Here is a 72,089-nt window from a genome sequence, read left to right as displayed (position 1 = left end):
CGAGTTGGCAAAGCCGTAAGATTACAACAACCTGTCATAGAAACTAGCTGAGCTGAGAGGACCTTGAGTGACTTGCGAGGAAGAGGTTGCTAACCGTCCCTAGCAGTTTGCCACCAAAGGCGCCAACAGCGCGACCATTAGAACGACTCACTGAGTCGTTCATCTCAACTTCACTTGGATGAATTGTAACTCCCGCAAAGATCTCTCAACTAACACCTTTATGAGCCTAAAAATATGGAAACTTCTCCACAAAGAGCTCATGACTGTTACCCTAAGCCCCTTGAGTCCAGGGACCTATATAAAGCGTCCAAATCCACCCAGAAATGTACATACACTAATACTCACAAGCTCCCTCACAATCTCAAAGAATCTCCATTCACCTACTGACTTATGCATCAGAGTGCCCTCCCCAAGTAAAAGATACCTAGGCACTCTCACCTTCTTTCTATCGTCTACAACACGCTTCAACTCGAACACATCAGCATCAGCTCGACTTAGTGAACCTCCACATTAGAGTCTGAGTTGTCTGCCATGAGGGAGCATCCAGATTGGGCAACATCAATACCCATCACCCATCAATATTAAAATAATAAAAAAACTTATTGATGGATGCTCCTTGGATACCCATTATCCATCCCGCCCAACACATTAAAATTATTTTTGTTGGGTTGACGCATCCACTAAGGACCCGGGACTAAAAAGTAGGACCCAACCCACTAATAAATGGATGGGTTGGTTTGAAAAATACCACCACTAGGTATGGAGACCACTCTTGTGTAATGGAGATGGAGCTCACATCGTTTGCATCCAGGATGCAGAAAAAAACTTTACAACCACCAATAAAAATCCTCACATCATTTACAAACCAGGATGTAGAAAAAACTCTTCAACCACCAATAAAAATCCACCATGTCACTTAATGTAACTGAGCATTGGAAAGGTAATTATGAACAACCATTATAAACAACTTTGAGTGCTTATTATCTAAAATAGTGCTTATTAAATAAGCAGTAGTGATGTAGCGCGATTCGGTCACTCCTAGCTGGCACTCACGTGGCTCCTGGAAGATACCTAAGAAGAAGAAGAATCCCGGCGGGAATAGTCCGATGGTTAAGTTAGTACTCGATGGGAGAAACAAGGAGAAGATGAAGGCTAAGAGTGAAGATAGCGCGAGTATAGAAGATGAAGATGATAATAATCAAGATCATACCTATTCTCCTCGGTACTCAACTTCTTATAGCAAAAATCGGTTGCTTTTGGCCCCTGGCTTCTGATAGGGCAGGTATAACCGCCACTGCCAACCTGTTGCACCCGTTATTGGTAGAGCTGAGGTGGCACGCGCGGGGCCGCCACTGCTGGGTACATGTCTGTCAGGTGTACGACACCTTCTAAAGGTGACAGGCACGACGTTGCCTGGCGAGGGACATGGCTGATGTCCCCAGACGTGTCGGGTACGGCGGTCGGGCAAGAGATTTCCTGCGATATGCCGGACTACCCTTTCGCGAGTTACTCTGTGCTGGGCTATCTTGTAAGTGGCGAGTTGTCTGGCCTGAGGTGTTTTCACCTCGGGTGTTTATAGGCAAGTCGGCATGTTAACTGTCTGGGAGTGACCCAAGGTCCATCGGGAGGAGCTTGAGTAATAGGAAAGGTCGAGGGACCCTGAGCTCGGAGGCAGCTCGGGGTGCCTTAGCCCTGGGAAGGGGGTGTAGGCCAGGCGACTCATTCGTAAGCTAAAGTTGCCTCGGGGTATTCCTTCAAAGGGAGCTCGGGGAACCCGGAGCTCACGTCATGGCGAGCTTCCCCTGTTGTGGGCTACGATACAACAAGCTGCCTTATGGGCCCGTCACTAGGCTATGCTGCTAAGCTGTTGCTCACACTAAGTCAGTGTCCATGTGTCATCGTTTCATAGGTCAGGTCAAACCGTCCTCCATCAATTTCCCCCCACTCCTTGTGCTAAGAGCATTGCCTATGCGCAAGGAGTTCATGAAGCGTGATGGACTGATTTGACCGAAATTCAAACTTGATTGACAACTCGCGTTAAATGCGTCTGCGAGTACCGAGAGATTTTCTGACTTTTCGGATTCCCAAAATGTGCAGAAGTGGCTTTTAATTTCCAGCGTTGTGCAGCCGTCATTGCCTTAATCATGGAAGATGTGCCGCCAATCGCCTTTGGTTTTCAGAAGGCGTGCGGCCAGTGCACATGCGAGCTGCTGGATTTGCTCAGATCTGGGGCGTCGCTCTGGGGAACCGCCAATCACCTTTGGTTTTCATAAGGCATGCGGTCAGTGCGCCTGCGAGCCGCTGAATCTGCTTAGATCTGGGTCGTCGCTTCAGAGACACTGGGGCTATAAATAGGGGGGCCCTCTAGGCCTCGTTTCCCCCCACACCAGCTTGTTGTCTTTGGGTTCTGAGTTCGCACACCTGTTAGGCCTACCTGAGTTCCTAACTTATTTCATCCCAAACCGTATTCCGACACTTAGTAGGGGTAGCCTTGTGTACACCGAGGTGAGTGACATAGTAGGGTACATGCCCAACTTGTCTGCACTCGGGTCAAGTTGGCATCGGTTGTCCTTTACGGGTTCAACTTGTTGCAAGCCAGGGCAAGCTATCCGTCACAGGGTTCCTGGCCGAAATGCCTATGCCTTAGGCATTGCAAGCACTTAGCCTATGCTGATGAGGCAACTAGGTCTTGTATGCTGCCGATGTCTTTTCATTAGCTCGGCGTTCTAGCCCTTAGGCTGGAGGAGTGGCTCGTGGCCCACTCTCAGAGTTTTCCCATGCCGTAGAAGCGACCGGGTCCTGTTGTGCAGAGGTCATGTTAGCTCATATTCTGGCCCTTAGGCTTTGGGAGTGGCTCGTGGCCTACTCAGTTCTTACAGTTAGTATTATCTCAAGTTGACAATATTCCATACCCGAGGTACTTGTTTCCCTTCGAGGGTATCGAGTTTGTACGTTCCTTCCCCAAGCACTCGTTTCACTCAGTAAGGATCCCCATGTCTTGGCACCAATCTTGGAATTTGATGTCCTCGAACTGCTTGTCGTTGTCAGAAATCAATACCCGAGGTAATCTGAAATGACACACGATGTTCTTCCAAAATATGTTTTGGACATTTTGGGTTGTGATCGTTACAAGGGGTTCGGCTTCTACCCACTTGGTGAAGTAGTCCACTGCTACTACTAAGAACTTCCCCCCACCCGTTGCTGTAGAGAATGACTCGAGTAGATTGATGCCCCACTGTGCAAAGGGCCACGGACTGGTGAGATACTTGAGGTCGGTAGTGGGTTGGTGGTGAATATTGGCATGTCTCTAGCATTTGTCACATTTTCTAACAAGCTCAATAGCATCAGCCTTCATTGTTGGCCAATAATACCCCTGTCAAAGTACTTTCTAGGCGAGAGCCCTACCCCCCAAGTGCCTGCCGCACAACCTCTCATGAGTGTCGTGGAGTACGAGCTCGGCTTCGGTAGGTCGCAAGCAACGCAGGTAGGGGAGCGTGTAGGATCTCTGGTATAGCCGTTTGTCTATCATGACGTATTTGGCTGCCTGGCGCTGCACCCTTCTGGCCGCATTGTGGTCTGCAGGGAGGGTCCCGTGTAGCAGGAAGCTCGCGAGCAGGTCAATCCAGGTTGGCTCTACTTGAACGACGGGAGCGACCTCCCCTCCCCCCACAAGAATGTTAGGCCGAGGCAAGTCCTCTATGTACACGGTTCTCATGGTGATGTCGCTGGCGCTGGCTAATCTGGATAAGGTCGGCCTTGGCGTTCTCCGACCTTGGGATTTGCCTGATAAAGTGTGACTGGAATTTGAGCAGGGCCTCTCTGACTTTGGCTAAGTAGGTGATCATGGTTGGCTCGCGAGCTTCGTACTCGCTGGTGACCTGATTGACCACGAGCTGGGAGTCGCTACAGATAACGATGTGTTTGGCTTTCACTTCCCTGGCTAGAGCTAGTCCAGCTATCAATGCCTCGTACTCCGCTTCATTATTAGATGCCGCAAACTCAAAGCGTAGCGCATACTCCAGTTCTGTGCCACTTGGGTCGTGCAAAACTACTTCGGCTCCCCTGCCCTCTTGGTTTGAGGAGCCATCTACGTGAAGGATCCAAGGCTCTTCATCCGAGCTCGTGCTTGGCCAAAGTAGGAGAGATGCCACACTGTCTGCTACCTCACAGGGCTTGGACTCGACCGGCCTGGGAGCTTTGGGCTCACCCGAGCTGAGAGCCTGGTGCTCAACTGACCTGGGGACTTCGGAGCTGAATGTGCACTCGGCGATGAAATCTGCTAAGGCTTGGGTCTTAATGGTAGTTCGTGGCTTGTACTGAATGTTGTACTCACTGAGCTCAACAACCCACTTCATCAACCGAGTAGAGACCTCGGGCTTAAGTAAGACTCGCCTCAGAGGTTTTTCGGTGAGAACGATAACAATGTGAGCCTAGAAGTATGGGTGGAGCTTTCGATCTACAATTACCAGTGCGTATGCCAGCTTTTCTATCTCTGGGTATCTCGTCTCTGCTCCCTACAACACTTTACTAACATAATAGATGGGTCGTTGAACCTGACCTACTTCTTTTATTAGTACCGAACTGACTAGTTCATCGCTTGTCGAGAGGTACAGTTCTAAAATATCACCCTCCTCGGGTTGGGCTAAGATCGACACACTAGCGAGGAATTTCTTGAGCTCGTCAAACACAAGCTGATAGTCTTGGGTCCATTCGAACCCTTTGCTCTTGATTGCCTTAAAGAACGACAAACAACGGTCCGCCGATTTGGACATGAAGTTGCTCAGGGCGGCTATGCGGCCATTGAACCTCTAAACCTCCTTCAACTTTCGGGGTGGTCTCATATCTAAGATGGCCTTAATTTTGTCTGGATTGGCCTCAATGCCGCACTGGTTAATGATGTATCCTAGGAACTTGCCCAAGGTCACACCGAATACACACTTGTTTGGGTTCAGTCTCATATTAAACTTACGCAAAATTTCAAAAACAGAATGCAAGTCTTGTATGACTTCATGTGAAAATTAAGTTTTGACGACCATGTCGTCTACATAGCATTCTACTTTTCTGCCAATTAGTGGCGTAAATAACTTATTTACAAGTCTTTGAAAGGTTGCCCATGCATTTTTCAAACTGAAGGGCATAACCTTGTAACAGTATAGACCGAACTTCGTGATGAAGGCAATATTTTCTTTGTCTGTCGAGTCCATCTTGATTTGGTTATAGCCTGAATAGGCATCCAAGAAACTAAGCAACTCATGCCCTGAGGTCGCGACCAACAAGCGGTCAATTATGGGGAGCAGGAAGCAGTCTTTTGGGCAAGCCCAGTTTAGGTCGGTGTAGTCGACGCACATGCGCCACTTGTCGTTGGCCTTCTTTACCAGGACGGGGTTGGCTACCCAGCTAGGATAGTGGACTTCTCTTATGAAGTCAGCTGCGAGGAGCTTCTCTACCTCCTCGTCAACCGCTTTTCACCACTCCGGTGCTAGGTTGCGTTTCTTCTATCTAACGGGCCTAACTACAGGATCAATATTCAGCTTGTGAGTTATAAGGTCGGGGTCTATATCGGGCATCTCTGCCGCGGACCATGCAAAAATATCTAAATTTTTAAGTAAGAAGCTTACCAGTTCGGATCGTAGAGGTTCCTGGACGGAAGTACCGATTTGAAGTGTCCGAGTTGGGTCTGCTACTGATGTTGGGACTGTGACTGTTTCTTCCATGGGTGCGGCTCGTTCTTCGCCTTGCTCCATAGGGCACTCCAGTTTGAGGTCGTCAGCCACCTTGGTCTTTCCCTTCAGGGCGGCGACATAGCACTTGCGGGACTCGAGCTGGTCGCCCTGTGCTACCCCCACACCAAAGTTTGTTGGGAACTTCATATCCAAATGATAGGTGGAGACCACCGCTCGTAAGACATGGATGATCGGTGGCCTATTATGGCATTGTATGGGGAGGGGGTCATGACCACCAGGAAGTCGTGGTTGAATCTGACTACGCAAGGCCATGTGCCAACTTCCACAGGTACTGTTATTTTCCCAAGGGGCCGGACTTCTTCTCTGCTGAAGCCCACCAAAGGAATGTCCGCAGGCTTCAAGTCGCTTCTCTGCAACTGAAGCTGGTCGAACGTAGCTTTGAAGAGGATGTTGGCTGAGCTGCCCGAGTCAACGAGTACGAGCCTAACCTCGAATTCGTTGATTCTTAGCTTTATCATGAGTGCGTCATTGTGGGGGTAGTGGGCCCCTCGCGCATCATCTTCTATGAAGAAAATTGGCTCTTTTGTCCTCGGCCGCTTTGGAGGATTCTGTTCTTCCCGGGCGACTTCACAAACTGACGTCCAAGCTACTGCTGACATACAACCCGCGACGATCGAACTTTCCACTATCACGTGGATGGTGCTCCGAACCGGCCTCTCTTCCAGAGGTTGCCTTTGTGACTGTTCGGCCGGCCTGCTGCTGGACTCGGGAGCCTTCTTACCATGCTCCCCTTGCCGACCTGTTTTATTACTATCATTATTATTATTTTGTACAAAGTTCCTTAAATATCTGCGACGGATGAGCTCCTCAATCTCGTCGTGGAGGTTTTTACAATTTTTAGTGCTATGACTGTGATCTCTGTAAAAACTACTGTACAAATTCTTATTTCTCTTATTGGGATTTTCCCTCAAACGGGGTGGCCACTTCACATACAGGGCGTCCTTGATCGCCATCAGGATTTCGACCTGCTTCGCATTCAGTGGGGTGTAATCAGTTTGGTCCGCTACAAGAGCTTAGAACGACTGGCCCAGCTTTGCCCCCCGAGCTGCATCCTTTTTCTTTCGGCTGTCCCCTTGACTAGAAGGCTCCGAATGGATTCTCCCTCTCTCTGCATTATGTTGATGAGTCTTTTTTCGGTTCGCAGACCCCGCTTGCTGGTAACGAAGTGGGACGTGAAAGCTTGCACAAATTGCCCCAACTTCTTATTGATCCGGGCGCCAGGTTTCGGTACCATGTGCAAGCTGCTCCCCTGAAAGTGGTGGAGAAGGCCACACACATGCACAACTCACTGGCTCTTGCCAGGTGCATTTGTGACTGGAAGACATCTACGTGATCATTTGGGTCGAACGACCCGTTGTACTTGTCAAGAGGAGGGAGCTTGAAGTCTTTAGGCATTGGGACTGCCAGGAGCTCGGGAGATAGGGTGTTGAACTAAAAGGATGAGAGCCTTGACTTTGACCGAGCTTACATCTTCTTTGCCTCCGAGCTCGGGCAGGTCGTGGGTGGCAGACCGGCGAGCTCGGCGGTGGCATCTCTGCTTCTTGGTGGGCTTGGCGTTTGTACTGCTCACTTCTGTGTTGTCCGGGATGGTATGCGCAAGAAATAGCTCAGGCCGCTGGTGATGGTTGCGGACAGAGGGATCTTGTTTGGAGCCTACGGCCAGAATCTCGAACCGGTTCTCTAAGAATGGGGTATCGGGCTTGGAGGGCTGAGGCAACGTGGATCTGGCGAGCTGAGGTCCTCCCGACCTGACTGCCCGTGGTGAGACCGGAGTGGCCGGTCTTTCTTGTCTGCCGCGGGAGGAGGCCTGGCTCCTAGGAGGGTTCTAGGGGGCTCTCCTTGGCAAGAAAGGTGCTCCTCCTGACGGCGAAACCTAGCCGCTGTGAGGTTGGGTGTTGCGGAGGGAGTTGCGGCTGTTGAAGCTGAGGTTGAGGCAGCTGAGGGAATTGCTGCTGATACTGGTACTAGGAGACCTGGTGTAGTACCTGTTGCTGATAGAGTTGAAACTGTTAGAATTGTTGCATTTGAGCCTGCATGGCCCGCATGCACTGCATCAAGTCTTCTAGTTGGTTCGGGATGGCTGCTGGGGGCACAACCGAGGGCTCGGTGAAGGTTGCTTTGACTGTAGTAGGGAGTGGAGCAACGATGGGTGCCCCTGTAAGAGGCACGTTCAGGCTAAGGATCCCATCCGCCGAGAGGGGGATGGTGAACTGTCTGATGCAGATAGTTGGAAGCTGGGGCTGTTCCTTGGAATAATCCATCTCCGTGCTTTATCCAATGTTGCTTGAGGAAGCCATGGGTGTCAAGTTTTCAAAGAAGAAAGAGCTGTGAAGGTTTAGAGAAAGGCTTTTCGAAGCGATTCCCATGGCGCCAAATGATGTAGCACGATCTGGTCACTCCTAGCTGGCACTCACTTGACTCCTGGAAGATACCTAAGAAGAAGAAGAATCCTGGGGAGGTACCCGGCGGGAACACTCCGATGATTAAGCTAGTACTCGATGGGAGAAGTAAGGAGAAGATGAATGCTAAGAGTGAAGATAGCGCGAGTATAGAAGATGAAGATGATAATAATCAAGACCATACCTGTTCTCCTCGGTACTCAACTCCTTATAGAAAAAATCGGTTGCTTCTAGCCCCTGGCTTTTGACAGGGCAAGTATAACTGCCACCGCCAACTTGCTGCAGCCGTTATTGACAGGGCTGAGGTGGCACGCGCAGGGCCGTCACTGCTGGGTATGTGCCTGTTAGGTGTACGACACCTTCTAAAGGTGACAGGCACGACACTGCCTGGCGAGGGACATGGCTGCTGTCCCCAGACTTGTCGGGTATGGCGGTCGGGCAGGAGATCTTCCTGCGATATGTCGGACTACCCTTTCGTGAGTTACTCTGTGCTGGGCTATCTCGTAAGCAGTGAACTGCCTGCGGCAAGCTAAGCCTAGCTGTCTTGCATGAGGTGTTTTCACCTCAGGTGTTTATAGGCAGATCGGTGTGTTCTTGTCTAGGAGTGACCTGAGGTCCATCGGGAGGAGCTTGGGTATTAGGGAAGGTCAGGGGACCCCGAGCTCGGAGGCAACTCAGGGTGCCTTAGCCCTGGGAAGGGGGTATTGGCCAGGTGACTCATTCGCGAGCTAAAGTTGCCTCAGGGTATTCCTTCAAAGGGAGATCGGGGAACCCGAAGCTCGCGTCGTGGCGAGCTTCCCCTGTTGTGGGCTACAATACATCGAGTTGCCTTATGGGCCCGTCACTAGGCTATAATGCTGAGTTGTTGCTCGCGCTAAGTCAGTGTCCACGTGTCATCGTTTCATAGGTCGGGTCGAACCGTCCTCCATCAAGTAGTTTATGAGTTTTTGGTGAAAATGTACTCCTTTCAATGAGGTAGTATAAATTTTGATTATTGAGTTAGCGGGCCAAGATGGACCAAAAACATAATAAACCAGTGTTTTTAGCCAATGTTTAAAATTTCGTCACATATCGGCCAATATGTATTGGTTTTTTGACTTACCGGCATGAGAGATGGTCCTAAATCGAATGTACCATCTCTTTTCATCGTGTCGAAACAGTATCAACTTCGTATCGGGCTGGTATCAGCCCGTTTCAGTATATTTCGGCTGAGTATCAGCCGATACGCGACCACTTCACTGTTACAAATAGAATAGCCTTCGAAAGAGGGCTTTTAAACCCATTTCAGAATCCCTCTTTCTTCCCTAAACCCTTCGGAAACTTTCTTTACATTCCTATAGACTCAAATTTAGAAAAAAAAACCCATCAAAACACCTACAAAATTAAAATACTCAACAAGTTTTTCAAGGTTGTTTAAAAAGTAGCGAAAATATGAATTTTATGTCTACATTATCCAACACCCAATAGGCCAAGATGATGCCATGTCATTGCACCACTGGTGGCAATGGGTTGTTTTATGAGAAAACATTGAATTTGGTGTTTTTTCATTCCAAACTTTTATGATTTTCAAGGTGTGGTCTAGAGCAATAATCTTTTTTCTAGAAAAACGGTACCAAATAAAGTGCCGCTTTCTAAAGCACCACTTTTTCTGATGCGATGCCTATGTGGCACTATTTTCTAAAAAAATGACATCGATGCTAAACACCGCCTAGAGATATCATGCTTTTCCAATATCATAACCAAACCCATATAAATCCAACATAATGCTTTCTCCAATTCGATCATGCTTTTCCAATATCATAATCGAACCCATATAAATCCAACATAATGCTTTCTCCTATTCGATTGCAATCCAAATTCGATTCCAATCGATATAAAACTAGGTGAGCAAATGGATTGGATCATGATCTGATCTGATCTGAGATCCAATCCTATTTGGTTGAATTCAGATCACTCTTGGTCGGATATTCAGATCACCCTTATCCAATTCGAGAAGATCCAATCCGATGTATTATATATTTATATATTTATAAATATATATAATACATATATATATATGTTATTTATTTATTTATTTTTATAAAAAATGTATATATATGATGAAAATAATTAAAAAATTACTTGTATTTTTGTTTTTTTCTTTATTTAAATTGATATATTTATTTTTTTCTTTTAATAATTGATTAATTTTTAAAGAAAACAAGTTGTGTCAAATAAGATCAGATAAGATTGAAGAGTTCAGATCGACTCCTACTAGGGATTTGACATGAATAGTGCCTAATCAGATTCGAATATGCTCTGATTCGAATCCGATCTGATCCATTTGCATCCCTATCGGGCATATCATATCGTATCTTTTGAAAACGATACGGTCCGAAATGCCTGCTTCCAGGTGTTTTAGACCCCCAATTTTTCAATAATAAAAAGCATGCTAAAAGCTTTCCAAAAAACCCAAATTTGAAAAAAAAAAAAAAAAAAGAGTTTCGGCCGTTTCTAAGTGCCGATACGATACGGTTATCGATAACGCCCGAATGTAAACAAATCAAATTCGGATTGCATATATGGATTTTCCCCTTTTGCAGCACTGACCCGATAACGCCCGATACGATGTCATACGGTCATATACCCAAATCAAGGTTTCGATATCCAAAGTAACCATGTGCAACCCGGGTTCTCACTTCTCAGCACTTCCGTTCCGTAGGAGTTACCTGCTTGCTTAATCACCATCGTCATCGTCGGCTGTCCACGGTGGGCGGTTGATGAGCCGGATTGCCATTGGCGACTCGCGTTGGAGAACTGCCATTTTCTTAATCTTAGTGAAACGATTAACGAAGTAGCGAACCCTCATCTAAACGAACTCTACTCTTCTCAGCAGATAAACCAGAAATGGCGAATCAATCCATGAAGCGTTTCTTCCATCATCTAGGTAAGCTATATATAGAGCTATTGTTCTATTAGAATTTGTATGAACAAGTTCTTCTAGGGTTTTATGAGACTGTAGGTTCGGCTCACATTTCAAATCCTCTTTTCCAGATTAGTCTATTGCTGGTACTTTGTTTTTGTGTCATTTATCTAGTTTAAAAATTGTAGGGCTAGAGTGCTTGTGTTTACCTAAACTGATGGCTGGCTGCTTGTATTTTTATTTTTGGGATCAATTTTCTTTTCTTTATTGCACAGGTTTTAGTATAAATATGCTAAAAAAGCAGGAGTCGTATAAGCGTTTTGCATACAAGGTTCTTGTTCGGTGTCAATCACAATCGTCAGAAACGGATAAAGCGGAAACTGACGGTTCGAGAGAGGGGAAGGATGTATCGCGAGTTCCGGTAATGCCTAATCTGAATAAGCAGATAAGTTATGATTCGAGAATCAGCAAGTACAGTTCTGATGAAGAGAATTTGAATGATAACAAGCGGAAGTTAGAAGTTGATTGGATCATGAAAGCTCTTGAACCAGCTGTGCAGTTGTACAGGTGGGCTCTGCCAACAGGTCTGTCACTTTCTAGTCATGTATCTTTCCATATTATATTGCTTATGATTGATATGCTTCAAGTATTTAGAGGATGACTACAAATATTTTGGCATAACGGCTAGAAATTGCAGGGTAGTTTTCGTGTTGAGGAGAAATCACATTAAAACATGAGAGTAAGCAACCATTCGTGCCTGATGCAATTAATCCATGCACCTGCTAAAAATCAAGACATTTAAGCCATCCTTTTATGTTATTTTGTTTAGTTTAAATGAAACTTCCATTAATTAATACATACTTATTGGATTTTTTGGTTTCATGAGATGGGTCAGATTGTCCTTGAGCAAGAGTACCTACTTGGTTGTGGTTGTGTGCATGAGTTGCACATGAAGGAGATTCAAGCTCAATTCCTATGAACTTGTATTCTTTCACGGTTTGGTAGAGGTTGGACAATTCACTAAGATAAAAAGATTGTTTATGTGTGACACCTCTATAAGATAGGGTAAAAGTCTCAATCACTTGAGTGAAGACCCAGGGTCTACACATAGGTGTAGCATTAAACAAATCCACTAATAATTATATATAATGTGATATATTCTAGAGAAAATCTTTTCTCACCTATATCCCTGGACCTAAGAGGGCTATGTCAATCTGGAGGTTATGTTGTCAACCTTGAGTTGCTTAACCAATGAGATCAATCTTGACGAATATCTGAGTGAATTGTTTCTCTATCCTAGAAAAAATATTTTCTCACCTATATCCCTGGACCTAAGAGGGCTATGTCAATATGGGTGCTATGTTGTCAACCTTGAGTTGCTTACCCAATGAGATCAATCTTTGACCAATACCTGAGTAGTTTGGTTTGATGGTGTAGTGCCCTAGAGTGAATTATTTCTCAACAAGGAATTCATTATTTGGTTTCCAGGGAATATCCATCTGAACCCGTGAGGTTTAAATAATATTTGGAAAAACGTATCTGGATCCAGTGGTTTGCAAAGAGTTTGTGAAATGATTTTTCTAAATTATAACTATAAAAGTATATATTAGATACTATATTTCAAAGTTGGATTGCACTCAGAAAAGGTTTTCTTTGACCAAATATAATACCCAAGGACTGATTTGTAAATAACTGGGATTGGAAAGCTTAGTAGTATCTAATTGGGATATTGAAGAATGAAGTGATATTACAGCTAAAAGAATTTAGTAGGAAAGGATTAAATTTCAAAAATTCGGGAGTTCAATTTATAATTCCGATAATGGATCCAATTGCAATTAAAAAAAGTTGTTTGATTTCCCAGTTAGAGGCAATTTCTAATTAATGCATGCAAGGAACAGAAAAATTAGAAGTTTGATTGCCTAAGCTTCTATAGAGATCAGAATCTTCTTCTTTTAGCTTGGTAGGTTGGAATCCTGGATGCTTCTCTAAGGCTCACTGTGTAGATGGTGTGTATAGAATCAGAAAAATTATAGGTAATTGCCATACACTTTCTTCTAACAGAACTAAAATTCATATGATCACTTCTTGCCAACAAAAGTACAACAATGGTTGCTGTTATTTTTCATGAGAAAATTGATTTTAAAAACTTTGTTTTTGTTCTTCCCAACTTTCACATTACTCATCACAAAAGAAAAAGAGGCTTGCACTTTGGCACACATGGGTTCCTCAGATCTCTTTTTCTCTCCACAAGACCAATTTAGTATTCACATTTTGCAGGGAATAATGATGGGCAAAACTCCCCTTCTAGTAGTCGCTCTTTTACAGAGATTGTTGCACACATTCAGCGGAGTAAGGTTGGGATTCAGGACTGGAGCCTGAGTGATCTTACAGTAGGTCTCTTTCTTGTCTATCTTCGTCAAGCAGCTGCTGGCCTGGTGGAAGATGTGAAGGGTGTTCAGATCTCATCTGAATCTATAGTAATTACTTGAATCTGTACCATTTGTACAATAGTTATACTTACTCATGATGAACAAAATATCTCATAGTGCTAACTTAAGCTGATATGGGAACATTTATTACTCTAGAAATTTCAATCACTATTCTTCATCTGAAATATTTAATGCTCAGAGATTTATGTAACTTGTAGTTTTGTAATATTATTAGGTTCAGGAGCTCATCTATCACATTGAACTGGCAAAAGGGGCGTATAAGGAAAATGCTGCAAGTCTTGCACGGCACAGCATGCTTCGAGAAAAGAACATTTTGAAGTTTGTTAAAAATTCCAATGTGATGCGGCCTGGATATTATATAGGCATTGACACCCGCTACAAGCTTGTAGTTCTTGGAATACGTGGAACTCATACTGTGTATGACCTGATAACTGATATTGTTTCTTCAAGTGAGAAAGAAATGACATTTGAAGGCTACTCAACCCACTTTGGTACAACTGAAGCTGCTCGCTGGTTTCTTCATCATGAGGTTGGAACATTAAGAAAATGCTTGGAGAAACATGAGGTGGGTAGAGATGTGACCTTATCTTCTGGACAATCTGGTTTTATGATGTATCTGGTAGACCTGTATTTATTAGGACATATGTTTTCATTGTTTCGGTGAGCCTAATATATCTACAGGGATTTAGGTTGAGGCTGGTTGGGCATTCTCTTGGTGGTGCTACAGCTTCATTACTTGCAATAATGCTACGTAAAAAGTCACAGGAGGAGTTGGGTTTTAGTCCTGATATTGTCTCTGCCATTGGGATTGCAACACCACCTTGTGTCTCTAAAGAACTTGCAGAAAGTTGCTCCAGTTATGTTTCAACTATTGTCTTGCAGGTATATGGATTCATTCAAAGACTTGTATAAGACAAGTTAATTTGTTTGTTATGTCTAGTTGCTCAAACTGGTTTTCATTTTTCTGTTCCATTTGCAGGATGATATAATTCCTAGGTTAAGCGTAGCTTCCTTGACAAGGTTGAGGAATGAAATTTTTCAAACCAATTGGTAAGAAGTACAGCATTAGAATATGGTGTTGACTACGTAAAAGCATGTTATTAAAATATATGCATCAGAATGATTCAACACTCATGTACACCAAAGCATTGTACAATGGGAATGTACAAAAAGTAACAATATAAAGAAAATGATTGTTCACAAATAAACTTTCCAAGTCAGGAAAGAATTACAAGGAGCTCCTTGAAAAAGACTTGTGCATCGTCTGTGAGGGGCATTAAATGCTATTGACCTTCCTTACTACTATTTCATCAGTATTGATTCTATTTTCAAGGATGTGTAATTCCTTTCACCCCAGATATCATAAAATTGCAAGAGGCATCATGTCTCAAAATATTTTTCCTCTTCTACTCAAATCCTTCAGATATCAGCAATGGGAGAAAAAGCTTCAACAGAAGCTGGGAAGTACCCTTTCATGCCAAAGATTCCTAAGAACTTGGCCTACATCTAGCTGATGATTTGACAGTGAAGGAAAAGATGATTAGCAGATTGTGGACATGTTGCACATAGCACACAATCACTGTTGGCAAATTCCAATACCATACCCCTCCTTATGTGGTCTTCCAAATTAATTTCTTTATCCCAAACACAAGGAGGTGCAAGCCTCCTTAAGAGGAGGGGGGTTAGGAGGAGGATGAAGAGGAAGGAGGATTTCATTTTTTCTTTATTTTTAATAAAAATATTTTATATTAAAAAGAATAAATATGCATACCACTTTCTTTCCCCTTATCTTTTCTTCCCTTCCCTTCCCTTCCCTTTTCTTTTCTTTCATTTTCTCTTTTTTTCTTCTCATTCTTTTTCTTTCATTTCCTTTCCTTTTTTATTTTTTTCTTTTTATTTTTTGTCTTTTTATATAAGATGTGCATGAGGCGCATGAGGTGTACGCCTCATGAAAAAAGTTCATGAGGCGTACGCCTCAAAGGTGTCAGTGCCTCTGGCATACGCCTCAGGGCATTTTGGGAGTGCCTTCAGGCGTATGTCTCCCATGCCTTTTAAAACACTGATCCATACATCATAACTAAAGCTAATTGTGCTAAAGGAGAGAGAAAAACTAAAGTAATCTAATGTATAAATTAAATGAAACTGAAATAAGAGTGATAAAAATTGAAATAAGAAAAGTGGCCTGTAGTAAAATCTTTAAGTTGTATTAGTTTACAACCATGCATTAAGCATAGTTTTCAAGGCGCCAAGGTGAGGCTAGCTGACAGGGGGGGCACCTAGGTGATGCCTATTTTTTTATGCAAAAATCATGTATCCTAGGGTAGTTGCGCCAAGGTGAGGCTAGGCGACAGGGGGGCGCCTTGTCGCCTAGGTGACGCCTATTTTTTTATGCAAAAATCATGTATCCTAGGGTAGTTCCTTTTGCTCCATCACCAACTTTCTTTAATAACCATCCATAATTTTCGTAAGAAAATTATAAACTTCATGTTTAAGTCTAGAAAATCAACATATTTAGGAGAAGAAAAAGAAGAAAAGAAAGAAAATTCAAAAAATATAGGGGCTGAACCCCTATTTTTGTTATAGGAAAAGAAGAAAAGAAAAAGTGGAAGAAATGTGTTGATTAGATATTTCAAAAAAAAAAAGTGTTGATTAGACAAAATTTTAAGTTCTTCTCTTAATTATTGGTTCAGATTTTGAAGTCATTGAGGGTTCAATACAGCAGTTAGCAATGCTTGTGTTGATTAAGCCCTAATAAATAAGAAAATAATAAAAAGAAGTTAGTTTATAAACACAAAAAAAATATTATTCTTTAATAATGTCTATTTTATAATTACAATCTCAAAAAATAACAATATAAAAGTATTTTATTACACAGTATACAAAACTGCTTGGCAACTGGGCAAGGCAAGCCTCCAAGGGTGCCTTGTCACCTAGGTGTCGCCTTGACAATTATGGCGTTAAGGCATTGTTTCATGAAAGAAATAAACTGATCACGTTGGTGGACTGAAGGCATTATTTTCAATGAAACAAGTTTTGATTGTTGTAGCCTTGGCAAACCTAGAAATGCAGGAAGGAGGAAATGCTCAAGACTGACTGAAGGTCTGATTTTGGAAATTTATTCTGGTTCAATTGTGGGAAGGAGTTAGTGGCAGTTTTCATGGATTGAAATTGAGTAAAATTGTTTACAGGAATGTAGTGATAGAAGGTGACTTTGGCTTGTGGTGGGATTTTTTAAAAACAATAGCATGGGCTCTTGGTGATATAGGCATTTAATAAGAGAGCCATGACATTTGGCTGGGAAGATGCTGAGATGAGAGCCACACTCACTTGGATCAACAAGTTAACCAATACCTTGGCTGATTCATTGGCAAGTGTGAGTCACAAGAATGAGTTATTTTTGGGAGTAACCTCATAGGATGTAATCTGTTTTCTTATGAAAGATAAATGGGTTAGGTGGCTAGGCTAGCTTTAGTTGTAAGGGGTGGTTTGTCACATTCCAGTTTGTTCTCCTTTCTTTTTCTATTATTAATTAAATGCTTATAAGTTACTGATCATAAAAACATCAAAGGAATCTCCAATCCTTTTGACACTTTTTTTTCGTAGTTTTTGGGAGATTTGTTGAACAAATGAGAGTTGACTTGGCTAAACTGGGTTCTGCCTCGATGCTTCGTGGTTAGGAATTACACTTATGTTAATGTTACTTGATGATGTTGACACATTAACAAATGGCATGCAAACCTTTGTAAATTGCAGAAATAGGATCTTAAGTCTGCTTCTTGGTTTACTCTTGTGAGCTTGCTTTGTCACATGTTAGGTTAATACCTCAGCATTGATGACAAATATAGTTGGTGTCCTTGTTGGATTGGGTTAAATGATTCACTCGGCCCTCCATTTAAGAGAGCTAGTTGAAACTATTTGAAATATTAACGTGATGCTTGCCTTTCTAGTTACAGGAAGTATGAAGTGTTGAAAATGTCAGCCCTGTACATTGAGAAATATCAACAAAAAAATGTAGAGGCATTATTCATTAGGTGGATAGCTGCTGGCATCCATTTATTATTCAATTATCATCATCTTAATAATCTATTTTCCAAAATAACCATGACCTTAGTAGTCAGAATGTAGTACCTGAATGTCTATCTTTTGCTAGGTCAAGTGTATTGGAGAAGGAAGAGTGGAAGATAATCATTGACTTGGTTGCAAATGCAAAGCAGGTTGTCTCTTCAGTACAAGATGTGGCTCGGAAACTTGCTGATTATGCCAATTTTAGAAGCAAGACCAATGATTCTGGTAAGTAGAAAGGCCTGCATTATCACATTTGCCATGGGAAAATAAGTTAACCTTGTGTAAGCTTTTTAGCAATGTTATTTTACACTGTTAATGATTTATATGGTGCTTTAACATTCTTACTATGCTGTCATTCTAACATGGGAATGGGACAGTATGCAATCCAATGATATCTACATTAGGATCTAGGCATTCAAATGGATATATTCTAAAATAAATATGCAAATTGATAGTTGACTGTTGAATATGCAAGGTAGGACTCATGGAATTGATAGTGCCAGCCCTTTGAGATGTAAGCCAATTTCTGCTTGTAACAAGGACCTATTTAATCATCTAGATATAAATCCATACAGTGAAATAGTAAAATGCGAAATCCATATAAGCATATCCAAATCTCAAGATGAACATATTGTTCTATTACCCATATCTGTGCTTGATACCCTAGTCAAGCAGTTTATTTCGGCCCTTTTTTTTATTTGGGAGAAATGAGCCTGAGGACTTGGTGTGTTATACCTCTATTTATATTGTCATTTCTGATTCTCTCTCTTTCTCTCTATGTTGATAGGTGGAGTTTGTGTGTTGGTTCCATCTTGTTTTTGTCTCCCCTCATGCAAGTCTCTGTTGGATTTAGAGCCCGTTTGTTTTTGGATTTTATGAGGGGGGAAAGTTGGCCAATGGGATTTTGGTTCCCATTGACCAATGTATCCATCTCCCAGGTGGGCAAATAATTTTCCCACCTGGGGGGAAAGTTGCCAACACTTGGATGGGCTAAAATTGCCCCTTTTAATAATGGTTTTTTTATGGCTAAAACGATCATTATCTTATTTACCTGGGAAATAAAAGAACATAGGTGAATGTACTTACCCAGGCAAGTATTTTTTTGAAGATAAATAAAAAATAAACTTTATAAAGTGAGTGGGGCCTTAAGGGTATCTGTATCTCCCTTTTATATTCGTCTTTATGAATAAACTGCTTTTGATGGTGTGGCATCAATTAGAAGGGGAAAAAAAAAAGAATAGATGGCTGATTCTTCTCACATGTCCTTTGATTCCATTGCAAAATTTTCTGTTTGTTGTCAGATGTTTCCATCAGGAAAATATCATCTACTGTTGCCCAAGTCCCTTCAACCCCGAAGCCTGCAACAAGCAGTAATTCAATTGTTAAACAGGATAAAACCACAGCACCTGAAGAGTTGTTTGTACCTGGGACGATGTATTATCTTAAGAGGAAAGTAGATAAAGGTAGTGGAAGCAGCAGCAGTAAAAGCAATGAATCCTACTCTCTCTGGAAGAGGCATGCAGGTGAACATTTTCAGAGGATCATCCTATCCAGCAACTTGATTTCAGATCATAAGTGTGATAGCCACTACTATGCTCTCAGGGACGTGCTCAAGGGCTTGCCAGCTCACAATCATGAAAGCATCTATTGAAAGATCAAAGACGGTTGTACATATGTTCTCTTAATTTTTTGTAAGCAATGAGTACTTTTAAATTTGGGTCTCCATAATTAACACCAAAGTTTGTTTGTATATTATTGATGGACTTTGGGCATTGTTTGGTGATCGATGCCACAATTCGTTCAAATAATGTAAAAGGGGATTGGTAGCATCTATTCTATGTTCTAAAACCACATGTTCTTCCAAAAGAAAAAATGATGATCGTTGGGCATTGATTGAGCATCAAAGCCCAGTAAACTTTAATCAAAATTATTTATAATCAACAATTCCAGGAGTCTAGAACATTAGACATCACATAATAACTTTACTGGTAAAACATTCAACAAGTTTGAGCTTTCAGTCAACTAAAAATTTATTACAAGACACATTATATTGTTGTGAGACCAATGAGTTTAATAGATCATTGATAGGTCCATCTTATGGTTTTTTCCTACTATAAAAGTCATTATATATATATATATATATATATAATAAATTATTTTTAAAATTTTTGAAATTTTTCTAAAAAATTAAGAAAAAATATTGATTTTAACATAAGTAGCTGTTAGATCAATGAATTTAATAGATCAATAATAGATCCATCTTATAGTTATTTCCTTCTATAGGAATATCATTTGAACATTTAAACTTATTCTTTTTATAATTTTGGATATTGTCCAACTTTTGGGGAAAAATCCATACATCTAACGGTACAAGCTTAAAACATGCATAACATATACAATAAACTAACAAATTTGTGTATTTCAAACTTCAAAACATGTAGATTTACTAAATATTGGAGGATTAAATGAGAAGAAAAGGAGATGTACTCTTTTTTTTTATTTGAGTTGATTTTCTTTAATGGTAAAATGGCGAAGATCTACCACATGCCATTCATCTGTGATACCAATATGACATGTCATGTATTGGTCATATCTCATGAACACTTGAACCTGGGTGAAGTCCATGTAATGATCAGTTTGGGTCAAGGGAGGATTGGCTAGTAGGGCTATGAATAGAGTTCAAAAGTTTAAAGCCTAATATTGATAGATTCGAATTTTGAAAATTCCATCATCTTCCTATCTATATCAAAAAAAGCACTTAAATAATCAGATATTTCGATAGATAAAATAAAAATAGAACTATGAAGGAAACTGATCATACAAGAGTCCTAAAAAAAAAAAATAAATAAATAAATAAAGAGGAGACCCTAACCAACACTTTAATCCTCTTCAAAAGATTTAGCTTGTTTTTCCATCTCATGAGCTAAGCTATTCCTAGACCTTGAAATGTGTTTAAACACAACCTTGGTAAAATATTTACACGAGAACTTAATAAGTTCATATTATCCACAAAACGAGAGCAAGTCCAAGAAACAACATTTGCATCTCCCTCCAAAATAGAAAAAGTTAAAAGAGAATCGGAGAGAACAGTAAAATTTCTAAAATCCTGACTCTTTAGTAAACAAAATAGCCTCCACGGTAGCCTTCAGCTCCATCTCTAAAACGGCCCTTCATGTATATTTTCTTTAATAGCCACAAAACACCCCAAATTAGATGACAGACAAAACCATAAAATCCCATCTCCCCATCAATACGAATTCATATCAGAATTCCTCCCTCCACAAAATAAACATTACTGAAAAGATTATTTAACTTTTCTAAATAGCAATATCCAAATTGCACTTAACACCCCCTTAGGCTGTGTTTGGAAACGATGCAAATAGAGTGTAAATCCCGGTTCAGGGTAAATTTGCACTCCAGTTCACTTTTGCCTGTGTTTGGCAACATTAAATTTATGCATAGACAAATGACAAATCAACGCATATTTACATTGATAATAAGATGTAAAAGTATATCAATAAAAAAGAAGTAAATTTACATTCAAGTAGGCTTTTGATAAAAAAAAAGCATATATTTTATTGGAATTCATGTTTGCATCCATTACAGCTAAAAATCTGTTTGGTAAGAAGATAAATTTGTCATTGCAAAACTAACCCAATTTTGCAATTATATGAACCATTTTACATTCTACATATTTGCAAAAAACACCTGAGAATGTTGAAAAGAAAAACGTCAACATAATTTTATCTTAAACCATCAAATCTAACATCCATAGAAGTTCCACCAAATATCCCTAACAAAATTACAAGTAAAAGAATAAGTGAAACATCCTTATTACTATTATTACAAAAAGCACACTTCGAATCAATTAGAACCACGAAAAACAAACAAAATTCCTAACAACGCTCTAAAGAAACAATTTATATCTAGGTCTAATAGAAAGCATCTAGATTTTTCTAATTAGGCTCAAAGTTTAGAGATCTGCTTTGGTCAGTGTAACATCCATTTGAACAGCCTTTACAACCTTGCATTGGGAATATCTCCATATTTATATGCTTTATTTCATGGGGAGACATTTCCCAATGCAAAGTTGCAAGAGGATGTTCAAACAGTTTGAGCACGGACTTGCATTGATCGAAGCTGAACTTTAAGGTTGAAGGGGGAAATTGATTTGCTCTCTTAGACCATAAAAAAATAAATAAATAAACAACCACTTTCAAAGAGAGCTTCTCATTCCTAGGAGCCCCAAAAAATAAATTCCCACTCTCCAACTAAAACTAACCCCAAAATAGGGATGTTCATAGTTTGATTAACCGAACCATGGGCATATTTTGCAAATTAAACCGGTGGTACCGATTTTTCCATTTCTCCAAACTGAAACCGAACCGGTACCACCGGTTAACTGGTCCGTCGGTTTCGGTTTTTGACCGATTTGGTTATTCGATTTTTTTGTTTTTTATATTTATAATATATATTATATAAATATATGTATAATATTATATTATAAATAATAAATGATATATAATTTATTTATAAATAGATTATTATAAATATAAATATAAGTATATATTTATATACATAATAAATATATATTTATATATAATATATAGAAAATATGTGACGTATATTAAAAATATATATAAAATATATATAACGGTCAGTTCGATTAACTGCCGGTTTTTTGTAGATTAACCAAAAACTGAACTGATCCTTTGGTTTTTCAAAAATTCCAAACCGATCAGTTCAATTCGATTTTTCATAGACACCCCTACCCCAAAACACTATCATAAAAAAGATTTCTCAAACAACTCTCATCCCAAGAACCATTGTCGCGGCCTCACCAAATTACAAATTTTCAGATTTCTATCTCATGAATACTCGGACCCATACGAGCAAAAAACTAATCGTGCATTCTTGCCCAAGGGACATTACAAACACTAAAACCAGAATTATTAAAGACCTTAGCTCCAACCTAGTGAAAGATCTTCATTAAGGTCCTACAAGGAGATTTTCAAAACATAGAAGAGTTCTTCAACATCCTAAAAGGGAATAACTCATTATTATTTAAATGGTTACATCTTAAGGCTCAATTTGTATTATTTGTATTATTTTTTATGTATTTGTATTGTACATATTTGTATTTCTACTCTTTTCAAACTAAGTCCAACAAACAAGCTTATAATGCATTTTGAGAATTCAAAACTTCCAAGCAATTTTCCACCGAAATGCTTTATTCACTTCTTAAGCTTTCTTAACACCAAGGCCATGATCACATTTTGGAGAACAAATATTTTCTCAATTACTCCAAATAAATGGATTTGATTCTTGTTAAATTTCCACCAAATTTTTATTAAAACCCTCTCTCATCATTAGCTTTATTAGGAAGTTGCTCCATTAACATTATATGATTAGGAACAGCTTGAATAATAGATTTCAAAAAAAAAAAATGCATATTCCCAACTGATAAATTAGAAAGTTTCCAATAATTCAATTTATTAGACATATTATCTAAAACAAAATTAATAGATGATAACTTATTCTTGGACCAAAAAATAGTATCTAGATATTTTGATGTACGATCCAAATTACCCATCTTTAAACATCTCCTAATCAACTTCTCACCTTAATGACTTACATTCTTATTGCAATCTATATATATTACTAAAATATAACATGCCATCTCTCGACCCCAATTTGATATAGTCTTTTTTGCTCTCTCATTAAGCCACCTCACCGGTCTCCTCTCCCTCTCTCATATTGACATGTCAGCATATACAGGTCCACTTCAGCAATTTCACTTCTCTTAAGTTGCTATCTCAGCATCTCTCTCTCCATCTCTAATCTCTCCCACCCCAAGTAAATAGGGTCATAATGTTTCATGATTCTAAGTCGTGGTATAACAGGAAACCACACAAAAAGTTCTGGCTTCAACTTCTTCCCGCTGCAACTATCACTTAGTTTTACAGAACAAAACAGGGGCGAAACATAGCAATTTTCTCTCAGTTGTATAGAAAAAATAGGGGCAGGGAACAGTCATCCTAGGTATGTGATGATGCGCAAACTGTCGGTCCTAGCTTCTGGTTACCTTGCCTTTGATGAAATTGGAAGTGCCTGAAACAAGGAAGAAAATGGAGATTTCCGGGGAGGAACCCGATTGGAACACTCCGAAGCTCAAGTTAGTGCTCTTGAGAAGGCAAGGGGAATGAGAGACTTCAAGACCAGAAAGCACAAGAATCACATACCTCCTTCTTTGGGGGGAGGGGGCCTTTTATAATCACCCTGGTACACTCAGTCCCATACCTCTGCCAAATTGGGCATCATCACCTCCGCTAGATCGGGTGTCATCATTTCTGCCAGACGCCAATTCGGGTGTCATAACCTCTGCCAGTTGCCAGTTCGGGTGTCATAACCGCCACTGTCCTTGTCAGGGCCATCTCTGCCATGTCTAAGATGGCGGTGGCAGGTGGCCATTGGAGGGCGGCTGTCATGTGTCAGACCCCTAATCAGTTTGGCGCGCTGCCTCTGTGTACGAGCTTCTTGGGCGTCAGGTACAGTTGTTCAATCATGCGACTTGGAGCCGAAGTGGTGTGCGAGGTGCAGTCTTGAGTTCGGATAGAAGTGTGGCCCAAACTGCCCCGGGTGGGTCAGCTCGGGTTTTTGTCCTTTGCGCTCCTTGTAAGGCTCAGGACCTCCAAAGGAAAGCTCGGGTTCTTCCTTGGGGAGCTCGGGTCGTGGATTCCTTTTTTGGGGGAGCTTGGGACTCCCTTTCTTGGAGTTCGGGTTGTGGGCCTGCTACCATGCCGAGCTGGCGCTTCTGCCAGGTCACTCTCGGTTGCTTCCACGTGTCGCATGGCCAAGGGGTCGAACCAAATCTTCCTCCATCAATTGCCCCCCACTCCCCGTGTTCGGGGTCCTGACCCGATGTGGGGAGTTCATGGGATGACGGGTGGATTTGCCTTGTGACGCTTTGGCCTTGGTTTGGAGCTTCTCCGGTCTGACCTGCTTGTGTTTTTGGCCCGATCAGGGTCGGCTTGGTTCGACCAAGGAACAATTCCGGGTTGCGTACAGCTTACGCGCAGGTGCCAAACGATTTTAAATTTTTGAATGTCAAAAATGCGCACTAAACTAACTTCTCCTCGGGGGGCGCACAACCGGTTTTGCGGGGAGCCGTTGGATGGTTTTGATCTTGGTCGTTGATGCGCGAGTACAGTGGCTATAAATAGTGGGGGCACCCTGGTCACTTTCCTTCGCCATTCTTTAGCATTTGTTCCTTGAGCTGGCATCCAAGGTTGTCAACTCGCGTCATTCTTCGTAGTCAGGTAGCTTTTTCCGGTGAGTCCTCATCCTTCTTTTTGATTCAATGTCTAGCTCGGGTAGTTTAGATAGTCTTCTGGGGGGGGTCAGATGCTGGTTCTACAAACCGAGCTATTGCCCCTGACAGCCTTAGTGAGTCCGAGGTGGGGCCTGAGGTAGAGCTCGAGGAAGAGCTCGAGTTTGAGCCCGTAGGTCGAGTCACCTCGGGTAGCTTGGCATCCACCTCTCGTCGAGGTCGGGTGCAAGATAAGTTCGGGCCTTCCACTATGACGCCCGAGAGACTTTGGTCCCTTATCACTTAGTATAACCTGCCTGGGGAGTATACTTATATTTTACCCTCGGGCGACTTTCCTTGGGAGCACAATCCGGACGAGATCGTGATATTCCGGGAACAGCTTGTTGCCAGGCTGCGCTTTCCTTTCCATCCCCTTATCGTCGAGGTCATGAATCATTTCGGCGTTACTGTCGGTCAACTCCACCCGAACTTCATTTGTAACCTTGTTGGGACCATCTCCCTTTGTTGCGAACACTGTCTTCCATTGGACCTGGAAATCTTTTCCGCCATTCTTATGCTCAAGAAGCAAGCGGGTCCCCTGCCTGGGCGTAGGCGGGCCTACTACTTGTCTCATCGTCCGAGGTTCAACTTTTGCACGATCTTCCGAATAATGTCCCGGCATGGAAGTGAGACTACTTCGTGGTTCGAAGTGCTACGAGGTGGCCATTTCCTACCGAGTGGGGATTGGCCATTCCTGATCCCTGTGCCACATTAGATGAAACGGTGAAGGGCCTCCAGGACTGGGCTCGGCTTGGACTCAAATGCGAAGTCTACCTGACGGAGGCCAAGCTTATCCAGGCCGGTCTGAGTTCGGGTAGGTTTCTTGCTCAGAGGCTTGCTTTTGCTTTGTTTTTTATTCTCGTCTTTTGACGCCAAGCTCTTTTTGCAGGTGTTATGGAGGCAGAGAAGACTCGAGGTGCGAACTTGTTTGAAGGTATGAGGAGAAGGAAGTGAGCTGCTAAGCAGGTCCGTGCCGATTCTTCCCAAGTTGCGGAGCCCGAGGCTCCGAGAATGGAGCCTCCTGGGGAGCTCGAGATGGCCTCTCCAGTTCAGGAAGCGGCAAGGGTCCCCTATGCCAATATTGCTTATACCTGGGTTGTGCCTTCAGTTTCGAGAAGTCATGATGGGGGTGGGAGCGTGCTGATGCTGAGCTACTCTCTCCAAAAAAGTAAGAAGGCTATTTGCCTTGAGGAGGTCGTGGCGTGGGCCGATCTTCCTCCGCAACACATAGGCGCGCATGCTACTACTCATGCCATGGTGGTAAGTCGAAGTAGATTTTTTTTTGTCGGGCTGATTTGTTTTCGTTTCGGCAGGTGAACTCCTCTATTCACGCTCTAACAATCTAGGCAGAGAGGGGCTTGAAGCGAGCGCAAGCTGCCGAAAAGGCTTTCCGCACTTCGCGAGTCGAGCTAACGAGGTCTCGGAGGGACAACGAGGCCTTAGGATTGGTGGTGAAACACATGGCAACCTGAAGCTGGACCTGGAGCATCAGGTCGGGTACCTTCAGGATGATATCAGGGAGAAGACTGAGATCTTCTCTCAGGCCATCGAGGAGGCGAAGGTGAAGGCCGTTAATGATTACATTGCTTCGCCGCACTTTGATGACATGATGGTGGGCTCGTACAGAAGGGGTTTCAAGTTGAGCCGATGGATGATAAGGAACACGTACCCCAAGCTCGATATTAGTGCCATAACCACCTTCGTGCATCACTCCGGAAATGGCTGATGCAGCTGACAATGACGTGGATTTTGAAGACGAAGCGGGACCTTCGGGTATTGTCGAAGTCCCTTCTAAAGGCGAGGAAGATGTACCTTCGGGCTTGTGAGCTTGTTGCCGTTGTTTTTTGTTTTTTGTTTTTTTTGGAGTGAAGTGTAAGCAAGATTATTTTACAATGAATAGTCCCCCCTTTTTTGGTTAAGTGTTTGGGTAGTCATTTTCTCTTTTCGCCGAGCTGATTATGTTGTCGAACTGCTAAACTTTGGCCCCAAGGCGAGTTAACATAGTAAGGCTATATGCCCAATCTGTTCTCCGCCCGGGTTAGTTAACATAGGCTTAGAATTGGGCCCTGGGCTATGCACCTCAGGATACATACTCATGCAGCTTGCTTCATTGATGAGGTGTCGAGGTCATCTTTAGCTCGGCATTCTGGTCCTTATGGTGTTGAGGTCCTTGTTAGTTCGGCATTCTGGCCCTTACGGTGTCGAGATCCTTGTTAGCTCGACATTCTGGCCTTAGGCTCTGGTAGTGGCTCATGGCCTGCTTAGTTTGATAATTTATAGGTAATATCGTCTTAAGTTGACAATGTTCCATTCCCAGGGTATCTGTTTACCCCCCAGGGTCTCGAGCTCGTATGCTCCCCCGAGTGCTCTCTTTACTCGGTAGGGTCCTTCCAAGTTCGGCCTGAGTTTGCCAACGCTGGGCTCGGGTACCATGACCTTGCGGAGAACCAGGTGGCCGACGCGGAAGTTTCGTCTCTTAACTCTAGCATTGTAATACCGAGCTACCCTTTGCTGGTACGCCGCGGTCCTGATGTATGTGAGGTCCCTTACCTCGTCAAGTAGGTCAAGGTTGGTACGTAGCTCGTCTTTATTAGTATTGTCACTATACGCTTCCAACCGAAGTGAAAGGATTTCAATTTCGGCTGGGATGACTGCCTCCGTGCCATAGGTGAGGTTGAAGGGAGTTTCTTCGGTGGCGGTCTTCTCTGTAGTTCGGTATGCCCATAGGACGTTGGGTAGCTCGTCTATCCATAACCCTTTAGCTTGGTCTAGCCTGGCTTTTAGTCCGTAGAGGATAGCTCTGTTCGTGACTTCTGCCTAACCGTTTGCTTATGAGTGCGCAACCGACGTGAAGTTTTGCTGGATCCCCATGTCTTGGTGCCACTCTTGGAATTTGATGTCCTCGAACTACTTGCCATTGTCGGAGATCAGCACCCGAGGTAGTCTGAAGCGGCACACTATGCTCTTTCAGAAGAAGTTCTAGACGTTTCGATCTGTGATGGTTACGAGAGTTTCAGCTTCAACCCACTTGGTGAAGTAGTCTACTGCCACTACTAGGAACTTTCTTCCTCCTATTGCTGGCGGGAATGACCCAAGTAGGTCGATACCCCATTGTGCGAAGGGCCATGGGCTGGTGAGGTACTTGAGGTCGGCGACGGGCTGGTGGTGAATATTGGCATGCTTTTGGCACTTCTCGCACTTCCTGACTAGCCCGACAACGTCTACTTTCATTGTTGGTCAATAGTACCCTGTTGTAGTGCTTTCTGAGCAACAGTCCTATCCCCCAGGTGTCCGCCACATAAGCCTTCATGGATGTCGTGGAGTACGAGCATGGCTACGAGAGGCTGCAAACAACGCAGGTAGGGGAGTGTGTAGGATCTTTGGTACAGTCGTCCATCTATCATGACGTACTTGGCTGCCTGGCGCTCTACCCTTCTGGCGGCATTGCGGTCTACAGGGAGGGTTTCGTGTAGTAGGAAGCTCGCAAGTGGATCAATCCAGCTCGGTTCTACTTGGGTGACAAGAGCGACCTCCTCTACCCCCCGGAGAATGCTTGGCCGAGGTAAGTCCTCTATGTACACAGTTCTCATGGTGTTGTCACTAGTGCTGGCTAGCCGAGATAGAGCGTCGGCCTCAGCGTTCTCTGACCTCAGGATTTGCTTGATGATGTGTGGCTGGAAGCTAAGCAGAGCCTCTTTTACCTTTGTTAAGTAAGCGATCATAGTTGGCTCGCGGGCTTCGTACTCGACGGTGACCTGGTTGACCACAAGTTGGGAGTCGCTGCAAATAACGATGTGTTTTGCCTTACCTCTTGTGCCAGGGCTAGCCCGGCTATCAATGCCTCGTATTCTGCCTCATTGTTGGATGCCGCAAACTCGAAGCGTAGCGCGTACTCCAATTTCGTGCCACTCGAACCGTGGAGAACTACACCGGCTCCGCTGCCCTGCTGATTTGAGGAGCCATCTACGTGAAGGATCCAGGGCTCTTCATCCCAATTCATGCTTGGCCTAACCAGGAGAGATACCGAACTAGGTGCAACCTCAAAGGGCTCAGACTCAACCAGCCTGGGAGCACCGAGCTCACCCAAACTGGGAGCCTCGTGCTCGACCAGGCTGAGGACCTCAGAGCTAAACGTGCATTCTGCAACAAAATCCACCAAGGCTTGACCTTTGATAGCGGTTCATGGCTTGTACTGGAGGTCGTACTCACTAAGTTCGATGGCCCACTTCGTCGATCGACCAGAGACCTCGGGCCTGAGTAATACTTGCCTCAAGGGTTTGTCGGTGAGGACGATGCTGGTATGGGCTTGGAAATACGGACGGAGTTTGCGGGCCACAATGACCAGTGCATAGGCTAGCTTTTCTATCTTCGGATATCTTGTTTCTGTTCCCTACAATATTTTACTAACATAGTAGATGGGTCGTTGGACCCGATCTACTTCCTTTACCAGTACCGAACTGACCACTTTGTCGCTTGCCGAGAGGTATAGTTCTAAAACTTCGCCCTCTTCGGGCCGGGTCAACACTGGGATACTGGCGAGGTATTTTTTGAGCCAGTCAAATGCGAGCTAGCATTTCGGGTTCCACTCAAACCCTTTGCCTTTTATTGCCTTGAAGAAGGGCAGGCAGCGGTCTACTGACTTAGACATGAAACAACTCAGAGCGACTATTTTGCCGTTAAGCCTCTGAATCTCTTTCACTTTTCGGGGTGGTCTCATATCTAGGATGGCTTTTATCTTGTCCGGGTTGGCCTTAATACCACGTCAGTTGACAATATACCCTAGGAACTTACCCGAGGTGACACCGAAGACACAATTATTTGGGTTTAGTTTCATGTTAAATTGACGCAGAATTTGAAAGACAGAATGCAGATCTTGTATCAATTGATGCGAAAACTGTGCCTTGACGACCATGTTGTCTACATAATATTATATCTTTGTGCCAATTAAGGGTTGAAATAGCTTATTCACAAGCCTTTGAAAGGTCGCCCCAACATTTTTCAGTCCAAAGGGCATAACCTTGTAGCAGTATAGGCCAAACTCAGTTACGAATGCGGTTTTTTCCTCATCGGCTAGGTCCATCCTAATTTGGTTGTAGCTTGAGTAGGCATCTAGGAAGCTTACCAACTCGTGTCCTGAGGTCGCATCCACTAGGCGGTCAATCCTGGGGAGGGGGAAGCAGTCTTTTGGGAAAGCTCGGTTCAGGTCGGTGTAGTCGACACACATGTGCCACTTGTCTTTTGCCTTTTTTACCAGAACGGGGTTGGCTACCCAGCTCAGGTAATGAACTTCCCTTATGAGGTCTGCTGCGAGGACCTTCTCGACCTCCTCATCGATCGTCCTCCAGCGTTCTAGGGCTAAGTTGCGTTTCTTCTGTCTAATGGGTCTAACTACATGGTCAGTATTGAGCTTGTGAGTTATGAGCTTAGGGTCTATGCTGGGAATTTCTGCCACGGACCAAGCGAAAACATCTAAGTTATTGAGTAAGAAACGTACCAGTTCGGATCGCAAGGGTTCTTCTAGGGATGCTCTGACCTGAAGTAATTTGGCGGGGTCTTCTGCCGAGACAGAGATGGGAACAGTTTCCTCGGTTGGTGCAACTCGCTCCTCGTTCTGTTCCACAGGTCGCTCCAGTTCGAGGTCGTCAGTTACCTTTGCTTTTCCCCTGAGGGCGGCGACGTAGCACTTACGGGACTTGAGCTGGTCGCCCTGTACTACCCCGATGCCGAAGTCAGTTGGGAACTTCATGGCCAAATAGCAAGTAGACACCACGGCCTTTAAAGCATGGGTGATTGGCCGACCTACTATGACGTTGTAGGGGGAGGGGGTCATGCCGACTTCCATGGGTACTGTGAGCTTTCCCAGGGGTCTGACCTCTTCTCCGCTGAAGCCGACTAGCGGGGTGTTCGTGGGTTACAAGTCATTCTCTCGGAACTGGAGTTTTTCGAAGGCTACTTTAAAAAGGATGTCTGCCAAACTGTCAAAGTCAACGAGTCCGCGCTGGACTTCAAAGTCGTTGATCTTTACCTTTATGGCAAGTGCATCGTCGTGGGGGTAGTGGACCCTGCGCACATCGTCTTTGGTGAAGAATATGGGGTCTTCCGTCCTAGGCCATTTTGGGGGATTTTGTTCTTCTCTGGCAGCCTCCCGAGTTGATGCCTGAGCTGCTTCCGAGGTGCATCCTGCTACGATTAGTCCTCCAACAATCATGTGGATTGTTCCCCGAATTGGTCTTTCTTCTAGGGGGCTGCTTCTGTGGTTCAGCTGGTCGTCTGCTAGACTCGGGAGCATCTCTGCTGTGCTCTCCCTGCCGACCTGTCTTATTACTATTATTATTATTATTATGCTGTACAAAATTTCTTAGGTACTCGCGACGGATAAGTTCTTCTATCTCGTCGCGGAGATTATTACAATGTTCGGTGCTATGACCGTGGTCTCTATGGAAACTACAGTACAAGTTTTTATTCCTTTCGTTCGGATTTTCCTTTAGACGAGGTGGCCACTTCACATACGAGGCGTCTTTGATCGTCATTAAGATCTCAGCCCGGTTCGCGTTTAAGGGCGTGTAGTTCGTCCGACCTGCTAAGGGAGCTCAGAACGGCTAGTTTGGCTTCATCCCCCAAGGTGGGTCTTTCTTTCTCCTGCCATCTGGGTTGGAGGGTTCACCTTCCCTCTTCCTTTTTCCGATCCCGTTTTCAGTCCTTTGATTGATCTCCTCCTCTGTTCTTATGAATTTGTTCGCGAGCTTGAGGAATTCAGCTACGGTCACAGGCTGGTTGACTACAAGTGCCACTTGAACTCCTTGTGTGTTACACCCCTCTGGGCTGCCGCGAGCTGTACCGCGGGGTCTAGGCGCGGTATCTGTAAGCACGCATCATTGAATCGTTTGACATAGCCATGGATGGACTCTCCTTCCCTTTGGACTGTTCTGAGGAGGCTCTCCTCGGTTTGGGGGCCCCGCTTGCTAGTAATGAAGTGCGCGGTGAAGACTTGCATGAACTGGGTCTAGCTTCTTATCGACCCGGGGGCCAGGTTCCTGTACTAGGTGCGGGCCACTCCCCTGAAAGTGGTAGTGAATGCCACATACATGCAGGATTCACTGGCCCTTGCTAGGTGCATTTGGGACTGGAAAGCATCAACATGGTCATTGGGGTCAAAAGACCCATCATACTTGTCTAGGGAAGGGAGTTTGAAATCTTTGGGCATGGAAACTGCAAGGAGTTCTGAGGACAGGGGGGAATGGACTGAAAGAATAGGGGGAACTTTCACCTCATCCGAGCTTGTTTCTTCTTTACCTCGGAGCTCGGGCAGGATGCGGGTGGTAGTTCAGCGACTTCACCGGCGTCTTCGCTGTTGCTTAGAAGGCCCGGTATTGGTGCTACTTGCCTCAGTGTTGCCAAGCTCGATCGGCTCAGACTGTTGGTAGTCCGCGGCCAGTACGCCGAATTGGTTCTCTACGAGTGGGAGCTCGAACTTAGAGTGTCGAGGTGCTGACTTCGGCAAGGAGGTTCCTAATCCACCGGCGAGCTGCGAGGCGGGGGTAATTAGTCTTTCCCTCTTGCCCAGGGATGAGGCCTGGCTCCTGGAGGGGTTCTGAAGTTGGGAGGCTTCCCCTCGGTGAATGCACCCGTCCTGAGGGGAGGGCTTGACAGGCTTCAGAGCAGGGTGTCGAGGTGGGAGCTGTGGTTGGTTCAGAGGCAGTTGGGGGAACTACTGTTGATAGTGACACTGAGAAATGTGGTGCAATACTTGTTGTTGATGGAGCTGATGTTGCTGTAACTACTGCATTTGGGTTTGCATTGCCCGCATGCACTGCATCAAGTCATCAAGCTGGTTCTGGCTGGTCGCCAAAGGGACAATGGTTGGTTCAGCGAAAGTTGTCTCGATAGGGGGGAAGGAGGACATTCACAGGTGCCACCGCACTCGGTGCATTAAGGCTAAGGATTCCGTCTGTCGAGAGGGGGACAGTGAACTATCCGATACATAAAGTGGTGGGCTGAGGGTGTTCCCCTACAACATTCAAGTCGGCATTGTGTCTGTTGCTGCTGGAAGAAGCCATGGAAGCTAAGGTTTCTTTAAGAGAGAGAGAGAGAGAGTTAAAGGTTAGGGGAGGCTTTTTGAAATCTTCCCATAGACGGCGCCAAATGATGATGCGCAATCCGGTTGGTCCTAGCTGTCGGTTACCTTGCCTCTGACGAAATTGGAGGTGCCTGAGACAAGAAAGAAAATGGAGATTTCCGGGGAGGAACCCCGTTGGAACACTCCGAAGCTCAAGTTAGTGCTCTTGAGAAGGCAAGGGGAATGAGGGACTTCAAGACCAGAAAGCACAAGAATCACATACCTCCTTCTTTTGGGGGGAGGGGGCCTTTTATAATCACCCTGGTACACTTACTCCCATACCTCTGCCAGATCGGGTGTCATAACCTCTGCCAGTTGCCAATTCGGGTGTCATAACTGCCACTGTCCTTGTCAGGGCCGTCTCTGCCACATCTAAGATGGCGGTGGCAGGTGGTCGTTGGAGGGCGGCTGTCATGTGTCGGACCCCTAATCAATCAGGTGCGCTGCCTCTGTGTACGTGCTTCCTGGGCGTCAGGTACGGTTGTTCAGTTAGGCAACTTGGAGCCGAAGTGGTGTGTGAGGTGAAGTTTTGAGTTCGGATAGAAGTGTGGCCCGAACTGCCCCGGGGTGGGTCAGCTTGGGTTTTTGTCATTTGCGCTCTTTGTAAGGCTCAGGACCTCCAAGGGAGAGCTCGGGTTCTTCCTTGGGGAGCTCGAGCCGTGGGTTCCTTTTTTGGGGGACTTCTACCAGGTCACTCTCAGTTGCTTCCACATGTTGCATGGCCAAAGGGTCGGGCCAAATCTTCCTCCATCAGTATGTATTGCCGAAGTATGTGGGTGTGGGTCGTTTGTGGACGAAAGCGCCAATGAATCCATTTGGAAGCTAGACATGGTGCTTATTCTCATCGGTTTATCCCCCTTAGCAGGTTTTGGACGTAACCAAAACAGGGGCTGAGGCGGAGCATAGTCATTTGGGCACTCTCCTAGGTAAGCTTTCTAGCCTATGTGAGTCGTTTTTATGCAAATAGTGGCCAATAACATCAATGGATCCCTTTGGTAGCCAAAAGCCCAAAACACGGTGAAAAGTGAAAACAACGCCTCTGTGTTGCTACTATTGTCGCCATGTCGAGCGACCACTGTAGCTTTTGACTGGGTCAAAAAGAAGGGTTTAAAGGTTTGGGTTTATACAATGATACAATCCACTCTACACCCGATACCGAAATGCCGAATCCAATCTTCCATGTATTTGGCCTTTCCTGCGCGGTACGTACCGTTTTCTTGATCCGGTCGACTCCGGTCCAGATGCTTATCTTAATCCGATTCATGAATTACTAATAATTAGCAGTAATTTTTAAAAAATTCTACGAAATTATCTATAATTTTTGAATCACTGGTCTAATTAGTGACAATAAAAGGTGATAATTATTAATTTTGAGAAAACCAGTATTAATAACAAGTATTATTGAATAATAATAATAATTAATTAAAAATAATAATAGTGATTTTTAAAAGAACTTTTGTTATTTATTAATTTTGTTAAAATTAATTTTTGTTATTTCAGTAATTCAATAATTATGGAAATTAACAGAACTTATTGAAATTTACCAAAATAAACTATAATTTACCAAAAGTTAGTAGAATTAGCAATAATTTTTTAATATTAAAATATAATAACAGTAGATAAAAATAGTTAATGAAAATTGCCAAAATTTTATTATTTTAGTAATTATTAAATTTTAATTTATTGTTAAAATAATTTTTATTTATAAATATTAACAAAATGAATTATTTATTTTTCACGATTAGTTAAAAAGTATCAACAAATATTATTTTTTGTTAATTGACAATTTTCATTTTATTAATACCAAAATTAGTGTTATTAATAACTATTAAAATTATTGGTGTTATTAATTGTGTACAAAAATATTGAATTACTTTCATGATTAATTAAAAGAAACCAAAAATTATTATTGTTTTTAATAATTAACGATATTAATTTTATTAATTATTAATATTAATGAATATTACTATTAATAACAATGATATTTATTAATTATTTATATTTTTAATATTAACAAAAGTATTTTTGTTATTAATAGTACTATTAATAAGTGTAATCATTTTTATAAATTAACAATTATAAAATTTAAAAATTAATAGCTATAGTAAATTAAATTATCAATTTACAAATTTAAAAATTAAATTAAAATTATTAATAGCTATAAAAAATTAATAAGTATAAATAAAAATTATTGTTGTTGACTATGCTAGTTGATGAATTTGTGCTTTGGGTGTTTTCTTTTGCTAATCAAATTGCCTTCGTTTAAAGTTCCGTTTTGAAAACGGTTGCATATTTATTTTAAAATATTGTTATTTAAAAATTTTGTTGTTTGAATTTTTGTAATCTGGTGAGTGTTGTTTAAATCTTTTAGTTAAATAAATAAACAAAAATTACCATAAATTAGTAGGATTTAGCAAAAAATTGCCAGTAATTTAAACAAAAAAAAAGTGATAAATTTCCAAAAATCTTCATAAATTACCACAAATGATCATAAATTACTAGTAATTAGCAAAAATTATCATAAATAATATAAATATCCATTAAATCGTAAAAATTGGCACAAAAGTATTAGTAAATTCATAAAAGTATGAAAATTACCATGTCCACGAAATAGTAGAAACCAACACAAAATTATTAGTAAACTAGTGGGAACCCGTGCTATATAAGGGCATTGTCAAAAGAATTTAAAGCAAAGGGATTTAAGGGTGTGGCTTAGATGGGCCCAACTTGAGCCCAATCCAACTTAACCAAAATTTTTGTACAAGTTGAGCTTGAGTTTTCAAACTTCAAGCTAGTTCAGCCAAAAAATTCAGACCTAACTTAAACTCATGTTAAGCTTGGGCTTGGGTAGCCTAAGCTTGACCTAACCCAATTTGAGCCTACCCAACATTTTATGATATGCATATCAACATATTATCAACATATTCTGCTTGGAAATTGGGCTACAAAGCTCAACATACCTAACCCCAAGCCTAGCCTAAGATGCTGGGTTAAGCTCAAGTTGGGTCTAGGTTGGTAAATTCGAGCTAAGGTTGGAATGGTAAACTTGGGCCTTGATTAGTAAATTATCCATAATTATTGCTATTCTATTTTTGTTATTTATTAGTAAGTAATTATTAATTATTGAAAAGTACCAATATTTTTTCTCTTACCAACCTAGGCCCAACCTAATCTTAACCCAATATCTTGAGCTAGGCTTGGGCTTCTGTGTGTTTAACATTATAGCCCAATTTCCAAGTAGAAATAGATTGATAATATGTAGATATGCATATCATAAAATGTTGTGCAATCTCAAATTGGATTGTCTTGGGTTGGGCTACTTGATACCTTAATCCAAGCCCAACTTAGGTTTATGTTAAATTTGAGTTTCTGGCCCAAGACCAGTTTAAAGTTCAAAAACTCAATCCCAACTTATAAAAAATACTTCAATTGAGCTGGATGGGGCTCAGGTTGGGCCCATCCAATTTGCACCCCTATCTCCTTTTACCTATAATTCTTTTAACAAAGCCCATGCATTGCACAGCCACCACTAGTAAATACTAGATTATTAAAGTTCATTAACTAACGAGACATTCCTTGAAAATTTATTTAAAATGTCCAATAAATTAGAAACCTCTTTTCTAAATGCTCTAATAAACAAAAACACATCATTAGTAAAAAAATGAGAAGAAAGGGAGCATTCCTTATTTCAACCTCATGAGTCAAACTTAAATCTTCAACTTTAACAAGTATTATACAAAAACTCTCAAAGGCTAAAATAAACAAATAGGGAGATAATGAATTACCTTGTCTAACAAGCAATAAAAAAAATCCCTTAGGGGAACCATTCACAAGAATAAAAAATAAATAATATAAAGTACAAAAAAAAAAAAATCACACCACTCATATAAAATACCTAAGGCCTTTATGACCAAAAATAAAATAATTCCATTCTATCCTATCATGGGCTTTCATCATATCCACTTTAATAACAAGATGCCAGCTTCCATTTTTTACATTGTTTCATAAAAAAAATAATTTTATGAACAGTAATAACATTATCATTTTTTTAATTGATGAAAAATCCTACCACTCCGACGCAGGAAAAAACAACCTAACCAAGAGAGAATCCCAACAATTGGGGAAAATGAGGGACCGTGGGAACGTAGCAAACAAAATAAAAAATGGTAAATTTCTTAAAATACTTACTTTTCAGGTTTAGGAAATTAACTAATTCTACCCTTACTGTTTACATATTGTCTTAAACTACCCTTAAATTTTTCTAACAATTGACACTAATAAAAAAATAAAATAGAAAATTTACCCTCCATATTTCTCAAAATTTTAAAACAAAACCCAATTGATGAAATATTTCAACTCTTGTATCTCCACAATCCACATCCTATTGTTTCAGAGGTCTAGCATCCTCCTTTTTTTTTCTTTCAGTCAATTCATCTCTCCATTGTTCTGTAAGAAGATAAAAAAGCCTCCTAAACCCTTCCAGCCTTTCTCTCTCAATCATTACTTTCAACACGTAAATCCTGTTTTTTCTTTCTTTTTTGCTTTAGATTATTGTTCAACTCTAGTGAGAGATGCATCATACAGTAGGATTTTAGAAGTTGGTTTTCCTTGTTGTGGGTGTGAAGGAGCAAAACCCAAAGGGCCTCCTGTTAGGTATGTTGCAGTTGATGGAGTATCAGCAAGGAGAGGACAAACAGAGTCCTCTAGGGCCTAGGCCCTCCACAGCAAGTATATAGTGTGCATATCTGGAAACTCCTGAACCACCGGTGGGTCTCGTTCAACACGATACCATTTCAGCCAAACACTTTTGATATCTCAAAGCAACAAAGACATCCAGTCACAAATCAAGTAAGAAAAACAACTCTGCTTTTTTTGGATGTGAACTGATTACACATGAATTTTATGGGTCGCACCCTAATGAATCGCAAAGCGCTCTCAGCTGTCCATAAGACCAATTTCATGGAAATGGTTGTTGAAAATGTGACTATGATTGCAGAGTTGGAGGGAAATACTTAGGACATATGCATTTTGAATGAAATGATAGGGTTGTGATTTGTGAGTCTGCAAAAGCAAAAGGCATTCGATGAATACTTCTCGTCTGTCATGATAAAAAATTGGCAAAAGTTATTGGATTTCTTATGGCTCATCAAGCCCAATAAAGTAACTCTCATCTCCAGATTGAAGAACCAAGAGAAACACTTGTGTCTATGCCCTTCTTGGATGAATTCATCTAAATAAAGGGCACAGGTAGATACAGTCCTGGAGCAATTTAGTGCCCCAAGAATTCCACCACAACTAGCTAGTAAAATTCCTGAGGGGAATTGTAGTCCAATAATCCCTAAAATCAATCTCCACAATAATTTCTTAGATTACAACCTATTTTGACAAGCATTGAAGGGATAGGAAATCCATCACATGGACGCCCAAGATTGCGGAATAAAGGGGGCGAATTTCAAAAAATTTTCTCTCCCTTCAATTGGGAATCGAATTTCCTATTTAGAAAATCATATTTTCAATGATCATTCTTGAACCACAAACTGAACCAGATCTGAACCAAAAGGAGGAGAGAGAGATAATACCTGATACAGAGAAATATTATCTCTCAATGGAGGTGTTCACGCCCAAGGTAGAAACCAAAATCTGCTCCCACTGAAGATGGCGCAGTGCAAGGTGGAGTAGAATCAGCAGTGTCCTTCCTAAGAACTTTATTCTTCCCAAGAATCACCTGGACGACTACTGCAGGCGGCGACTGCAGGAAGGAGGCAGCTAGAGAGAATTTGCAGGGTGCAAAATTCTCTCCTCTGTGATCTCAGCTCTGAAGACAAAACTTGAGTATGTTGGATGTTTTGTCTAAAGGCTGCCGCCCCTCTTCCTTTTATAGACTTAAAGGGATCAGCTCCTAATCCCATTAGGAGTTGCTAACCCAAATCATATCTGGATTAGAAGTCCCTTTAAGATAAGGGATAATCCTTATCTTATCTGCAGATTAGATCAACCAGTTCCTAATCTAATTAGGAAGTTTCCAAATCTAAATCTCATTTAGATCTTGGACTCTTTGAGTGGATAGGGTGTGGGCCCAATCCTATCAGTTGATCTTATCTCAGAATTCGTCCCTTAAAGACTAATCAAATTAGCCCAGTTCAAAATGGGCTTAAGGCCCATTTAGGGTTATGTATTCATCAAGCCTTCCAAACTGCTGCCCAGTTGGGCTTCTTTGTATGGCGTGGGACCCAAACATTGATCTACACATCAGCCACATGGGTTCAGCCCAGCCTTTGTTATAAGGCCTGGCCGAATACACTGTTATGGACAGTGCACCCCCTGAAAACCCATCAGATGGGCTTTATGGGCCCAACACTTACCCTAAGTGGTCCCTGGGCCAAGCCACCTTGTAACACCCAGGGACTGTGGGCAGATGCAAGATTAGCCCATCAGGTATTATCCTCAATGGCCTTACACTTAACCTCTCAGCCCATAATGATCATACACTGCCCGACAAGAGAGGACATCTCCCTTGGCTACAAGGAACAGTGTTGCACTCTCTACTTATATGGATCCCGAGAATTAAAATCTTCTTGCAAACATTTTAGAAACCATAATATATATACTTTTATATCTCATATAAAATATATTTTGCAAAACAAATCTCAACAATTGAAATTGGCTACCGGCAATCTTGGTTTCCATCTGTGAGAGTGCATCCCCGATCATTACCTTTGTCTGACAAAGGGGCTGATCCTATCATTATAATCACCCACTCAGATGAATTCTTAGACTGTCCCAACATACCCAGGTTTTGACCCCCGCTAAGGATCTCACTGATTGGTACATCAAAGACAGCCCAATCCGACACCTAGTGCAGTATCATAATCAAGTCTAGGGGTCGGGTGTAACTTTCCAGTTTTGCCCATCAATCTCCAAGGTCCAGGGCAATATTGGAAATCTGGTCCAGTTCAAATATTCAATTAATCCCACACTGTGTGTGCCTAGGGTCTAACCCTGGTAGTTGAGACAAGCCATCCCAACCGACTTGGTGGCACCACAGTGTCAGCATTATCAGGATAGGTCTCCCAGACCGACCCACTGGCTGTGAACATTCTAAACTAACGCGAGTCTCATTAAGTGTCTAGTTTAAGGGTATTACACAGAAACATTCCAAGGGAACATGAATCAAAAATGCATTTTTATTCATTTACAATAAATTCATAAAGTACATCATTTTGATTGAAGCTAAGGGCATACAAAACTGTATAACAAGCACACCCTAGAGTTTCTCAATCTTTCCATCACATCATTCGTCGGAATTCGGAGTCTACAACAAGGTTAAGTATTCCTCTTGGCAAGCTATGGCAGTGTACACATCCAGTGAAACATGTGACCACAAGGCATCTCACACACGTCTTTTCCTCCTCCGATCTCTTTACACATCGCACACTTTGTCCCTTTTCACATAACTCCACAGATGGCAATGCCACAACCGTCGCCGATGTTGCCACCTCCAGCATCTCGTTGCCACGTCATGGAATCCCGTTCATGTGTGGGCTGAGCAACAACAAGTTGGAGAAATTTTAAAAGAATAATTTAATAATTTCTAACAATATATTAATCGCAGGATGTTACATGTTTATAGAACACGATGGTTAATAACAAATAAGGAAGGTTTTAGATAATTGTTAGATAATTCAAGGTCATGTTCGTTTTTCATTAACTTATTTTTTCAAGTAAGTCTTTCATGGAAACACTTCTTTGGGTAAGTGCATTCACCCATGTTCTTTTATTTCCCATGCAAATAAGACAATGACTATTTTAATTATAAAGTCTATTATTACAGGGTATTTTTGTCCCATTCAAGTGTTGACAATTTTCCAAGGTGGAAAGGATATTTATCCACCTAGGAGATAGGTATCCCAAGAAGATAAACTTTTTTTGATCCCACCATAAAATTGAAAATAGAACATAGGATTTTTGTTTAAAGGGAATCAAAATCCCATCAACCAATTTCCCCTCTCAAAATTTAGAAAAAGAACACCCTCTAAAAGTGAATAGTTTCTTGGAAGCAACTTAAACAACAAAGGGGGGAGGGGGGATTTATGAAGACGATGTACCTTAATCCATGATGCAAGAGAATCTAAAGAGTAAAGAAGCTGAATCTGCCATTTAATAATCGGATTGGATGGGAGGTAGAGTATACCATTTTTGACAAAAAAAAAAAAGAGCATGTATAAATTATAGGGAAAATGACTGATCAAGCCAAGGTCAGAATTTGTAAGCTTAAAGTATTATTGGGGTAGGTGGCTAGGTGCCCGCTTGGAATTGATGCCAATTCAAGAGCACATTGGTGCATAAAATGTGGATTATAGTCTTTTTGAATGTTTATAGCTCTACAAAATAAATTAAGATTCTGCATATGGATAGATTATATATAAATATAAATTTTTGCTACATTCTATTCATATATAATTAAATAAATTCAATGTTATTTTTTCAATTTTTAAATTTTCTTTAAAATTTTGAGCACCATGAAAGGGATTTGAACTAAAATAGGAACTGATTTCGGTCCCCTTATTTTCTGGTTTTTTGACATCCCCTTAGCTTTGGCTTTGATAGTCAGATCAGATTTGGATATGACTTGATAAATCGAATTCGACCTGATTATAGTGCTATTGATTAGGACCAATCAAGTTGCATCATGTAGCATCTAACGAGGACATCGTAATCAATTAGTCGTTATGTGTATTAAACGAAGCTATGCAATCTAGATCTTGACCATAACACCCTTGTTTTGTGCACGTGTCACAATCGAGTGGAAGAAGAAAACAAAGGCGGTATTACAGTCATAAGTGAAGTTTTTAGCCCGCTCGGCAAAATCAGAAATTCCAAAATCCAAAAGAGAGCGGGAGAAGAGAACAAAGCGCCGATACTCGCTTTGTCTATTCAACCAATAAAATTTCAGCTTTTATGATCTGACGGACTAGACCTCTCCCTAAAGCAACTTCACGGATCGCTGTCCAATCCTACGGCGTAAACTCGTTCGCTTAACTGGACAAAGCTATAAAAGGACCGACCGGTCAAAGCTTCGCAAACCAAAGCGAAGCGAGTAGACACAGAAGCAGAGAAAGAGGGAAAAGAAAAGCTCGCGCGAGGGAGAAGAGTTGCAGAGGGAGGGGGAAAATGTCAGGAAGAGGGAAGGGAGGTAAGGGATTAGGAAAGGGAGGAGCGAAGAGGCATCGTAAGGTGTTGAGGGATAACATCCAAGGTATCACCAAGCCTGCCATTCGCCGCTTGGCTCGACGTGGTGGTGTCAAGCGTATTAGTGGTCTCATCTACGAGGAGACTCGTGGGGTTCTCAAGATATTTCTTGAAAACGTCATTCGTGATGCCGTTACCTACACTGAGCACGCTCGCCGGAAGACCGTCACCGCTATGGACGTCGTCTATGCTCTCAAGAGACAGGGCAGGACTCTCTATGGGTTCGGTGGTTAGGGTTTCGGCCTATTTTATCTTTTGCATTTTTTGTTTTTATCTCTTATGGTTATCTGTTAATATAGATGATATGTGATGTATGCTCTTCTTTGTTCTCTTTTCATTGATGGGGTTATGTATCTTTTCTGAGCTATTGATGGAAAAGAATCAATGAGGTATTGAATGATAAGAATTGGTTAAGATTTCAATATATTCCTATGTTCATTTATCTTGATTTTTACCTTCTTTTCTGATTTCCTTTTTTTTTTCGGTTTTCTTCTTTCATGAAGAGTAAACAGAGGTTATGCCGGGATTTATGGCTGTCAAATTCTAATGTCATAGCTTGCTAATGAGATCTAAAATCTAGTATTACATTTTTATTTCTCTAATTTATCATCCTTAGCGAAATTGCAGAAGCATTTGACCCCTGAAATTCTACCAATGAGATTCAACTCTTCGCGAGCAGTTTCATGTTTAATGTAAATATAAAATTATCTCTAAATACTTCGATTGTCTTAAATTTCAATCACTTGTTTCGCTTCTAAGCCTGAATTTTCTCCATCTTAAATCTCCCTCAAGCCTGTAATCGTCTTTGTTTACGATAGCCAATCTTTCAGCTTATGGTTAGGTAGGTACGACGATGGTGGTTGATGGAAAAACTACTATCAAAAGGGGCCGATCATCTACAGGAAACTATGTGGTATGCGGTTATTTAATGATCTACTTAGCGGTTGCCCACCGAGCTGAATCAGAATCGAATAAAACCAACCGATTTTGGATCGGCCTTGTGCCAGTGGTGCCATTTCTCACTGGGGGGAAGCTTGAAAGCTTTTATTTTTTAATTTTAAAGTTCCCCAAACACATTGGTGTTTTTTTTTTTCAAGATTCAACTTATGTTATGTGGCATCTATTCACCAATAAATGCTTTTCACCCATGTTTTCCGATTTGTATGAAGACATTGTAAAACATTTTTAAATAAATTGTAGTAGATCCAACAACCTCTTGATATGTTATGGTGGGTTTTGGTTTTAAATTCTTGGGTGATCTTAGGGTTTATTTAAGGATTAAATTATAAGTACCATATATCGTTTCACATAGTTAAGGTAAGGATACGTTGTAGGAAGGCGAAATCTCTTACAGTCCGTTTGGTTAGGTCCACTGGACAAGAAAAAGGAGATATTCCCTAGAATGCTTTCCCATTTGTTTTGGGTGAGATAGTGACCATATCAATTCCAGGCTTGGGTGAGATAGTGACTATATCAATTGAGCAAAGTTATCAATTCCAATTTTAAGCCATCATCGGTATTCCTAGACATGACCTTTGTGTGGATTATAGAATGTGCCATTGAGAGCCCACCTAAGGAAAACATATTTGTGATTGATTTGGATGTTTTGCCGAGAGCTTTGAATAATTTGTTTGTTTGTTCGACTATTTTAAATGTTGCTCTTAATATTGGTGCACCACATCTTTTCGTCATTGTACATAATCCCTATCCCTTTTTGTTTCCCTGCAACTCAAAGCACACTGAATTACATTTGGCCCAATCCCTCTCATACGAGTATGTAGAGCAACCCAGCTCATGGGTTTGGCCTCTCCCATTAATAAATTACCAGGTTTTCCTAATCATTTTTTAGCATATGCTTTTTCCTAAAATTTATATACTAATAAATATTAAAATAAATTATATTGATTTATGAAAACTAAGATACATAAATATAAATTTTAGTTCTTCCATCAAACTCAAATGACTACCAATTGTGTCCTAACATTTCACAATTTACATAAACCCTTGAAGTAAGGTTTTTTATGTTTAAATAATTAATTTATAATTATATAAAACTTATATCTATTGTTTCTAATATATATATATATATATATATATATATATATTTAAGATTTAGGGTTTTTACAGTTTATTTTTAAGATTTCTAAGGCTGGACTAAATCCTAACTGTGAATTGATGTCAAATTCACGAATAGGATCCAGTTTATAGGGTGGGGTACTAGCAAAGTAGGGGGGGCTGAATCCCTAAGATTTACTTCAGTTTATTAGTGTACCCATATGTATCATTATTTTTCATTTGTATCTATATGTTTCTAAAGCATACCCTAATACATACATTTCTTAAAATTGCCATATTGATATATCTTGCGTTTATGATAGTTTGAACCTTGACTTTTATAATCATTTGTGTCCACCAAGGTTCAAAGTATTGACATGTATTGGTCTGGATTGGCCGATATGTATCGTCTTGGGACCTTTCTGATACACCCCTATAGTAAATGTATTGGGGGTCTGACCGGTTCATGGGTGGACGAGCCCTAAATCGGTTCCCCTAAACCGGTTTCAAAAAAAAAGAAAAAAAAAGGAGTATTGATTCGCCTGAGACGCCCATACCGATGTATTGATATTTTGAACCTTGGTATCCACATGCAAATAAAACAAATAACATTTTGTTCAACAACTTCGACTAAAGAAAAAGAAAAATCTATTCAAATTTGGTATTATTATAAATAATCTATCAAATCTACATTTATATCAAAAAATGATTTTTAATCATAAGAAATTTATACAAAAATACTAATAAAAGAATAAATAGTTTAGTACTTAAGATTTATAAATGTTCACATGATAAGTATATACCTTAAAGTTTTTATAAAACATTTAATTATTATTTTAATTTATAATAAATAGCATCATGTTTATTATTTTACAAAAATAAAAATATTCGGTCAAGAAAAATACTATTCATCTTCCCCATGATTCCTTGACATTTCTCTCTCTCTCTCTCTCCTCTGTCTCTCTATCTCTCCCCCCGATCTGTCTTCTTCCCCTTTCTTTTAACAGTGTTGGGATTGAACCCATTTTCACGAGTTTGGTGTGGTTGCTCTGAGTGAGTGAGAGGTGATACAAAGCTAGTGTCGAGTCGTATCGAACCCGCTTGCTCTCAGACGGTGATGTACAAGGGGGGTAAAGTAGTTAGTTGGGTTCATGCATGCAATAGGGTTGTGGTGCCAAAATCTCAGCCTTGATTGTTAATCTATTGTCGACCCATTTTTTAGCTCTCTAATTATGAGGGCACAAAATGTAATTTTAACTACTACATTTCTCGTCATTCGATTCCTTCTCATTAATTTTTTTTTTATTTAGGGTATTAACCCCATTATTTCATTTAATCCTATATTAATTAACCAAATTAAAGAAAAATAAATGCGATAAAAAATAATTGTTTTATTGGTGATAAAAATAAAATACAACTTTAAAGGTGGAGTTATTTTCTTGTTTGGTGGAGAGTCAACAATTCAACCTTTTGGGTTAAAATGTATTTACCTTTGATGTCATAGTTAAATAATAATAATTAAAAAAATATGAAAACATATAAAAATATTTGTAGAAAACATCTGGGCATATCTAATATCATATATTCATTATAGTGTGACAAATAAGAATAATTTTTATAGATATAAAAATATAAAAAATTGTAAAAACTTTGAAAATATATTATTTTCTTACATCATCATCATCACAAAAAAATGCCACGTGCATACTTATTAGTAGAGTAAAATAAAAAAAAACTCCCCTTAATTTTCACAATCTTATAAACCTACTTTCTCTATTGGCCCTAACAAAATCTCTCCTTATGTTTAGAAAAAAAAGGCATAAATATCTCCCTTCCATTAATTCTTCAATAATAGATCCATCAAAATTACCAAAATGCCATATCAAGTACCATATGCAACATCTATCAATGGTCAACCTACTACTGTAATCGATTAATAGCACAAAAGAGATACCCTCACCCTTATTTATTACCTTCAAGGCTTCAATAATGAGATACTCGGCATTGAGATGTTATAGTTACAAAGAAAGGGTGGGACGAGGAGGGAAACTTTGGTTCGATAACAATGGCGGTGGAGGTCGTCAATTTGGTGGGTTAGCAAGTGTAACAATTTAAATAGAACTATAGAAATAGAGAATGATGATGGTATTTAGCTGTTGGCACCTCAATTTAATCACTAGAATGATGCAACTATCACCTAGGTTTTCTGATAATCAACTATTCCTTTGTATGTGTGAAATTAGGTGCTTAGGATGTCTTTAACCACCTACAATCAATTGGAATTGTAAAACCAAATGTCCATTTATGGTGTGATACCCAAGATAGACTGATTTGAGGGTATGGAGAATATCTCACAGTTTGTTAACATTTGATAATTGATGATGAGATAGATCTTGTTGGCGTGAGAGCAAACATGGATTCAATATTGGAAGATACCGGGTTGGTTTGGTGATGGATGATTACTTTGGTTTAGTTGTAGCAACGAGTGAAAGAGGGAAAATTAATAGAGAGAGATAGAAGGACCGAAAAAAGAATGATGGGAAGATGAAAGAATGAAGCAATTATTGGACTAATATGGTTTCTCCCATGTTCGCTCGCTGTAGAGAAGATGGAACTTGGAAGCAAGAGACGGAAAGAGAAGGAAAAAGGGGGGAGGAGAAAGAAAAGAGGAAGTGAGGGATGGTGAGACTTGTCACTATTGCTGCTCGGTCATTGGATTCGCATTGCTTGTGGCAGTGCCAAAAGGTTAAGTATAATGAATAGTGTTTTACATTTGCCCAAAGTAAAAAAAAAAATATATATATATATATATATATATATATATATATATATATATATATACTAGCTAGGGGTAAATATGGCATTTCAAAAAATAAATACATTACATCAGAACTTTCCATTGGAAAGATGACAAAAAGGAGGCAACTTCACGTTTTCTTCAAACTGTAGGGGAGGTATTTGATCAAAATATAAGAGAGGTTTCTATTATTGTAAAAAAACCTAGGGGTTATTGAAAGAGTAGGGTAATTAACTAATTATAGGGGTTATAGGGAGTAATTCAGTTATGATGGAAGGTAATGTGATATGTAAATTTTCAAATATAACTATATGGAGTTGTTAATTTTGAGGCTTAAGTTAGTAGGGACTGCGAGAATGACACCACTAGGGGTTGTTGGTGCATTTAATTCCAAAGCATGCACAACAACTTAGGCCATTGTTCAAGAGAGCAATAGTGTTGGCTATACAAGTTCCTGAATCCATAATCGCACAGAAAGACAAGAAAAGGGTGTCAAATAAGAAATGGTAGTCCAAATAACCAGAGCGGGTGAGATTTTTATTGGTAATGGAGGACACGAAATCTCGAAATGCTTCAATGCATCCCCAATAATGACACATTCCTTCATTCACTAACATTGCGTCACTACTTAAGGTGATTCTAGCATTATTTTGTTTTGTTTTGTGTTCTTGGTATTAATCATTGTTTGACACTCCTTTTCTCTACTCTCTTAATTAAATAGTACAATATTACATCAACAATTATTTTCTTTGATAATTGTGGAATTTGAAATCGCATTATTGTTGGGACAATTCATCTAGCGCACCAATTGGGTTATTCCTTAGTTGATAGGTGATTCTAGCATTCTTAGCTTGGAAATGCATAGGCAGATGTAGTGTTTTGTTTGGACAAGAAATTTAGAACATGGGGCAAGGCATTTATTAAGATTAGTCATGAAAAACAAAGCTAGAGTGGATTTTCTCAACTTATTGGTAGAAAACAAAGGAGAATGAAGTGATTCTCGTGCATCGCGTTGTATGGCCGATACACATTGATACAAGCCGATACGTGTTGTGAATGAAGTGATTCAAACTCAAGTCACCTCACATGTGTTTAGAATTCACTTCATTTCCAAACCAGTAAGCCACACTTCGTTTCGTGATTTAATGTAAAATAAAATAAATTTTATTAATTTTTTTTTTGTTTACATGCAATTTAAATAAAAAACACATATTTATATTTAACAACTTAAACTAAAATTTAAAAATAGTATTTTATAAACTAATAGAATAAATAATGTATCAAATCCACATTTATATAAAAAAGTTTATTTTTAATATCAAGAAATTTATAAAAATATAATATTAATAATATAATAATTTTTTTAATTCTTAAAATTTATAAATTTGCACATGATATAAATCTTAAAATTTTTACATACTTTTATTAGTTATTAAGTAATATTTTAATTTACATTAATAAGTAATAACAACATATTTATTATTTACAAAAAAATAAAATTTTATATACACAATATTGAAGAATGTAATACTAAATCAAATCTATCAAATCCACTAATCTACATTTATTTCAAAAAATGAATTTTTATTTCATAAAATTTATATAAATAAAAATATTAATAATGGAATAATTATTTTAGTAATTAAAAACTATGAATTTGTATATGATATGCATCTTAGAAGTTTGAACAACTTTGATATACTTTAAGTTAAGATTATATTTTTATAAATTATTAATTGATATTTTAATTTGCACTTGAAAATTTAATATTTAGTTGATTTTTTCTTAATGTTAAAAAATTAAAATAGTAAAATAAAAAATAATTGATATAATAATTAAGATATAATAGGTGCATATGTTTATTGTCTTGGATTCTTGATTGATGCACTAGAAATAAAATTATGCATCCCGATTCATTAATCGTAATACATTTCTTCATATATATAACCTGAATATTTATATTTTTATGTATTTATATATTATTTTATGATTATTTTGATCTTAAATTTAATGTTATTAATATATTTATGAAATTTGTGTGTATTTCCCTAGTATATCCATCTTTTTTCGTTTGTACCATGTATTTCCAAAGCATATCCATATCTATATTTGCATCCGAGTTATCTGATACAATACCTGATACCAATACTTTAATCCTTAACTCTAGTGTCTTGAACCACTTTAAGAATCATTATGTCTCATGGAAAATAGGGACCTAAAAGTTGACAAACATTGCTAGAGAATACATGGATGACTCTGTGTAATTGGGTGAAAATGATTGAAATGATTTGTATTCTTTGTTACGTATGTTGAATGGAAAACAAGAATCACTTGTTCAAAAATTGTTCCAATCACTCGTAGAAACAAGCTTGAATGAGATAAACAAGAACTTTACCGTTCCCGATGTTTTAATAGTTTTGTAGAAAGGGTAAAATTGTCTCAACAATTATTTAAAGGGTAATTATGGCACTTTCAAAAATTTTAAGTCACACGTGTTGCCACATGACATAATTAAGGGATGCAATGCTAATGATGAATACTAAATTGATAGTATTTAGGAGTTTAGATATTGCCATGGCATGTTTTGAAGTTTAGGTACTAAAATGAGACTAACTTTAAAGTACAAGGTACTAATTTGCATTTTACTAAAAAATTTTACCTAAATGGAACCTAAATTGATCAATTTGTTCAAGATAAAAAGAATAAAGGACGGCATTTCATACTTGGGTCCATTTTTTTGTTTAATATGGTTGCTATTACCATCCATTCAATTGATTGAGATTTGCTCACAACAAAAACTATTTCAACATGCTTCCAACATGATCTGTGTCCACACATTTCACCTTGAAACTAGGACCCATGTGATCGGTTGTAGTGACGGATTGGTTGGCTGTAGGCTGAACTTTGCTAATACTATTGAAGGCTGAGAATGGGCTGAAATCAATTTGTTAAGGCTTTAGGCGGTTTGAATGGAACTTAAAATGAAATCAGTTTGTTAGGGCTTTAGGCTTATAAGTCAGTTTCTAAGTTTAGACATAATAAAAATAAAATTAGAACACTTTGAATGAATCCTAAACTATTAACTTAGGGTATAAGTGTCCTAAATAATTTTTTTAAAGCTATATAAAAAATTAAAAGAATAAAGTATATTGGATTGGATCTTAGTGGGTCGAATTGGGGGTGGTACATTCAAATTAGACTTTCAAAACTCAACAATAAAGTATATTGGATTGGATCTTAGTGGATTGAATTGGGGGTGGTACATTCAAATGCCATAACTCAGTGTTTAGACTTTCAAAACTCAACAATCCGGTACTTGGATCGTGAATTAGAATGGAAAAAGACATAAATACCCCACATGTTTTCTAAAACCGAATGAAATGATTTTTTGAAATGACGGAAATGACCTCAATTCCTTTGAGGATGGGAACCACTGCTCACCACTCTATGCCCTAATAGTCCGAAGAGACCAGTTCTTCCTGTTGGTGTTGATAAGCAGAATACGACGCCAGAAAAGCTGAAATTGACCGAAAATTATATCGAAGAGTGTTGTACGAAGATCTTCTCCACTTATTTGGGAAAATATCGCCAGAACAGAGCGCATTTGCCAATGTTAGAAGTGCTTTTAATCATACTGTTACCGGAGAAGACGACCGTTTGTTGCCGGCGCCGAAGAAGACAAGCAAGGTTGTCAGTGTTTGTAACGCATTTGCCACTGATCGAGTGAAAATTATAGTACGGGAGAGCAAACTGTAATTGAAAAAAAAAACAAACACCTAGTGAAGGAGGCATTTAGCACTCACCCAAGTGTTGCCGGCGCTATAATTGAAAACAATAACACCCAAATCTAGGATTGTAATCTTGGAGTAATGAAATAATGCCATTGGTTAAAAACACCCAGGTTCCCACTTCAGAATGCATTTGCCACTAATCGAATCGGATGTCGATCTTGAAGGAGAGATTGTAAAAACTGACAATGATGGGAGACTGAAGAGATAACCAGGAGCTTTGAAATTTTAATTTTCTTTTATACCTAAAATTCATGCATTCTCTAGAAGCCAAAGCCATTAAGAGAGCTTATAACCATAGATGCGAGCGCAACAATGAAATGAAAATATAACCTGTTCAACCGAAGAGATCCCTTGCTGTCTTGTAGAAGCCAGAAAAGATTTTCGTCCGCCTATACCCGCTAGAAATGGTACTCTGTGTTGCAACGTGTGAGCAAGATGATAATGTTGTTGGTTATCTTTCCCTCCACTCCGCTACTAATACGAGAGTGAATTGATCGAATTGGATGTTGAAGGAGAGATTGTAGAACCTGACAATGATCCTCCGCATAAGGTGGATCCTAAATAAAATGACATTTTGAACATGCTATAGATAGGAGACCCATCTATTGAGGTCTCGAAAGAGAACCGTGATGCTTCTCAAGCAGCCAAAGGCAAATGCAATTCCAGAGGGTATGTTTTTACTTAAACATTTTATCAACTTTAAATAAAATGGGTAAAATTGTTTGAAAACTATAAATAAGGATAATTTTGGTATTTTTTAATTATTTAATTTGTACATGGTGTTACGTGATAGCACTGGTTGATGGTCCATTAATGGGAGGTATATTGAATTGTAGCATTTTAAATTTTGAAGACCAGATTACCAGTAGAGGCAAAATAGAGGTACTAATCGAGAAAATTCTAAAAAATAATTGTGATACCAAATGCATCTTAACCGACTAATTTGCAGCCTAACCACGTTTCATACATTGAAGGCTGAAGCTGATATGGACGAAACTGTATTATGATCATTTGTGGTTGGTTTATTTAACATACATCACCGGGTTATCAAATCGATTGTATAGAATATTGGATTGGAAAAGTGTGCATCAACATCACGAGGGTATTATATTAATTAAATTCCTGGTGATTTATGCCCCTATTTGATTTCGTCTTTACCAAATACTTTTTTAAGAATTGGGATCACATTAACTATTTTTATATGTTTGGTAAAAAAGTGGGAAATAAGTACTTTTTGTTAAAATAAACATTTTTTTTAAGTGACACCAACTTGGCTTTTTTAGTACTTCTTGAAGAAATAATTCTTTTAATAGAATGGGACAAACCAGTCCCTAATATTTTTAATACCCAAAATACCCCTGCACGAAAGGTCTTACCTCCATCTCCTCTCATTTGAAGATAGCGGTGTACCTAGTTACTGGTCCATCAGTGACGATTGGCAGTAAGGAAAAATGGCCCATGGGAGTAGTGACACCTTACATAACAATACTATAGATTGCAACTGGGTCCGTAAGTTTCACTCTCTTACGAGGTCTTATGATGTATGTATAGTTAAACATGTAAATAGACAACAAAATATACTAGCTCATGAAGTAGCTACCAAGGCATGTAGGAGGGGTTTGCCGGTTCGGAATTGGTCTTTCAATTACCCTCCCATGGACTTGATGCTTGATGTACATATTTTCAAATCTATAATTCAAGTTTTTTCTTAAAAAAAAAGCTAAAATGATAAATTGCGAAAAAAGAATACAATATGATAAAAAAGTCAAAAATTATATGTTTCAAATGAAAATGCATAAACTACATAAAAACAGAAAATGTAAAAGTTTAAAACATTATATGTTTCAGCTAAGAAGTTAAGAATTGCAAGAAAAAAAAACAATCAAAATAATATATTTCAACAAAAAAGTAGAAATTGCATAAAATATATAAATTGATGAAAATTCAAAATTCAAAAAAATTATATATTTCAAACAAAAAACAGAAATTTTAGAAAACACAAAAAAAAATGATAAAAATTTAAAAGAAATTTGTATATTACAATAAAAACAGAAGAAGTTGTAGAAACACAAAAAGAACTACATTTTCAAAAAACAAATATTATAAACTAAACAGTAGAAATTACGAAACTCGAACTCTGTTTGATCTCTGGAACGATAAAACAAATGTAGTCGATCCAAGTTTCGGCGATCTACTCATGTTTGTATGATTCAAACCAGAAACCATATAATTGAAAATGCACAAAATGCTACAAAAAAATTGTATAAACAGATGATATTAGCTTTTTGTTGAACAGGTGATTGGCATTGATGCTTTACGACGACCATGTTTCGCAGTAGGGGAGATTGAAACACCAGGATTTGGTCCTTTGTAAGAGTTGGATCTATTCCTCATAGAGCATGCCTCACAGCATATCTTGACTTCACATTTAAAACATCTCTCATACTTGTATTTATTATTTATGGGGAGATGTTCTCAATACAAAGATTATATGTGGCTGTGAGATCAGTGTGAGTGGCGCTCTATGAGGAGAGCAGATCTCAATTCCCTTGGCAAGTAATATGCAACTAGTTTTTAAAGGTAGATGAACATAACAGGATATGGTCCTAGTTTATAGGTGCTGACATTAGTGTCTGGAGTATTTACCCAAAAAAAATCACATCGGTGAAAATTGAACTGGATCCACTCCTGATGTGACCTATTTTTAGCAATTAAAAATGAAAAATGATATATGACATAAAAAATTTTTATAAAAAAAAGGATACATTGCATGTTAAGTTGGATTTTTCATACTTTTTGGGTACATCTGATTATAATTGATAAAACCCTTAGATTGTTAATTTCGCAACATAAACGCTAATGCATAGCTCTTTCTATCTCCTATTCAGTCCTATCTTAAGACTCTTAACAATCGGAACTAGAAAGCAAAAGGTCCACCCAAATATTTTTCAGCGTTTCCCATTTGGCCAGGTTTGTATTGGGCTCAGTGTACCTTAGCCCGCTTAAAGCTAAATTTGGAAAGAGTATAGATGCAAATATGTAGAATGCAAAATTTATATATTTTGTATTATTTTGTATGTAGTTATGCTGTACATTTTTGTATCTGTGCTGCTTCCAAACTGAGCCTAAGGGAAAGTTCAAATTGGGTTCAAATTAGTCCCAATCAAATTTCAACCCTAAACCACTTTAAACTAAAATTCCCTTTTTTTTTCCTGGTTCTGAAGGCGTTTAATCATCCACATATTGCTTTTGGTCTCAAGTCTTCTTATACTCTTGTTAGTAATAGTTAGGTCTTCTTATGCTTGCTCCTTGACCTTGTTGATTGCCCTGTCCAATCGTAGGACTCATACGTGTTGGGTGGCAGGAGTGAGAGCTCACCAATCAGTAGATGTGCACTATCTAGCTCAGCGGATTTTGGGGAGCCAATAGAGTGGGTCACTTAGCGGCCTAGGATGGCTGTATGGACTCAATCCCTACTGTTCGAGCTCACCTACCTCCAAGTGATTCCAAGTATAAATATGAGGTGACCCCTCCAAATAGGGGATCGAATAATTGAACTCTCCCACTAGCATTTGTGAGGAGTAGATCCCATCACTTGTTAAAGGTGGGCGGCTAGGAAGTTTCAATAAAGAATAATAAATGAACTAATATCAATCAATCAGGGCTTTAGGTTTATAGGCCAATTTATAATTTTACACATAATAAAAATATAAAATTACAACCCTATGAATGAAGCTTAAACTATAAACTTAAGGATATAAATGTTATATATAAATTGTTTTAAGACATTTAAAAGTTATAAGAATAAATTATTTAAGATATATATATTTTATATATATATATATATATTATGTATGTATATAGACATATTTAAAAGTTATAAAAGATGTTGAATTTTAACAAATCCAATTGAAGGTATATTCGAAACCAATGGATTGATTTTTCGATGAGATTCATTTTATCAAGATGAGTAGTATCCGGATCCAAATATTTACCCGGTCGAATTTGGAATCAAAACGGATTGATTAGATCCGACTTAGATAATCAGCCAAGTGAAATGCAATCAAATTTCATATATTGAAACTGATACGGGCCAAACTGTATCATTTTAGGTTCATTTTGTTGTTGGGTTTATTGAACGTTGTTTCGCGGGGTCAATTAGAACGTAAGAATGTTGGATTGATGAAGTTGAGTTTTTGCATCGGTATCATGAAGGTATTTTCGTAATTAAATGGCTAGGCTATTTATATCTGGACCATAACACTCTTGTAAGTAACTTTCATGAGTGATAGCAGTGGCAGAAAACTAAACTAAAGGTGGTAGGTATTATGGTAATTACAGCACTTTTTAGGTTTTAAACTTTTAATTAATTAACCCGCTCGGGGAAAGCCGCGAAACAGCAAAATCCAAAAGAGAGCGGGAGATGGGAGAAGAAAACAAAGCAACAATCCCCGCTTTGTCTACCGACCAATAAAATTGCAGCTTTTATGATCTGACGGACCAGACTTCTTCCTAAACAACTTCACGGATCACTACCCAATCCTACGGCGTAAACGCGCTCCCCTAACCGGAGAAAGCTATAAAAGACCGCTCGGTCAATTTTCGAGTAACCATGCGAAGCGAAGAGACACAGAAGCAGAGGAGGGAAAAGAAGAGGTGAAAACTCGCGGGATAGAGAAGAGTTGCAGAGGAAGGGAGAAAATGTCAGGAAGAGGGAAGGGAGGTAAAGGGTTGGGAAAGGGAGGAGCGAAGAGGCATCGTAAGGTGCTGAGGGATAACATCCAAGGTATCACCAAGCCTGCCATTCGTCGCTTGGCTCGTCGTGGTGGTGTCAAGCGTATCAGTGGTCTCATCTATGAGGAGACTCGTGGTGTTCTCAAGATCTTCCTCGAAAACGTCATTCGTGATGCCGTCACTTACACTGAACACGCTCGCCGGAAGACCGTCACTGCCATGGACGTCGTCTATGCTCTCAAGAGACAGGGAAGGACTCTGTACGGGTTCGGTGGTTAGGGTTTCTGTCATCTAGGTGTGAAAATTTTCGTTTTTTTTTCTTCTCTTATATCTCTTATGGGCATTTGTTAATACTAAGGGAACTGCGTTTTTTTTCTCTTGTTTTTTTCTTTCCCATTGTGGGGCTGATTGTATTCTATTTCGAAGGGCGATTCAAGGAAAATACTAGCTTTGTTCCTCTTATTCTTCAATGGGATATTGGATGAGAAAAGCATTCCTCTTTCAATTTCTCTTCATGTTTCTTTTTGCTTTCAATCTGTGTATTTTGAAAGTACAAGGTCTATGACAGCTGGTCATTTTTACAGGAGGTTTCGACCAGCTTGGGCCATGTCACCAAATATTAACATCAACGAACAATTTAGCTTCCCCATTCTACTGTATAAGATATACATGATATGGTGGTATTATTCCATCTCTTATGTATACTTTCAAATATGTTTGCATATGCTTCTTTACGCCAAATATCCAATTAACTGGCTCAGGTAATCAGTAGGAAAGAGTAGATGGTAACTGAAAATTACATATCGCCTTCGAATGTTCTAATGGAAATTGTATTGGGATGCTATTCATAGAAAGGACGGACTCACATGTATCTATTCGGATGAGAAATGTGTGTTCTGTGGAGAAATGATAGAGGCATCGCATCAGGCAATGTTAAATTGTCACAACTGCAGAGTCGACAGAAATGAAAGAAAGGGATAACAGTGTTCTTCACATTCTTCTTGGTCATTTGGAGGTGGCATTATATGTCGATGGTTCTTAAAGGGCAAATGATAAGGCAGCCATATGCTATTGTTCTAACCAAGATTTGTCCCGGGATACTGGTAACAATGGGATCAAGGTCTCACTCTCAGATTTATAACGAAGTGGAATGGCAGGTGGCAGTCTCTTCCACGGGTTCTATAAGAAGCAGTCCAAGAGAAACATTGCCAACGTTTTGATTATCTGTGATGTTCATGGCCCGACAAACTTTACAGGGATGAGGTAACAGAACTATCATTCAAGCTAGTCCGGATTCGGTGGACCCTTCGGTTCACTTCCAATAGGAGGCGTGCAGTTTGCTATTCCGTTAACGTTGGTTCAACCAGTTAGGTAAAAATATAACCATATGATATTCTTTTCTACAGATAACCACTAGTGGCGATTTCTCTGTTTCATCGAGCTTCGGTCGTGGGAAATCAACCGGCAACAAGTGTAAACCAGCTTCATTTGTTCCAACATTGACAATCTAACAGTTTTGTCTCAACTGTATTTCCCTAGCACGAAGATAAAAAGGTTTGATATAAAAAATGGAGAGAACAAGCTATTATTTGGATGGGAATACTTGTTTTGATAGATAGACCGAACATTTCAAGCTTTTGATCAATCTACGACAACGTGAAGATCCATAAATCAGAACTTGTTCTTCCCAAGATGTGGGTCATTTGATTCTGGCATCTTCACAACTCGCAAGGCTTCCACTCAGTCACTCCTGTCCCAATGCAATATGTATGTTGGAACTTTGAATTAGAATTGCAAGAACAGCTTAACACAGTTGGAAATCGGAACTATATTGTTGTTTTAACTTAGCACAGTTTGGAAATCGGAACTATATTGTTGTTTTAACTTAGCACAGTTTGGAAATCGGAACTATATTGTAGTTTCCCGATTCAGGGAGAGAGAGAGACCATCTAAATTTCCCCATGGGTAATGAAATGAAAGTAAATTTTTTATTTATTCATAATAGAAAATCTCATAGAAGGCCGGAGGATCCAAATAACATATGAATACAAAAATAAGAACTCCATTAATTAATGTATCAGGGCTGCATTATATCTGATTATTGCATCAAATCCTGCCATGGAGTGTCTTTTCCAAGCAATACCCACATGCAATCCGAAAAACTCCCATGCCTCCGACGATTGACATCTCTCTTGCTTCATTCGAGATTGGGTTCCGATCCACCACGAGGAAGGAACTACCGTAGTATTGTCAGCTGACAAATACATAGATGAGAGTCATCAGAAGGCTGAACTTGCTCTGTTGCGAAGGCATGGCATAGAGCCCCTGATCACGCCCCGTGAGGGTTGAATTTATCTTAGGTGTGGTTGTGAATCGGTTATCCATCACGTAGATTGATCCAAACGAGGATGCAATTGGATTAATTCCATGCCATTAGAGCTCAATGAAACAGAGATATCGTCGTCAGTGGTCTGTAGAAAGGAAGAATATCATATTGGAGAGGAATAATAGGTTTGGAAGGAAAACGAGAACAGATGCTTACCACTGGTTGATTCTCGCCTCCGGTTGACTCCACGCCATCAGACGTTGAAATCGTTGCATGCCACCGTCTTGCTCTTGAGCTAGGGCTATGGTGAAAATGAAACTGCGGAAAGACGGTTCAAACGAATGAACTGAAGGGTTCACGCGCCCCATGAACCGAAGGGTCCACTCAATCCGGACTGCATCTAAGCCGGATGTATATAAGTTATATCATGTAAAGAGGTCTGAAAATACTATGGCTCAGTGTTTGATGAATAATTAGTGAAGAGATGCAGTCCGGATGTATATAAGTTATATCATCATCATCTCTCTCTCCTTTCATCCGTCATTAGTGAAGAGATTCTTATCATGGTCGATTTTGTTTTATTTTTTCAAAATCCGTCGGCTGACCTGCTTTTGAAGCCCTGTCTGTAAATTTGAAAATGAAAAATTAAAAATAAATAAATTAGATATAGGTATCCTGTATTTTGGAGGTAGTGATGGATAAGTATCTTGAACTCTCAAAGATAGATAGTTGGTTCTACTTCCTTAATTCACATTATGGTGTAAGATAAAATTACCAAAGTGCCTATATATATTTTTAAAAATTAAAAAATTAAAAAATGACCAAAACATCATTTAAATGAGCATTGCTGTTGCTCATTCTTATCCCTACAAAGAAGCAGAAGAGAGTTCAATGAAGAACACTTAGCCAATGACGGTAGGAAATTGCGGGCGGAGTAAAATCATCACCAGAGAGCCATGGTCAGAAAAGAATAGAGTTGAAATGCCAACATATTCCCTTTTAAATGCTGTCGAAATTTTGAATATGTTATTTGAAATATAACATCATTGTGGGGAGATGTTCAGTTTGGGTTTGAAATACAAGTGAACTATATATATATATACAAGTGAATTGTTGTGTGCTTTAATTTATACACTTAAATGGTATTAATTAGACCATATAGAAGAACATAAGACCAATTTGATATAGTTCTACAATTATTATACTAATTTGATAGAAATTCATAAGAAACTCTTGACTAATTTAATAACTTATAGGATGTAAATGAGACCGTATAAATAAACATAAGACCAACTTGATAAAACTCACAACTCATTATACAAAATTGACAAAAATTTACAACACTGTTGACCAAGTTGATTAATTTGATATGTTACCACACTAAGTTCATTTAAAATTAGATAAGGCACCTAATGGTTGCCTTTTGAGTTATTTCAACATAGGCCACAACTCAAAAGCATAAAAAAAAGCTAACGGGATCCAATTGAAAGTTTACGGGATACACTTGAGTACCTTCAACCCCGAATTTTCAGGGTACCTATTCGTCACTACCCCCAAATACAGCTATAATTTACCCTAAATAAAAAGCACACAGTTCAAAGTATTCATACACCCTTCAGCATATTAGGGTGAAGTGATATTTTAGACCTTGATAGATTCTTGGTGGAAAGAAAGGTTTAGGGTCAAATTTTGCATAGTCGAGTGAGTGATCCTTCTTGGCAAGTAATATTCAACTAATTTCTTAAGCGTAGATGGAAATAATAGGATATGATTGTAGTTTATGGGTGCTGACAATGTTGACATTTGCACGTAGAGTTTTGACCCCCCCAAAAATTGCATCTAGTGAATCGAACTAGATCCATTCTGATATGACCCATTTTCAACAATTTACAATGAAAAATGATATATGACATAAAGCATTGAAAAGTAAAACCAAGATACGTTGCAAAGTCAGTTGGATTTTTCAGACTTTTGATATACTTGACAAAATCTTCATCTTGGAAACTTTACAATATAAATGGTAATTCTCTTGCTCTTTTTTTTTTTTTTTCAGTCTTAACAAGATATATTATATAACCCCATAAAAAGGATAATCATCCTATATGATTTTATCACAAATAAACTATGAAAAAGATGTATAAGCTTGGAACTAAGAATAAAGGTCCACCCAAATATCTTTCTGTATTCTCCATTTGCATAGGTTTGTATTGGGTTCAATCTACCTTAGCCTGGCCCAAGATTTTGGTAAGGCTGAGCCTTTAGACTTGGTCCCAACTAAAATCTCGAAAATTTGTGCCCAAGCCTAAGGGAAAGTTTGAGTCGGGCTCGAGTTAGGCCCACTCAAATTGCAACTCTAATACACCTTAAACAACAATTCCTTTTTTTTTTTTTTTATTGTGTGGTTTTTAAGGCATTTAATCATCCACATATTGCTTTTAGTGTCAAGTCACTGTATACTCTTTTTGGTATAATCAAGTTTTCTCATGCTTGCTCCTTGACTTTGTACATAGTTTGCCCAAAATGTGGATTTGTGGAATAAATAAAATGTTAGAGCGTGCTAAAGTTTGTCTGTGCATAGCTTGGGTTGCTTGAGACTGCACCCCAAATCCTTAATGAATATTGCAAAAGTGATTGAGAATATTTCAAAGAAAGAAGTCAGATGTCTGAGTCAACTTTGCTTGAGAAATAATAGCAAATGGCTACGATCAGAGCTAAGGAAATGGAATGGGAATTATTTTGGGAATCTGAATAAAAAATTTGGTGACGCTCAATTGATCCGGATACGACACTTAGAGATGTATGTACCTCTTATTATGGGGAAAGAGTGAGGAGTTGTGAGGGAAATTTGGACTTGTGGCTAAAAACAGAAAATGGGTTCTATACACAAAAATAAGGATGTAGCTAGCTGAAATGGAGTGATATGACTACAAGGTTTTTTCATCAATCCACTCTAGGTAGATGGGTTAGAAATAGAATTTTGAGGTTAAAAAATAGAGATGGTGTTTGGGTGGAAGAGGAGAGCAAAATTGAAGAAGCTTTTAGGAACTGCTTCAACACCCATTTTACTTCTTCAGATTAGGGATGTCAACGGTTTGGGTCTGGTTTAGGTCTAAGTAGAACTGCAATCTACTCGACAAGAAATACCAAGGACCCGGAATAGAACCAAACCCAATAAGGTCTGTAAATTTAGACCTAGAAATGAAACGATTTGTTTCCCGAGACAATTTGGTCTAGCCTAATGGACCCAGTTATAATATTATATATTATATATATAATATATAATATTATATATATATTATTAATTTATTTAATATATTATACATTTAATATATATATATATATTATATTTATATGCATTTAACATATATAACTTGGGTTGGGACAATATATTAGGAATTGGAACTGGAACCAACGCAATCGGTTTTGGTCCATCCGACCAACCCTATTTCCTATATCTAGAGTCTTTGATCCCGAGGATGTAGTTGAGTTAGAGAGAGAACTTATAGATGAGGAAATTGTTGAAGCCCTTTTTTAAATGGAACCCAAAAGGCCCTTAGGCCAGACCGGTACCGAAATTTCTTCTTTTAAAAGCACTGGGGTATAGTGGGAAAAGATATTAAAGCTACCATCAATTTATTCTTCAATGAAGGTTACTTAAGGATTTAAATAATACTTTCATTTGCTTGATTCACAAAGTTGACTATACTGAAGATCCAAGTCAGTTCAGGCCTATCAATCTATATATGCAATGCAATTTATAAAATAATAACAAAAGTATTGGCAAATGGACTAAAACCGAAATTGGCTAAAATTGTTTCTCCAAACTCGAGTGCTTTCTTAGAAGGTAAGAATATATCCATAACATCCTATTTTCCCTTGAAATTTTTTACTACATCAAGAAAAACAAAAGAAAAAAAAAAGGTCTCATAACTATTAAGTTAGACATGAGTAAAGTGTATGGGAGAGTGGAGCGGATCTTTCTTAGGAAGGTCATGGAAATTTTGGGATTGGGGCAAAAGTAGATTAGATGGATTGTAGAATGTGTTACCTCTGTCTCTTACTAAGTGCTTCTAAATGGTTCATCAAGTAAAAAGTTCTTCCCAACTAAGGGCTTAAGACAAAGGGATCCTTTCTCACCATATTTGTTCTTCCTTTGTTCTAATATTTTCTTAAGATTACTTAATAAGCTGATTGGAAATAAGAAGATTTCTGGTGTTAAGCTTAATCATGGTTGTCCAACTATCTCCCATTTATTTATTTATGTGAAAGGCATCTACATCTTCATAAAAGCAAATCTTGTGGAAGAGCAAAGTATTCTGGATATTATCAACTTGTATGTATTGGCTTATAGTCAATAAGTGAGTATAAACAAATCAGAGGTGCCTTTTAGCTCCAATGTCCATCATAGATCTCGGCCGGAACTTCTTTGCTAGAAGCAGGCACTTTAAGAAAGTTGTGAATCTCTTAGTGTATTTTGGTCTTCCATCCCACTTTATCAAATCAAAATCTAGGATGTCTAAATATATCACTAATAGGATAGAGAGTAAAACCTTATGGTGGAAAAGCAAATTGCTCAATAAGGCTGGTAAAGAGGTATTGATAAAGCAGTTTTGAATGTTGTTGTTGCTTACATCATGTCTTGCTTCTCTCTACCTTAAGGAATTTGTGAAAAAAATTAAAAAAATTATAAACATTATTTTGGTGGGGATCGGCAGGTGATAAAAGGGGTTTTATTGGCTAAGTTTAAATCAATTATGTAAAAACAAATTAAATGGTGGTTTGGGTTTTAGGGGTCCTATAAAGCTCCCTTTGCTTAATTGGCTTGAACATTGGCTAAGGGAGAAGAGAGTTTGTGGGTTAAATTCATAAGAGAAAAATATATTAAAAATAGATATTTCTTTAATGATGATTTGCCTCAGTCAGGGTCTTGGGGGTGGCAAAGCATCCTTAATGCTATGTTTAGTTTAAAGGAAAAAGCAGGGAAAAGAAAGGAAAGTTAGAGAAACCTTCATAAATCTTGAATAGGTTTCCCTGAATTTTCTTTATTTTCCCTACCTTTTCCTTCAAACCAAACATAGCCTAAGGGGAGAGATTCTTGTGAGAAGTTTCTATTGGTTTATACTTTCAGGAAGGGTTGTTTCAATCTATAGTGACCCTTCATTGTCAGGGTTGCCTGACTTTAGGATTTTTGGTCCTATAGGTAGAAGTATAGAAATTTCCCTAGGTAGTGATCTTATAGATTCAAATACTAGAGCGTGGAAATTTGATCTAAGCAACAATACTTTTCCCTATTGTTGTTGAAAAGATCCTAGCAATTAAAATTCCTGGTTTTGAGTGGGAGTATAAAATTGTTTGGACCCATGTGAGGAGTGGTATCTTCACTATACAGTTTGCGTATATTTTGGCAAAACAAGAAGTTGATACCGTAATACCTAAAGGGATTGAGAAGAAGATGTGGCCCTCAATTTGGAAGTTGAGAGTTCCTCAAAAAATAAATAATTTTCTTTAGAGGGCTTGTAGGAATGCAATTGCGATTCGACTATGATATGGGAAATATATCATATGTGAATTTTTTTATCAATCAACTGGTATCTTAAAACGTGATGATTAGTCAAAACTCTTTCCATACCATATCTTTTCCATATCATAGATTTTCTCTCAAAACAGTGGTGAAATGGAAGACCTTTGATAATGCTTTGTGTCTAGTGCGCTCTTCTAATAAAGAGTCGGTTTTCCATGCTTTGTGCTCTTGTGTGAATGCTAGTAGGTGTTGGTTGCTGGAATGATGGGTTTGAAGTTCCCTACAAGTAATGAAGGTTTATGTTTCAAAACTTGGCTTTCAAACCAGTTTAAAGTTTGCAATTCAATCAAAGATAGGATAGAGGAACTCCTTTTATATTTTGCTTTGAATATATGGAAGATCTGGATTTTGAAATGATTCTATTTTTTATGGTTCTAATACAAATCCTAAATCTTTTGTTGACATGGTATGGACATATATGGAGTTGTTTATTCAGGGAGCTTTATCATCACAAACACTGCTGCCTTCTAATGGTACTAGAGTGGGTGCTGGCTCAATTGGTTACGTCCTGGAGAGACTTGGATTAAGAATAATGTATATATATGGAACCTTTGCGACTGCTAGATTTGCTAGTTTTGCCCTGGTGGCTCGTGACAACAATGGGTTTTGTTTGGCTACAAAGTGTGGTCCCTTATTTGTGACAAGCTAAAGAGATGGCTTGTTTTGAGGGTCTTTGTTTGCTATGTTGTTCAGCTTTTCAAAGGTAATTTTGGAGAGTGATAATCTCTCTTTCAGTTTGTTGGATCTCTGGCGATGGTGTTGGTTGCTTAGTCAATGTCTCTTTCCTTTCTGATTGTTTTGAAGTTGCTAGAGACTTCTCCGTCTTACTCTTTTGTTAAGAGAGGCAAGCATATCAGCCCATTTTCTAGCTAAAAAAGGTTTAGTTCTGTTTGGTCTTTGGGTAGACACTTGCTCAGTTAGGTTAGCTAACCATTTTTTACTGCTCTTTAGTTTTTAGTTTTGTTGTTTGCATGTTATGTTTTTTGTAATTCCATTTGCCTTTTTGTAATTTGTTTTCTTTATTGCTCTAGTTAAATAATTTTTGTTTTACTAAAAAAATCCTAATGATTAATACTCAAGTCCATGCATATATACATAGATTATACATAATTAAATAAAACTATATTACTTTATAATTAGTAAATTTAGTTTTTCTTTATTTTGAGGATAATTAATGGAATTGAACTAAGGATCCATTTGGTTGGCATTTAAAATCGAAATTGGAGTCAAAATCAAAATCCATCGGAACTAGAACTGAAATGAGGATTGGCCGGGATGGATTCTCATTCCTAAGGGAGGGTGAGGGAATGACCATTCCCTTAAATGGGAGAATGCCATTCCACTAAGAATAGGAATGAGATTCCAATTCTTGCTAACCAAATATTTCATATCTGTATTCCCACAAAACAAACAGTCCCTAAATTAAAATCTTATTCATCATCATCCATGCCTTATCCCAAGTAAATGGGATCAGCTACACGAAACCCATTTCACTATTTCGTTCTATTTAAAGCCATATCCACTATTAAATTCTTAGTGCTTAAATCATTAATTACTAATTTTATGCATGTCCTTTTTAGTTTGCTCTAGGCTCTTCTAACCCCTCTATTGTACGACAAATTACTTCTTTTAAATAGTATAATTGATGGTCTAAATTCCAATCCGTATTGAAATCTAATGGAACCTAATTCAAACTGAGATGGTTGGTTGATAAGGCCTCCTATCGGTTGTAGCGGAGGCTTGGCGTCGAATCCTGCATTGCATGAGGGTTGGATGGGCTACCCAGCCCCAACGAGTAAAAATGGAGTTTAGCTTTCGTCAGGGCAAAGCCCATTAGAGCAGCCTGTACAGCCTTGCATTGAGAATATCTTAATACTTACGTGTTTTATTTCATGGGGAGATATTCCCAATGCAACATTGCAAATGGTGGTTGGAACGTAGTGGGCACGGGCTTGCCCTGAGGAAAGCTGATCTCGTAAAAATGGGATTTGATTTTATTTTAATAATGGGATTGGAGAAAAAAATCGGCTATTGTAGTCCTTTTGCTTAGGATCAATCGATCAGTACTTACAAGACCATGCTCATAACGTTCTCACAACCTTTTACAATTGGGAATATCTCAAATTTTTATGTTTTTTTTTTTATGGAGAGATATTTCCAATACAAATCTACAATACTCTATGAATGATATGAATATGGTCACATGGAGAATATCTCACCCTCTTACATAGTATTATGCATGGTGAGATGTTTCCAATACCCACGGGTAATGTGTTGTGGGCAAGAAAATTCAAAATCCTTTTTTTCACTGCTAATTTGATTTAACACAATGCATCTCATGGAGACCAAATTTGCTCCTCACATATGGTGCCTCACACAACACATATCGCCGAGACCAGATCTGCTCCTCAGAGATGGAATGTGCCTGAACTCGAAGTGAAGCGCTCTTTGTGCGGAGCAGATTCGACCTCCATCTCACCGTAAAACTAAGACCCGCCACAAAAGTGAGAACCGCCTTGTAGGAGATAAAGGGTGTGAGATTTTATTGGTATAGGGTGGAAGGTGTTTTGTTGGTAGGTGATCCGGATTCTTTTTTTTGTTCGATTTGTAAAATATCGATTCGTGGAATCAATTGAATATTGATGTCCATCAAATCAATGGTCTGGACCGGGGAATGATGTTGGAAACCGATCTGGACCTTCACGAGGAAATCGCATCGTGCAGCATCTAACGAGGGTATCGTAGTCAAAATCTGTATTATGTGATGGCACTTTCGTAATTTAATACAACCTTTGTTGGATGCACGTGCTGTACGTTGAGTGTAAGCAGAAAACAAAGGTGATCTACCACTCGGCGAAAGTGCGAAATCATAAAGAGAGCGGGAGAAAAAACAAAGCCACGATCCCCGCTCTTTCTGATCTGACGGACCACACTCTCTCTTCAACAACTACACGGATCGCTACCTAATCCAACGGTGTAAACGCGATGTCCAAGTCGGAGAAAGCTATAAAAGACCGCTCGGTCAAATTTCAAGACACAGAAGCAGGCAGAGGAGGGAAAAGAAAAGGCGAAAGCTCGCGGGATAGACAAGAGTTGCTGAGGAAGGGAGAAAATGTCAGGAAGAGGGAAGGGAGGTAAAGGATTGGGAAAGGGAGGAGCAAAGAGGCATCGTAAGGTGCTGAGGGATAACATCCAAGGTATCACCAAGCCTGCCATTCGTCGCTTGGCTCGTCGTGGTGGTGTCAAGCGTATCAGTGGTCTCATCTATGAGGAGACTCGTGGTGTTCTCAAGATCTTCCTCGAAAACGTCATTCGTGATGCCGTCACCTACACTGAACACGCTCGCCGGAAGACCGTCACTGCCATGGACGTCGTCTATGCTCTCAAGAGACAGGGCAGGACTCTGTACGGGTTCGGTGGTTAGGGTTTCGGTCGTTTTGGTTGTATGAATGTAAGGGGGTTCAGATTTAGATTTTTCTGTTTTTGGTGGTTCTTTGTTAATATGGAACGATTGGTGTTTTTGTTCTTCCCTGTTTAATTCTCATAGATGGAATATGTTACCTTCAATCAGATATTGAATGGGGAAAGAGGACGATCTCATATTTGAATTTGTTCTCATGTTTCTTTTTTATGAATTTTCCATTTATTCTTCGATTATCCTTACCAAAAAGGGATTTCTTTTCTTATTTCTCATGGTGGAGATCAAGGTGTTATCCCTGGTTTTAGACCAGTTTTATTTTTATGCGGGGATTTTTGTTTACGCGATCCGTATGGAAGTTCTTAATTGGTTTGATGTCCAGTGTATGCTATTATATTCCCTCCAATTATTCATTCTTTGTGACATTTACAACATCCAGGCCCTTGTTCAGCTGAGTGCAAACTGGTCCGAGCCTCCAAGGTCTCCCTTCATTCATGTTTAAATTGGGAACCTTCGTTATCTCGTCAAAGACCTTCATCCTCATCTCCCTACCCTTTTTGTCAACAAGAGCATCTGTCACTTGAGAAAGCCTTTCCCCTATTGCAATGAAATATTGTCCCACTTTAGCCAACTCATCTAATTGATGTTGATCATTAGGGGACTATGTGGCAGATTAAGAACCATCCCATCATTTTGAACGAACTCACCCCATCATGTTGGGTTTATTCTATATTAATTGACTCACTCTTTGTAAGGGGGTTGTTATATTTTTCCTCCCTCTCCACATCTTCTATAACATCGACGGGAGCCTATACACTCTCCCCAGTTGCTCTATCCCTTCTAAATATAATGGAGAGCTCATCAAACAATGGGAAAGGCTTGTTTCTTAACCCTTTAGCATGTGGATAGCTCTACATTTATCAGAACCAAAGTACATTAACAAATTAAAAATTATGTTAAATAAATATAAACATTTGCTTCATAGTGAGAAGAATAACTAATAATTATTACTTTAACCCACCCATTGAAGACATCCTCTTTACATGTGATGCACTTTTTTACCTCATCCCATCCAAATCCTAAGCAATTGGGGCCGAGCATCTCACAAATTGCCACATATTACCTCTTCATATGTTTTGCTCTAGATTCATTGTGGTGGGTTGCTTTTAACCCACACCCTACGTGATGCATTTCCATGAACCTCTCTAGTTGGTTCAAGTACCCCAATTTGAAGGTACCATGTCAGATCTCCACATTCCAATTTCTACTAGCATCATTAGCCCTTCAATTAATTTGCCTTCTTCCTTTGGCCAAATTCTATTTTGCCTAATTGGTTGTCTTTTTCCATTGTCTTTACTATGTCTAAAAACAAGCATAGTGAAGTCAATATTTGCTTCTGAAATAGACTTTAGTTTACTGAAAAATACAAAAGTAACAAATACAATAGTCTCATAGTAAACATAATAAACAAATGGTTCTTTATTACAAAACATCTTAGTTGACAATTTTCTACTATTTAGTGTCTAAAGTGCAACTACATTTGATTTGCGAAGTTGCCTCTAAATGTGTTCCATTCGTTATTGTCACCTAGACTTGTTATTCGTTCATCATCAACCTTAGCCGTACTTTGGAAGCCTTGTTCATCAGTTAAGAATTCTTCAAGTTTTGCTTCCATGGGGTCAATTGACATGCTTCTCCTAATATAGTTGTGCAAGAGGCAACATGCAATAATGATCCTAACTTGGGTCTTTAGTGGATACCGAGATGAAAGTCCTAAGTATTGCCCATCATATTTTCAAGAGGCCAAATGCCCTCCATTCATTTAGATGATATTGTAGTCCCCTATTAAGGGGATAGGAATCCATCACTGCTGGGGTACCCAACGTTACACAGGTAATAACCACCTAAACAAGTAACATAACATATATAGTTTATCAAACAATTGTATTCTCCTAACTATTTCTTCAATGGTTAGGGTTTATTATATACCTTGTGGTACCTTTAAGCAATTTCTTCTGAAGATGGCTTCACAAAGGACTCTGGTGTCATGGGAAAAATTTTATTCTTCCTCGTTCGATACTTAGGCTTATCCTTTTCAGGTACCTATACCTTAATATAAGTCCCATCTAGAGCTCCTAAGCAATTCTACAGAACAAACAAGAAGATGAATTTAAATATAATAATCCTAAATATCTATTATTTATAAAGTAAAGAAAAATATAAAAAATTGTATAAACCTTTAACCAATTCCATTTCTCATTGATTGAGTTTGCAGTCACAAGTTGGGGTTCTTTGAGTAGAACTTCATGCAGGTGTAACACTGCATTGAACACCAAATTGAAGTACTTATTTATGGTAGACTCAGACCTCCTAAAGGGCCATTGTTGCTCCCTATTCTTGACATCATGTGCCAAAATGTTTAGAAAGCATGCGGCCATCTCATGCACTCCTACATGTCTACTATCCCTCAACTTCCCTACACTCCTAAGCAAGTCACACAATCTAAGATAATTACCCCTATCCAATCTTATATGGCGTATGCATGCTGTATTTGAAACCATGACCATAGTTTTGATATTTGAATGCCTACTTGCAATCATTTGCTCAATTGTCTCCATATTGGTATCGTCCTCATCATCACTATTTAGTCTCCAAGAGACCCTCAACATTCTCTTCCTATGTTAAATGGCAATAGTAACCAATACAAGCAAATATATAAATTGCATCAACATTTCATAGTAAGAAGAAACCACTAATGCAATCAATTTTTTCTTCCTATCCCTATTTAACAGTTGTTGAGGCATGTTTCTGCAAATGATCATGCACACATTGTAAATATCCACACATAGTACGTAGAGGATAACTCAAACATTATAAATAATTTGTATGACTTCTACTAGAAAAGAGAGGATGATGAATTGCTAAAGACAAATATCCACATATATTGATGATTAATTGTAAAATAAAAGACAAATATCCATATATATATATATATAAACAAAAAACTCCTAGCCAAGTTAGCTACCAATCAACTAGCTTGGCTAACGTGTTCTTGAGCAAAAACATGATTTGCTAAAGTATTGATAACATGACACTAGTGTGTTCTTTCATTTTTAATTGGTAAAGTACTTAAGCAAGGCATGAATTAATATATAAAATTGATAACATGACACTAGTGTGTTCTTCCATTTAATTCCAACAATAAAGATCATATCTAATAGGACAAGAGAAAGAATTTGACATGTAGATATAGTTCACACCATGAGGTGTTGTTCAAGGTACTCCACATTAATAAGTCATTATCAATATTCAATATCATGCATACAACCTCTCTAGTTAAGAGAGACAACATCTGTCTCCACATTGAACCTGAGGGAAAAACTAATATGATTCCCATATTTGCTTAATTAATGTTTAAATGACTGATACAAGTGCTCCTAAGCACCGGATTGGTAAGTTTATACAATAGAAAAAAGCTTGAGGGGCTGATAATGTTCTTCTTGATCAAGAAAGGAAAATAGAAGAAACTATTTCATGTCTTTTTGTTTGATGTCCATCTTGTACACCATCTTTTTGTAACCACCCATAGATTACCAATTAAATAAAATGATGATGGAAGAGTATGGATGATGTTTCTTATCTCACTCAAGCCATCTTTCAATTCCATGGGCCTATGCCAATATTATTGACCCACATTGTAGTGTCAACCTAGTCACAATGGACTATCAATAGTAGAAGTTGTAAACTTTCGATTATCCTAACCCATGAGGAGGGCTACCTCAGTTTAACTAGTGTACAATATCCAATAGGAGTGCTAAAAGCACAAATGGCATTTGAGTTAATTAGGTAATAGTACTCTTATTTGTAGCCAGACTTGGGTTAGCATGTTTTTTTGCCATCAAGTCTAAAATGATGTTTGCCCATTAATCTATGGGCCTAGGCTACTAATCAAATAATAGTGATGGAAGGGGCACTGTAGGATACCTACAAGGTTTTTACCAATAACAATGAGAGAAAGGCTCTTTTAATTTTTTTTGGTATCAAAGACACTGAATTAATGAGAAAGAGGATGCTCTTAATAATGGATTCAAATTACACTGCTCTTGCTTCAAAGATATGACCATTCTCTCTTAGCACACTCGTCTCCAACTAATGAATGGGTTTCAGTATTGGATAAGTTCAGGCATATTCAATAACATGACAGTGCAGGATTGAATTCTATTAACAGGGTGGTTGATTTTGATAAACAACACTACTAATTATAAATTTTTACGGAATGTGACAATCAAGAAAATGAGTTTACAAGGCATCTTGAAAAAGAAAGATAAAAGAGAGATTGAACAAGAAGCTTTTGTATTTAAGAAATAAGGTGATGATGTTTGAGTTAGAGTGGAAACTAATATTTTATATTTATTATTGGATCAAAACACTTGACATTTGTTGGGGGTAAAGATAAGGGGGCATGAGGTAGAAGAGAAGGCAAGGAGCAGGACAATTGTTTAAACCTTTGTTCACGAGTGAGTTGTCTAGTTGGATTTTTATTCGGTGAAAGGGAGTCTTGTTTTCGTTGGGCGTTATTGGCCATGGATTCCAAATTAGAAAACAACGGTTTCGTATAATTCCACTTCCACGAGTAGAGCAGCAGTTTCTATGTATTCATGTAAACCAAAACGGGAATTTCATACACCCATGTCTAGACCCCAAGGTGGTTTTCAATGCAGAAATAGTTTTCTGATTGAGACTTACCATTATCGGCCAAGATTCTGACACCCAAGAACAACCAAATTGCTGGAAGTCTGATAGAAATAATGGGTTCCTCATGCTTTCTAGTGGTTCTTCTTTTAGTTGTTCTGTCTTTCTTATTTTCTCAAGGTTTTACCTTGTTTTGCTGCTAAACTAATTCTTCTCCTATTCTTGTTGTCAAAAATGGATTTTTCTTTCTATTCTTCTTTTCTCTGGTTCTGTTGTAACTTCTATTCTCGATTTCTAGGGTTTCGAATATCAGAAATTCTTATTTTCATTACAAATTCTGCATTCTATTTGAAACATCAAATTTTTTTGTTATCATGTTAAATCAAAGTAAAAATATAAAA

At 39.1% G+C, this 72,089-nt stretch overlaps 4 protein-coding genes and 2 long non-coding RNA genes across 6 annotated transcripts; 4 read left to right on the top strand and 2 right to left on the bottom strand.

Moving 5' to 3' along the window:
* The first annotated feature begins 10,779 nt into the window (after window positions 1-10,779).
* LOC148864944 (alpha/beta-Hydrolases superfamily protein) lies at window positions 10,780-19,391 on the top strand. Its single transcript, XM_088974922.1, has 8 exons — window positions 10,780-11,069; window positions 11,321-11,629; window positions 13,323-13,522; window positions 13,710-14,060; window positions 14,177-14,377; window positions 14,475-14,545; window positions 17,646-17,785; window positions 18,862-19,391. Exons 1-8 carry the CDS (start codon window positions 11,030-11,032, stop codon window positions 19,209-19,211), a joined length of 1,662 nt encoding a protein of 553 aa, XP_088831048.1. The 5' UTR covers window positions 10,780-11,029; the 3' UTR covers window positions 19,212-19,391.
* Window positions 19,392-42,120: 22,729 nt separating this feature from the next.
* On the top strand, window positions 42,121-42,718 carry LOC148864943 (histone H4). Its single transcript, XM_088980021.1, has one exon. It carries the CDS (start codon window positions 42,217-42,219, stop codon window positions 42,526-42,528), a length of 312 nt encoding a protein of 103 aa, XP_088836147.1. The 5' UTR covers window positions 42,121-42,216; the 3' UTR covers window positions 42,529-42,718.
* Window positions 42,719-50,341: 7,623 nt separating this feature from the next.
* Window positions 50,342-51,469, bottom strand: LOC148864942 (uncharacterized). The gene is made up of 2 exons (XR_016110419.1): window positions 50,950-51,469; window positions 50,342-50,780 (listed from the first exon to the last, which is right to left on the bottom strand). It is a non-coding gene; the product is annotated as an uncharacterized LOC148864942 (long non-coding RNA).
* A 4,075-nt stretch (window positions 51,470-55,544) lies between these two features.
* LOC148864941 (histone H4) lies at window positions 55,545-56,176 on the top strand. The gene has a single exon (XM_088980020.1). The coding sequence runs from the start codon at window positions 55,639-55,641 to the stop codon at window positions 55,948-55,950; it is 312 nt and encodes a 103-aa protein (XP_088836146.1). The 5' UTR covers window positions 55,545-55,638; the 3' UTR covers window positions 55,951-56,176.
* Window positions 56,177-57,635: 1,459 nt separating this feature from the next.
* LOC148864940 (uncharacterized) lies at window positions 57,636-58,455 on the bottom strand. Its single transcript, XR_016110418.1, has 2 exons — window positions 58,214-58,455; window positions 57,636-58,142 (listed from the first exon to the last, which is right to left on the bottom strand). It is a non-coding gene; the product is annotated as an uncharacterized LOC148864940 (long non-coding RNA).
* Window positions 58,456-66,613: 8,158 nt separating this feature from the next.
* LOC148864939 (histone H4) lies at window positions 66,614-67,186 on the top strand. Its single transcript, XM_088980019.1, has one exon. The coding sequence runs from the start codon at window positions 66,691-66,693 to the stop codon at window positions 67,000-67,002; it is 312 nt and encodes a 103-aa protein (XP_088836145.1). The 5' UTR covers window positions 66,614-66,690; the 3' UTR covers window positions 67,003-67,186.
* The last annotated feature ends 4,903 nt before the right edge of the window (window positions 67,187-72,089 follow it).

The sequence above is a fragment of the Nelumbo lutea genome, chromosome 3, assembly GCF_056320005.1.
Source record: "Nelumbo lutea isolate HS-2025 chromosome 3, American lotus-T2T, whole genome shotgun sequence".
NCBI lineage: Eukaryota > Viridiplantae > Streptophyta > Magnoliopsida > Proteales > Nelumbonaceae > Nelumbo > Nelumbo lutea.
Note: the sequence above shows the minus strand (reverse complement) of the source record. Positions and strands in the feature narration are given on the sequence as shown.

Excerpts from the sequence above, each read along its gene's own strand:
- LOC148864944 (XM_088974922.1), top strand. The coding sequence starts at position 11,030 with ATGGCGAATCAATCCATGAAGCGTTTCTTCCATCATCTAG. Across the intron at positions 14,378-14,474 it reads TTTCAACTATTGTCTTGCAG|GATGATATAATTCCTAGGTT; the intron begins GTATATGGATTC and ends TTCCATTTGCAG. Across the intron at positions 14,546-17,645 it reads GAAATTTTTCAAACCAATTG|GTCAAGTGTATTGGAGAAGG; the intron begins GTAAGAAGTACA and ends ATCTTTTGCTAG.
- LOC148864943 (XM_088980021.1), top strand. The coding sequence starts at position 42,217 with ATGTCAGGAAGAGGGAAGGGAGGTAAGGGATTAGGAAAGGGAGGAGCG.
- LOC148864941 (XM_088980020.1), top strand. The coding sequence starts at position 55,639 with ATGTCAGGAAGAGGGAAGGGAGGTAAAGGGTTGGGAAAGGGAGGAGCG.
- LOC148864939 (XM_088980019.1), top strand. The coding sequence starts at position 66,691 with ATGTCAGGAAGAGGGAAGGGAGGTAAAGGATTGGGAAAGGGAGGAGCA.